Source organism: Perissodus microlepis, chromosome 11 (assembly GCF_051167445.1).
Source record: "Perissodus microlepis isolate ML-2025 ecotype Zambia chromosome 11, ASM5116744v1, whole genome shotgun sequence".
Taxonomy (NCBI): Eukaryota; Metazoa; Chordata; class Actinopteri; order Cichliformes; family Cichlidae; genus Perissodus; species Perissodus microlepis.
In genome coordinates this window covers 4,895,373-4,967,461 of record NC_140471.1, presented here as the reverse complement: position 1 = coordinate 4,967,461, position 72,089 = coordinate 4,895,373, and the positions used below count along the sequence as shown (strand labels likewise).

Genomic DNA, 72,089 nt, shown 5'->3' with positions numbered 1-72,089 from the left:
AATAAAATACTGTTGAATAATTTTTTTTTTTCTGTGAAACTGAGATTTAGTGTACAATAAGCAGCAACTTTCTGTAAATCTTACAGGAAAATGTGTTTAATAGCAGTTTGGCCATGCTAATTTGACATAAAAGGGCTGTTGAATTTACTGGCTTGAAATGTATTTTTTGGGGAAATTATAAAGGTTTTAAACTGTAATTTTTACAGCTTTTTAAGTATTCTTGTTTACAGTTCACAGTTTTTTCTAAAGAATTATTCTGGCAACCACAGCTACCAGATTTTTTCTCTGTAAAATCAACAGGATTTTTTTTACAGTGCAGTAATCAAGTCCTTAAGCCTATTTATTTAGGCCGATGGCAGCTGGTAACTACACTGGTGATAATATCTCTATATGCTTTTCTCCTGCTAGACACCATGATACAACAGCTCAACCAGAAGTGGAAACCTGCTCCATCATCTCAACTTTCCAGCTCTCCACCAATGACTCAAAGGTAAAATACATTACTGGATAATCAGAAAAAAGTTCACATGTCAGCTGTCAGAATTGTACTTAACAACCTGAAGTTTGTCAGGCTAAGGAAAGATCATCTTTAGTTCAGCTTTGAGAGACAAACTTCAAATCTAACAGTTTGCAATGTATTTTTAGTTTTTTGTAATCTTTGAGATTACAGGGGTTGTCCTCAGATTCAGACCTTGTTGTAGAGCAAACCTACAGTGAAGGTCAGAAAAAGATTTCTCTCTGAGGGAGCTGCTGGTGAAGATTGCAAGTTCTGCTTGGTCCTTGCAATGACCTTCAGTTCTCTTGATGCTTCTAACATAATATCTGCCTTCCCAGTGGGTCAACAGAACATCTGGCACAGGACAGCTGGTCGTGAAAGAAAGGGAGGAAGTTTCTACGAAATCACTGGACCCAGAAATCCAGACCCAGCCTGGTATTGATGGTCTCCCTCCCTTGCTTTTCCCTAGGATGAATGTAGATGTTGCTTTGTGAGTGTGTAATGGATGCAAATATGTTAAAATCTTCAGTTTTTGTATAACATCCTCAGTGTTAATTCTCAAATTCTGCTTAATTCTCAAAGGATAACATTTCATCCATCATCCATCCCTCCCTCCCTCTGTAGCAGCATGGTGGTTAGGACTGTTGCCTCACAGCAAGATGGTCCTGACTTCAATTCTACCATCCGGCTGGGGACTTTCTGTGTGGAGTTTTGGTCACAATGGGTGAGAATGGAGTCACATTGTCCATCTTTTATGCAGACATTAGTCTTAATAGACAAAAGCACCCCAGTTTTGGGTTGTTTTTTTTTGTTTTTTGTTTTGCAGAAGTGATCTTACTGCCTTGAGTGTGTGAACACCACGTGTCCCTGGTGATGTATTATACTTATTCTTTTCTTCTTGTGAATATAAGTTTCAATGTATATATTACCCCACAAAGTTGGTTCATTATTCATGTATAATGTTCAGAGCTGAGTATGTTGCCATCCCCAATTGAAGCTCATGTCTACAAAGTAAGGGGAACGCTATTCCAGTGTTGGCACAGTGTTGGTGCTCTTCTTCAAAATGACATTCCCTTTGCTGTCTTGGATGCCTGTACAATGTACCTGTCTGTCTAAATACAGGTGTGATTGACTGATCTCAGCTTCCTGAAGTACACACAGCTTTGATCACACCAATCAGAGCTGAAGTTTCAACCCTTAACTGCTTGGCTCTCTACGCTTAGGATGAAAAAGGAGAATTTATCAAAAAAATATGAACACTGCAAAAAAGAGGAGCAGGTGAAGATGTTGAAAGTTAAATATTTATGACTGTACTTTGGAAGATGCTGTATGTGATCTTTTGTACTCTGTAAATATTTTGTTCCACATGTAATGGAGCGCATGCACAATAACTCGGCTTTTAGATAGCAGAGGGCATTTCCTACTCATCATCAAATGGCACATCAAACGCTGTGGTTAAAAACATGACAGATTAGTACCAAAAACTACAACTCAGTGTCTACTTGAGGCTGGCTCCAAAAGTGAGTCATACCCCATAGACTTACATTTTAAAATGTCCAACTGGTAAATGGACTGGTTTGTCTTTACACAACTTGCCCCATTTGCCCAAGCACTTTTTTATATGCTCTTTCTCTGTAAGTGCTTTCTGTCTAACATTCACACTCATTCATACTCCAGTCTTTGCATTGAAGAACAACTTGTGGATAGTATTTTGCCCAAGGATATTTAGCATGCTGTGTGCCTGGCCTTCCCTCCACTTTTTTAAGTCATTTAATTGGACTTCTCAACTTTTGTGGTGTGTTGAGTATTTTAATTGGATTGTCAGATAAATAACATAGACTACAGTTTAGTACAGCATATTCAACGAGTTTCCGTGAAGTAAATTTTTACTTATTATTAGGATTATGTTATAGTATTACATAACAACTTCTTAAAACAACTAAAAACGTCTCCCAAGTTTAGTTTTTTTTCTGCTTGTGTTATATTTATAGTTTCTAGTCCCTAGGTTTCTGTTACTGTGTTCCATGTCTTCATGTTATTTTATCTCCTGTGCCTGTTTTCTGCTTTTCATTTCTTTCATTACCCTCTCTGTATTTATTTGTGTGGTGTGTGTTTTTCCATGTTCCTGGTTTCCCTTGCTCCTAGTTCCTTGTTTCCTAGCTTCTTAGTGTCTTAGTTTCCCATGCCTAGTTTTCAGTTTACGTTTTGTTTTTGTTTTTTTTCCTGTGTGTAATGTTTAATTAGTGTTTACAGCACTAAAGCTGCCTTTTTCAGTTTATCCCATTGTGTTCAAGTCCTGCATTTCGGTCCAGCCTCATCCTGCCTGCCTGCCTGTGGTCCTGGCCTGTTTGGTGCCCTGGGAAAACACTCCCTCTGCCCCCCCAACGACACACACACACACACACACACACACCCACACACAAACACACACACACTATATATTAAGAATTAAACTGTTGTCGGAACCATACTGAAATTAACCAGATAAATATTTTAGATAAGATAAGATAAAATAAAACTTAATTGATCCCACTGCAAAAATTCACCTGCAAAAAATTCACCATCAAATATTCACCTGCAAAAAATTCACCTGCAAAATTTCACCTGCAAAAATTCAACTGCAAAACTGATGAACTTAAATGACCCAAGCCAGAGCAATCAGCACTAGATTGAGTCGAGCGGCTCTCAGCCAATTAAATTACGCTGTTTGATCACATGACACCGTTAGCCAGCAGTGTGTCTCCTAAAAGAGAGCTGTTTAACCATGATGCACCCGCCAGGGGGAGAGCGGCGGGGTCGGGGGATGCGGGTCCCCTGCGGAGGGAGGGAGGCGGTTGGGGTCGCGAGATCCCCCGAGGCGATGGGAGAGAGAGAGAGGGCCAAAGGAGCTTACAAAGAAAAGCGTCTGGACTTCTTTAAGTTATTTGAAGACGTTTCACCTCTCATCTGAGAAGCTTCTTCAGTTCTAAGGTCAAATGGTGGGGAGTCCCAGATTTAAACCTAGTGGGAGTATCCCCCCACAGAGGGACAAAAGGACCCCCTGATGATCCTCTAATCGCCTGAGCCAAGGTGTGAAACTGGGTGTGGGTCCCAATCAGCCAGAGTTTCGGGTGAGCTCATTGTGAAACCTCGCCCCACTCTATCATGCGAATTCCTGAGGTCAGATGGCCCAGGATGTGAGTGGGCGTTAAGGCGTCTGGGGAGGGAACTCAAAACTGGATTATAGGTGGCAGACAGTTGGTGTCGTAAACCACCGCCTCTGTTCAAAGATGGTCGCTCACAGTGGACATAGATGGCTTCTTTCACTCCTCTTTCAAACCATCTGTCCTCTCTGTCCAAAATGTGAACATTGGCATCCTCGAAAGAGTGTCCTTTATCCTTAAGATGCAGATGGACTGCTGAGTCTTGTCCTGTGGAGGTGGCTCTTCTATGTTGTGCCATGCCACTGTTTGTCCTCCTCCTCCCGCTCACCATCACCGTCACTTTCACAATCAGCAGCGCGTTTGGCGTACGCGGGGTCGGCTCCGGTGGCTCCGTTGTTGCGATCGGCCACGTTTAGCTATCGAGGGCTAGGGGTCGAGGAAGACCAAGAGCAGCAGCAGCAGCAGCAGCAGCAGCAGCAGCAGCAGCAGACTCGGAGGAGGAGGAAGAGACCGAGGAAGAAGAGCAAGAGGCCGAGGAGGATAACGACTCGACAGCCCGAACGCTGGCAGAGGAGGAGCACTACTCAGAGGATCAGGAGGAGGACGAAAGCGACGAGGCGGCGGACCATGAGTATGTGGCTGCACAAGATCACGGCTACGAAATGCCGTTGCAACTTTGCCAGGATGGCGGCTCGCAAGGCGTGCTGAAAGGCAGAGAGGAAGACGAAGAAGCAGGCGCTGAACCGGGGCAGGGGGCTTCGGAGCTTTGGCAAGAGGACGCCGGCCGTGGCAGCGGCGCGAGACGCGGCCTCCTCGTTCATGGCCTACTTTCCGCCAGAGATAGAGGACTTGGTGATCGCCATGACCAACCTGGAAGCGGACAGGCGCAGGCCCGCCATCGACGGATGGAAGCCCATGGGCCGTGTCGAGTTCCAGGCCTACGTGGGGCTGCTCGTGCTCGCCGGTGTGTACAGGTCCCGGGGAGAGGTCTGCGAGAGCCTGTGGGACGCCGAGAGCAGCAGGTCCGTGTTCAGAGCCACGATGCCGCTCAAGACCTTTCGAGCGTACTTGAGCACGCTGCGGTTCGACGACAGAGAGACCAGACGAGCCAGGCGCGGCGGCCACGGCGGCGGCGGTAGCTACGACAAACTGGCCCCCATCAGAGCCGTGTGGGACGAGTGGTGCGCGAGGTTGCCCGCCATGTACCGCCCGGGACCGGAGGTCACCGTCGACGAGAGACTGGTGCCGTTCAGAGGTACGTGTGTGTGTGTGTGCGGATAAGAGGAGGAAGAGGAGCGGGAACGACGACAACACTAGCTTTCTGCTATTGTCGTTGTTGGGTTCTGCGTTTGTGCTTTTACGTGACTTTATCTTCCACGCTTGCACGTGTGTTCTCTGTCAACTCACGTCTCTCTCCCTCTCTCTCCCTCGCCCTCTCGTCTGGTATTGTCGTTGTTGGGTTCTGCATTTGTGTACGTGGTGTGTGTTGCGTGCGGATGAGAGGAGGAAGAGGAGCGGGAACGACAACAACAATAGCTTTCTGGTATTGTCGCTGTTGGGTTCTGCGTTTGTGCTTTTACGTGACTTTATCTTCCACGCTTGCACGTGTGTTCTCTGTCAAACTCACGTCTCTCTCCCTCTCTCCCTCGCCCTCTCGTCTGGTATTGTCGTTGTTGGGTTCTGCGTTTGTGCTTTTACATGACTTTATCTTCCACACTTGCACGTGTGTTCTCTCTCAAACTCACGTCTCTCTCTCCCTCTCTCTCCCTTGCCATCAGGAAGGTGTCCGTTCAGACAGTACATGCCCAGCAAACCGGCCAGGTACGGGATCAAGATATGGGTGGCGTGCGACGCGCGTTCCAGCTACGCGTGGAAGATGCAAGTCTACACCGGCAAGCCCGACAAGCGCGGCCCTCCCGAAAAGCACCTGGCCACTCGAGTGGTCGTGAACCTCACCGAGGGATTGACGCCGGCACGCAACGTCACGTGCGACAACTTTTTCACCTCGCGCGAGCTCGCCGACAGGCTCTATCGCGAAAGAGGCGGCTCTATCGCAAAAGAGGCCACACCGTGCTGGGCACTCTGCGAACAGACCTGAGATCCCCAGAGAGCTGCACTGCGTCAAGGGCAGGGCCGTGGGCTCCGTCGTATCCGTAGTACTTGGCGGCTCCGCGGGACGAGGAGGAGGAGGTGGCGGAAGAGGGCCCGACACGATCATCCTCTCCTACGTGGCCAAGAAGAACAAGAACGTGCTGCTCCTCACCACCGCTCCTCGCTACCACCACCACCACCACCGCTCCGGCCCCGAGCCCCGGCCTAGCCGCCGCATCAGCAACAGCAACAGGAACAGCTGCAGCAGCAGCAGTGGCGGCGGAAAACCGCCCTTGGTGCTGCATTACAACCGCACCAAGGGAGGCGTCGACAAACTGGACAAGGTCGTGAGCACGTACAGCTGCAGGAGAAAGACCTGCAGGTGGCCCATGGCCCTTTTCCACAACATGGTCGACGTCGCGGCCTACAATGCGTTCGTGCTCTGGAGGGAAATTCACCCCGACTGGATGGCGGGCAAGCTCAACAAGCGAAGGCTCTTCCTCGAGCGACTGGGCAAAGCTCGCGCGCCCCATGCTCGAAGCTAGGACGTTAGCGCGAGGAGGAGGAGGAAGAGGCCGAGTCGCCGCCGGAGGTACTACTACTGAGGCCGATGATGCTGATGCTGCTACTGCTGCTGCTGCCGCTCGTACTACTCGTACCACCACCACCGCCAACGCTACGACACGCGACTCCTCTCCGGTCAAGAGGCGAAGGTGCCGCGTGTGTCCCAGGAGCAAAGACGTCAAGACCAAGATCCTGTGCCACGAGTGCCGAGTACACGTGTGCACCAACTGCGCCGTCACGTACTGTCCCAACTGCGCCGCTTCACGCACCGCTGCTTCCCAGACGCCGCCGACATCGTCATAACACATATCCCCCGAGGGGGTCCTAGCGACCCCACCCACCCTATCGTCGTCATAACACTTATGCCCCGGTGGGGTCGCTACGACCCCCCACCCTATCGGCATAACACATATGCCCCGAGGGGGTCCTAGCGACCCCCCACCCTATCACCATCATCATCATCTATCAATACCATCGTAATAATAACATACACGCCCCTCGGGGGTCACCATGACCCACGCCCCAAGAACAGGCGGGCGCACAAGGGTTAAAGGTGAGTGATTACGTTTTTCTCCTAAATAGAGATCACTACAGAACGCCTAGTCCTACTTAAAATCCCATTCATTTTCCTTTTATTTTATCATCTACTAGAACTGAGGAAAACGTTTGACTAACCCAAAGACAATTTCCGCGCCTCCCCTGCCTGTCTGCAGAGGCAGTTTTGAATCTCAGAGCAGCAAGATGGCAGCGGCAAACCCTGGCGGTTCTCCGGTAAGTATATTGTTTCTTATCTTCAAGTTTGTCCTTTGAAACGTTAATTTTATTTAAATCCGTTGCTCACTTATAAAGTACACAGACGGGGTCTTTGCTCAACTCGTCTGAGGCGTGTCTCACTAAGCGCTACATGCTAGCATCCTGCTAACCGAGCTACCCTTTACATGCTGTGCTTTAGAAAATAGGACACTCGGTACAAAACCATACTCCGCAGATATTGATAGGTAGACGAACACTGCAAATAAAATGTTGGAAACGAGAACAGCATTTGGTGAAGGGGTAAAATACACCATGAATAAAGCCATAGAGTGAATGGCTGCCATGGTTGCAGAACAGCCTGATTTAATGACAAGAATGGGGAAAAGTGAGGTGAAGTGAACCAAAGCCACAAAACACAGTCAGATAGGGCAGTATGAAGTTGGTGTGTGCTTTGAGAAAAAAAAACTCGAGATCGGTAGCAGGAAGATGGGAGACTCGTGTTTCACTGGAATAGTGGTGAATTAAAACATCCTTTGTTGGGGAAATTTAGGTGTAAATGCATCCATACAGGCGAGACAGAGGCAGACCAGGCAGGGAAAACAAGGCAAACATTAGAAATATTAAAACGGAAATATAGGATTAATATAACATACAATTAGGGAAGTCAAAGGAGCTTACAAAGAAAAGTGTCTGATGGCTTCTTTCACTCCTCTTTCAAGCCATCTATGTCCACTGTGAGCGACCATCTTTGAACAGAGGCGGTGGTTTACGACACCAACTGTCTGCCATCTATAATCCAGTTTTGAGTTCCCTGCCCCAAAGCTGACTCAGAGCCGTAACACCATCAATGGCTGCAGTATGGAACAGGTGTGGGTGTGTCCTCATCTCCCAGAGGAGTCCAAATTGTCATCAAACAGCCCTACAGACACAGAAACGTGAAAATATAAACAACCAGACTATCAGCAGTGATTTAAGTACTTTAAGACCTCTGTGAAAATCATTTACAGTATATATCACAGAATTTAAGGCCTTTATAATCACAGAGCATACAGAGAAAAGTACTAAACTGAATCAATTTCAGCTTTTGTTTCTCATGATGTATATTGTATTAATAATAAAATTTCATTATCTGTATCTTTACCACACATTTGCCACACAGGTGTAGATACTGTAGGTTCAGTGAATGCTTACATTGCACTGATTAGAATATACTGGACATTCAAAGCTAAGATTCAGCGCACCGTGTTAGAGGCTGGGATTTGATGAATTCATCATATATACAACCTTTGACCATCATTTATATCCAGTTTAGAATGAATCAGTGCACTCACATATTAAATGAACTGAAATCAGTAGTGTGATCTCCAGTCTTGATATATTGAATGCGAGAACTGACAGCTGTTATTTTAATCAGCCTGTCTCAGTTGTTTCAACTCTTAACTATCACAAAGTAATGTGGTAACATCAGGACTGACGAGTTTACTGTCAGCATTTTAATCGCTAGTTTAAAGGCTGTAGGTTGCAGCCATTGCTCTAACACTGTATAAATGTAACAGGCCTCAGTGCTGGTTCTAATAGTCTGAGCTGCTTCCAGCTTTATTTGTGAAGAGCACAGCAGCTTACAAAACATGTAGCTAGCTCATACAGCTGCGACGTAAAATTTTCATAAGCTAAAATGAGCTTAAAATAACGGGGCTACGTGCAGTGATGCTAGCGTTAGCCATGTTAGCACGTTACCTTCACAGGTGGTCAGACTGCATAAACAGGCACTCAGTCAGAGGTTGGCTCTCCGTTTTGCTGCAGGGTCCCTTCATTTTTCACATATCCGTGTCGAGCCGAGTGTAAATCCCAAGGCTGAACGGCCTTTGTACAAGCACACACGCTTCTTAGCAGGGCGAAGCTATGAGCTAGAAAAATCCAGGCTGGCAGACAGCCTGTGTCTGAACAACCAATCAGAGAGCTCCTTACATCCCACGGTGTGGCTAATTTGAATAGCAGCAAGATTTTTAAAATGAAGTTGTTAATCCATCTGCTAATCCAAGTGCTAATCCACATGCTAATCCCTGAGCAAACAGGAAAGGGAAATAGATTTTGAAATGCAGTTTATTAAAGTGCAATTTGAAAAAGGTTTTTGAAATGAAGTTTATTAAAGTGGAATTTGAAAATGTTTTTTGAAATGAAGTTTATTAAAGTGGAATTCGAAAATGTCTTTTGAAATGAAGACTTAAAAAGCATTTTAAAAATCAGTTTATTAAATTGGAATTCAAAAATGAATTTACAAATGCAGATTTTATTCTACAATTCATTAATTAAGCACAAAATTTTTCATTTCAATGTGCGTGGCTCTTGTGGTCCTCCATATGCCAGTACCTTACCCCATCCATTATACCCACACTTTGAGAAAAGGATATGGTCAATATCTTTACAAACACTATCTAAACTTAAACAGATAGCATAAATTGAACGGGATATTCCTTCTGCTTCTCCTGATTCTCGTGTACACCCTCAGGGCTTGCGGTCAGCCAGGGGCTGATATGATAATTAATCCTGTAAAATAATATTCCTTCTGTTTATGAATCTGTTTGCATGGATTTCTCAATCCGTTTCCTCTGTTAGCAGAAGCAGTTTTGGCATGCTGCTCTCCAAGACTACAAGCTGCGTTAAAGTTGGAAGTAACTGGCCGATGTTCCACTCTTGAAGATCAGCTGTGCCCATTTGTTGCACATTGTGGGAATGGAGCAGTTGAGGCCCTTGCAGGCTACCGTACCCACAATTTCCCCAAACTGAGCGACCCATTAAGAAATTCATGCTCACTGTTTCATCAGCAAAAGGGATTACATTTTACAATATCAAATTTTATTTTCTGACCTTTTCATAAATGAAACACACCACCAGGCAATCTGTTTTCTTTTTTTTTTTTCATCCATTCAGAGTATTCCTTAGGAACACTGAACTCAAGAATCAGTTCCACCTTTCTTCAGTAAGTTTTGGTTTGGCTTTGTTATCAAAAACATTTAAATAAAAAAGATAAAATAGAATATAAAGCTTTTTTTCTTGTGAGCTCCATTTTTAAATATGCTGTGCTATTAAAACAAAAGATGTAAAAAAAGAATAAATAAAATCCTAACCAGAAAATCAGAATACTGCAACAAATAGCATGAATTACAAAATACATTTTTTTAAGAACCACAAGAACCATAAGGAAATATGATAAAATAAACATTGGTATCTTATAGCCTAAGAATATTCAGTTAACGTAACTAACATTGTGTTTTTAACTCACTGTTTGTTGGTGATTTAAAAATTACAAAAATAATTCTACTTTTTCCTCTTTCTTAGGATCTTCTCCTACATCATATTCTTCAGAGATTGCATTCACGTTTAGAACATTGTCTTGAACACCTTCCCCTGGATCTGGACTTTTTAGATTTCATTTGCACCCAGGAACTAGTTTTTCTATAAGCTTTGTCCAGTCAAGTTGAGGTTTGCCCTGTCTTCTCAGATGCATTATGTAGTTTACATACTCTGATAAACAGAGAAAAGGATAGAATTAATCTACATAGTGCTGTCATTCAGTTTGAGTGGGGACCTACTGGGTGCTTAAGAATGGCTCTTTCCCCCCATCATCTTAACAGCCTTCTGGAACTGAACTTGTCCATCCCAGACACAGAGTCCAGTACCAAAGGGTTCGAAGTTCTATGCACCGTGTTGACACAGCTGGTGTTGTGTCAAGGATGGTTTCTTTGGGATGCATTGCTCGACGTGCTTATTCCATCCCAGGACCACAGTCTCTAATGCATATCGACACAAACCATAAACTGATATGGTAAATTATTTGATCTTTTGAAGTGAAAGATATTCCTGAGAATTATTTGAGCTGCAAATGTTCAGAACTGTATTCTGTTATCATACTCGTTACTATATTTGCATCTGGACAGACATAAATTACATCTTGCATTACTTACATTTAAACACTTCAAAGTGATAATTCAAAAATAGATTAAACATATTTTGTTTTCCCCACTCAGCTATAACATTGTGATCTTTGGAGGTATTGATGGCTTTTCTCGTAAGGTAAGTTTAGTTTGTAAATCAAATGCAATATTTACATGGAAGTTGCTCATTGTTCTTTTTCCTTTGCAGATTATGTATCTCGGTGCTGCTTCCAACAATCTGGCATCAACAACACTAGCATTCTTCCAAAAATCAGCCGAGAAGTTTGGTTTTCCTCTCAGGTAATAAGTAATGTATTTCATTCTGGGTTAGGTATTTTCTTACATACCTTTGTAAAAATATCTGTGGATATTTCATTAAAAATTGATTAAGATGATTCTAACTTCCCTCAATATATATCTCTCATTTCAAATGTTTGTTATAGTGACTTGGGGATATTGAGAAAAAAAAATAATTCAGCACCTTTACCAAGCAGTGCTGTTATGCAATTGGCTACAAGGGGTGAGAAAGTAATATTTTCCCTCCTTGGTTGAACCTCCCTGACATTACAAGGGTAATCATTTTATGATGTTGGGTTCACTGTTACACCAGGATTTCAAATTCAGTATCATCATCAAGAAAAATTTGTATTATCATTTAAAAATTGTGGGTAACCACTTTTAAATGGCATAGACGACTTATGTGTTTACTTTGATGTACATATGTTGGAGTCAAATCGTTAAATGTTGTCATTGTGTTACTTAAATTTGTAAACTGTGCCTTAAACTGCATGGTTAGATATTCTTCTGTTCCTCCCCTACACATTTATGATGCTGGGGGAAGTAATTAGCTGTAGCTGTTTAACTGGAGGCACATTCCATGCGACATCCTGGCTTCTTTATCTTCTGAGGAATGGTCACTCCTGGCCATTAGGGGGCTCGCCTATGATTGTATATGGTGAACCATTAAAGTTGAGCCATGTACTGGAGGAGGGGAGATGACCCTTCTGTGATCAGCAGGAAGTCACACACAAACACACCCCCAAATACAAACATACACACACACACATTCTCGCACACGCATACATGTGCTTACATGTGCACACACATACACACATAGTACCTTGTCTTTTGTAACCATAGGGGGGTTTTACAATGGGAGGTGCTTGTGTGTATTGTAACTGTTTTCAATAAAAGGCGGCAAGCGGAGGCCTAAGCCGGGGTCATTTTGCGGTTGGATTTAGAGGGCTTTCTGAGACACCGACCAGGGCCTCCATTGCGCAAGTAAAATGGATCGATTGCTGATTGTCTTGTTTCTTTTGTTAACGAGAATACGTTTCTAAACCAGCGGGGCCTGTGGAAGCACAGACCCAACAACATATTGTTGCGAAAATATTCTTAAAATTGTCTCTTTACACAGATCATAATGAGACAAGATGACACTTGCTTAATTTCCTACAAATTCAATGAATCTAACAAATTGTTACTACCCTGTTAAATCCTGAAAAACGATTTAACAGCTATGTTAAATTAAACTTCATACTGACACATGCTGGAAAGTGCATTCATGAGACCATTTTTAGATGCATTCCAGAGCAGTAGCAATCAAATGTTTTACGGATTTTTTTTTTAAACTTTGATTAAGGCATATGTTCTTTATTATCAGATCTATCTAAGTTTGTTTAAAGCTTAGAATGTTTTGGGTTACTTTTCTTTGTTTTCAGAGTTCGTGGCGACCACGGAGGGGAAAATGTGGAGGTTGCTCAGTTTCATTTCAGGAAAGAGTGTGCACAATAAAAGGTTTGTTCTCATAAAATACTGTCAACCTCAAATGTTTCTGCATTAAGATGGAAGCTGTTGCAGCTTTATTTCCATTTAAAAATACAGAAACATTTAAAGGGTATAGTTTTATAATAAAGTTTTTATAGTAAAATGTCTTTAGTAAACAGTGCTCTATCCAGCAGGATATACTGTCTGATATGTGTCAGGTGTGTTTTTTTTGTTTTTGGTTTTTTTCCCAATTTCCATTATTTACCCCTCAAGGAAGAAAATATTGGACAGGTCCTACAAACCCCAAAGAACCTTCAGGACTCTGCCCTATTTTTTAGTTATTCACTGCACCTGTTCCAGTCTGTTCCTTCCTTCCCTGAATGTTCATTCTGTGTTAATGGTCTGGTTGTCGTCTCATGTGTTGCCACTGATCATTACAACCCTTTTGGCACCTTTTAAGTGATATTGTAAATGGCTGGGTTGGGATATGCCTGGGTCCTTCCTACATGCCCTGATAATGTATTATTACTGTTGTCATGCACACATTTCATGTAGGGTTAGAAACGAGCAAGGAATTTCTCCTACACACCAAAGAAAAGCCATCCCTAAGTAAATATTTTTTATATATTATTTCAGTATAGAGTGACTATGGAGAGACCTCTGGTTGGCCATTACATGCATTTACTACGATGTTCTTCACAGCCTTGAGGAAGAGGCCTTCTTGACATTTCAAATGCTGCACACCTCTTTTGCTGCCATTACGTCTTTCTTCCTCGACTGGAGGATGATTTGAATACATTTTGCAGTGGATGGGACAACCATCCACTGCGAACAGAAAACAACATGAGTCCCAACTAGCTGTGGGAGTTGGGTCACAGATATCACCCTGTTCCTGTTCCAGAAAACACACAGGTAAAGGTGCACATTTTTAGTACTCATTGATTCCTATATACAATTATTCTTTCCTAATTTTGTTTGTTTGTTGCAGGGCTTCCAGATTCAAGATTCCAGACATTGACTGGGAGGACAGTGGCCTATCTTGCCATAACCATTCAAGCATTGTTGTTCCGAACATTGACAGAAGAACAAATGACAACTTTACAGGACGTTGTTAATCCAAGAGCGGCATCCCAGTCCTTTGGTGCTGACGTCTACATTATGGCTGTTCAGTTTTGTCAGCAATTCATTTAGAATAGGAGAGCTACATACAGTTGCAGGAAAAGTCGTGGGGGTGACCCTTGTTGAATTTCATGGATTTCTGCACAATTTGGTCATGAAATGTAATCTGATCTTCATCAAGGACATCTGGACAATCACAGTCTGCTTAAACTAAACCAACTCAAAGAATTTCCATGGTATTTTCAATAACATAAAAACATAATTGCGTGGTTTGACTTTAAGCAGTTTCTCATTATTGTTGTGACTTTGATGAAGCTCAGATCCCATTTCATGACCAAATTGTGCAGAAATCCGGTCCCAGTGTCAGGTGAACTGAACTTCAGGTAAGAAGTTATGACCTGCAGTCTATCTGGGTCAAACCAAGTTTAGGTGTAGTTTATTTTTGTTGTGCTGACTGTTTACAGTCAGTTACAATAACTCGTACTGCGTAATAGCTAGCATGACAGAGTTTCTATACAGCTGGGTGGGTGCTATGATGTTACTGATGGTGAAGTTAGTTAGTAGAGTTGCCAACCGTCCTGTAGAAAATGAATCGTCCCGTATTCAGAGAAAATATTACGCGTTTCGTATTGAGTCTTGAGTCTGTGTCTGTATGCTGCAGCTGCCTCTTCTCCTCCCATTCTCTCCCCCTCTCTCTCCTGTTGCTACTTCAATCATGAAACTGATCAATGATCAGCTGATCGCCTTTTCTCTCGTTTGTTTATCGCCCACTTTGCGCCAGAAAGAAGAAACCAGCGGATGTCGCGCTAAACAACAGCAGCATGTTTAAGCTTGATCAGCTGTTGTTAGAATTTGTTTAATATTAATTTCTAGTATCAGCTGATGTTTGCTGGAGCAACAGCTGTAAAAGCTGCTGGTGATGATATCTGTTTGGATATCTGGTGAGAGGGAAACACGAAGATGAAACCAGGAGATGTCCTTACTGAATCATCAGAGCTGAACAGGTGATGGAGAAACAGGTTTACCTTTTAGGTGACATGAATGAGTTGAAGGGAAGTTATGAACTGTTTCTGAGAGACAAATAACACCAGGATCCTTTTATACGTAGCTGACAGCTGGTAACTGTGCAGGGGCGGGTCTAGCAAAGTTTTGCCAGGGAGGCAGGTAGGGTATTAACAGGGAGAGGGGGGCACAAAGAAATACTTTTCTTTCTTATTCTCATTTAAAATGTCTAGCTTTTAACAAATAATTATCTAAATCTTACAACCAAAGTTTTTATCTGATGTAAAATGTATAGAAATCATACATATACCAACAAGACAGTGGTATGAAAATGGTAAATGGCCTGTATTTGTATAGCGCTTTACTAGTCCCAAGGACCCCAAAGCGCTTTACACATTCAGTCATCCACCCATTCACACACACATTCACACACTGGTGATGGCAAGCTACATTGTGTACATGTGTGTATATGTATATGTATATGTATATATATATATATATATATATATTTTTTTTAGAGAACCGGCTCTTTCGGTTCGACTCACTAAAAAGAGCTGGCTCTTTCGGCTCCGAACCGGCTCATCAGTTTGTTTTTTTTGCTTTAATTAATTTATTATTAACAATAATATAAAATTATGCACAAAAGGAATTACTAATGTAAAAAAAAGTGGTTTTATTTATATATGTTTATATATAAATATGTGCGGTGGCCCGAAGACAAAGCACGTACAAACTCCAAAACACATTTCTAGCATGAACTGAACTTCCAAAACAGAGCTACCTAGATCACTTAAATTACACAATTGAAAGCATGAAAGCATATGTGTATTGTTTGTATATTTATACACAAGCATTCATATATAGTCAAATAATAATAATAAAAAAAAATGTTCATTTACCTGTTATTACCACACACCAAATCCGGTCGTTGGTACTTGCTGGCTTGTGTAGCCACTAGGTAACAAAAGTTCAACACTGCCCCTAGCATCCTGGAGCACTTTTGTTGTCTTTTGTACGTGTTTTGAGTTTTTCATGTGCTTCTGAGTTTTTACGTGTTTTGGAGTTTGTACGTGCTTTGTCTCTAGGGGCCATCGTAAATATACTTTTATTTATTCACTCCACATAAAATGTAATAAATAAATCATATAATACAAAAATCAACTATTCACATTTCAACTTTTAACTATTTAAATGTTCAGCTTTTTCCTTTTACAAATTTAAAGTGAAACAACACAAAACACTGCAAACCACAATACAATTAAATATAAATTAAAATATGAAAACAAAAAGAACATGCATATTCTCTGTCATATGGACCTACATGAATAAACTTTCTGAATTCTTTATCATCTGCAACTGAACATAGTTGTGGATGATTACTATACCTTTCTAATGTGACGTTGTTGTCCCTGGCTCTCTTTCTCTCTCTCTCCCTCCTGCTCTGTTCCTGTGCTACTGAATGTAACTACCGCTCCTCCCCCCTCTTCCCAGCATAAAGCACAATACAGGCGCTGTGGAGAGCATCCTCACACAGAACATGACATCGTGGTTTGGGAACAGCTGTGTGAAGGACCAAAAAGCTCTCCAGAGAGTGATCCGTACAGCAGAACGCTTCTGCAGGATTGCTCTCCCCCCGCTTCAGGACACCTACACCAGGAGATGCCGGACTAGAGCAGCGCAGATACTGAAGGACCCGTCCCATCCTGGCAACAAACTGTTCCAACTTCTGCAAGTTACAAGTAACGTGTTACTGTAATCCGATTACTTTTTTCAGGTAACGAGTAAAGTAAGGGATTACTATTGCAAAAACGGTAATTAGATTACAGTTACTTTCCCGTAGGAACGCTGCGTTACTGCGTTACTAAAACCGTGATTTTTTTGCGAGAATGTCTCATGACAGTGACGTAAGCGAGTGAGACATTCGTGACAACAGCTGTGTGCAGATCAACAGTGGATAATATATCGAGTACGGGAGAGAGTATGAGCGTGCAGCGTTTAAAGCGTGGAAGTACTGACCTTATTTTGAGTTTGATTCCATAAAAAGTGACAAAAACATTAGTGTCCGTTGTGCGTGGGAAGAAAACTTCTTTTTACAGCGAAAAAAATCCCCCTAAACTTCCAAGCAAGCACCGAGTGCGCTACGACGTAATGGGAAATTCACAGAGAAACTCGCGGATTCTTCCACTGACCAGGGTAAACCTCCGCCTAACCCACTCCTGCTTTACAGGTGAAAATAGAGCAACAGGACCGCTAGTCTTTGATGTTATTTATTTTCTGCTGTGTTTTACTTGCATCTATTTGAAAGAGTGAGTGTAAACACACAAAAAATATATATTTTTTATGTGCTGGAATGTGCAGAAAATAAGTTTAAATATTAAACAAATTTCTTCCAGTCAGTGAATGTTGCATATAATTAAATTTTTGCTTGATGCATAAAGTTAAAAGGTTAAAACTAATAAAACAAGTTTTAAAAAGAGACGTTTTCATTTGATTACATTTTGTATGATGGATTATGTAGAAAAAGTAGAGTTGGGCTGAAAGATCTATCGCTTTATCACCTATTCAGGTTGTAAATTGTGTTTTTAAAAAGTAACTAAGTAATTAATTACTTTTGAAAATAAGTAATCAGTAAAGTAACGGGATTACTTTTTTGGGGAAGTAATCGGTAATTAGTTACTGATTACTTTTTTCAAGTAACTTGACCAACACTGGTCCTAACAATACTTATTAAAAAGCAGGATGAGTTCCCAGTTTAATGTAGACAATGCATCCTTACACAGTGCAGAATTTATACACACCCCCAAATTTGAACAGCAGCCAGCCACCTGTTACCTCCTTCAGTTTGGGAAACAAATCTTTCAGGGCATCCCTTAACTGAAAGCAATAATACAAATACAATCTCTGAGTCTAAAGACATAACACATTTAACATTAATTATACCCCTGTATAAACCAAGAAATAGTAAAAGAACCATGCATTTACAGTGCAAACAGGATGTAATAAAAAAAATATTTTTCAATCCAAACTTTACAGTTCCGTTTTCATAATTAATGATGAATATCCAATACTAATATTATTTGTTGTAAATGCCATCTGTGACTTGCAGTGATGGTCACATTCAGCAACACTTTTATTAAGCAAAAACTTCTCAGTTTTGATCGGTGAATAAAAAGAATAAGTTTATACCTCTTCATGTGTTGTGCTCTCATCAAGATGTGTTGTTCTTTGACCCATCCCTGCCTGTGTGTGGATATTTTTTCATGTTCTTTCGGGGTCTTCTCCATTTGTTTTGGCAGCAAATAAAATACCACTTCAGGAGGTTTAGGCTTCTTAGCAGGCACCAGAGATGAAGCAGGGAATCACCTTTTTCCCCTTTCCTCTTGAGAAAATACCAGGAAAAGACCTGTCACAAAGATTTTTAACAAAATTATTTAAAAGCGACTATTATCAATTGTTTTTTTAGTTTGTTTATACAAATTAAACACAGCACTAACACTGCAGTATACACAGGGTTGGAATTACGGGGGAGCTAGACAGAGTTCGGCTCCTCTTAAAGAGAGATGGGCTCCCCTGAAAGCCCTCAACTGACACACTATGGAGGAGCTCTACAAATAGCCTACTTTTAATTTAGTTTACATTGTGTTTTAACTACATTCCTTATGTGTTTAGATTTAAAAAGAAATGAAAAATGTTCTGTGTTTCAAGTTACATTTCACACATTAAATTCTTGTAATACTTGTGAAAATAAGTTGACTGAGATTGCTAATCAAGCACGTTTGAAACATAATAGGCTCTACCTGGAATTAGATTGGCCAGAGTTATCCTCAAGTTTTGGACAGCCTGTCTAAGCGTAAACTGGGGCATTTTGATTTAATACACTGTAAAAAGGTGAGCAGTGAAGACTAAGGACAAGTGCAGTTCACAAGTTTTCTAAGGAATCCCAGAAGATTGCATGGTGTCATTGCCCAGCAGTTGTTCCCAGGACATATGGACTCAACCTCAAAAATCCCTCACACTGAGCAGCATGAAGTGACAGTGCAGAGGAAAAACTCCCCTTTAACAGGAAGAAACCTCCAGCAGTACCAGCAGCCATCTGGGTTTGGAGGAGAGAGACAGAGACACAGAACTACCAAAAGTATTTTTTTATGTGATTGACTGTTGTTGTAATTCAAGCCCTGAGTGAAAATTCCATGCCTATGCAGAGTGTTTAGTTTACGACTTTTTCACGTCTTCACCTGGTCATTTCTTGCTGAACGGATGGTCTTTCAGGATTGACCAAGCTGGTACCCTGGCCACCCTGACTCTGTTCTCTGCAAGATGTTGCAAAAAACAAAATATAGAGACAATATCGGACTATACATATATATATATATATATATATATATATATATATATATATATATATATATATATATATGCATATATATATGTAACAATTTAGTCAAATGTAGCATTGTCATAAGTCTTGCTAAAGTAAACCTTGTATTCTGATTCATCACAGCAGCAGTTTGGTTGGATGATGTCAGCATCCAACTGAATATTCTGACTGAATAATTTCATGTTACATAATCTGAAACAAACACATACAGACAGAAACTATTTATAAATTAACGTTCGATAAAATCTAAGAATTAACCATTTATTAGATGCCAATATAAATATGTCTACCATAAAACTTGTGTGGAGTGAAGTTACATTCAATCAAGATGGTCTCTCAATGTCTTCGATGCAGATGTAATAATTGGCTTATTTGTCATTTCGTATTTTTTTACCCTCAAAGTCTTACTTTTAACTTGTGCTATCTGTTTAAGTTTAGATAGTATTTGTAAAGATATTGACCATATCCTTTTCTGAAAGTGTGGGTATAATGGATGGGGTAAGGTACTGGCATGCTACAACTTTATTGTTGTTAAATTCTGGGTACAAGTATACATGCCCATCTTGTTTTTTCATATTATTATTATTATCATCCTACCCAATTAAATGTTTCTTTTCATCAGAGTATGCTGTTTTAATGAATTTACAATATAATTTACATTGTGCTCCTTCAATTTTCCTTAATTGTATGTTATATTAATCCTATATTTCCGTTTTAATATTTCTAATGTTTGCCTTGTTTTCTCTGCCTGGTCTGCCTCTGTCTCGCCTGTATGGATGCATTTACACCCAAATTTCCCCAACAAAGGATGTTTTAATTCACCACTATTCCAGTGAAACACGAGTCTCCCATCTTCCTGCTACCGGTCTCGAGTTTTTGTGCATCAAAGCACACACCAACTTCATACTGACAGACATATCACTGCCCTATTCCCGCCTTGTCTGACCGTGTTTTGTGGCTTTGGTTCACTTCACCTCACTTTTCCCCATTCTTGTCATTAAATCAGGCCGTTCTGCAACCATGGCAGCCATTCACTCTATGGCTTTATTCATGGTGTATTTTACCCCTTCACCAAATGCCGTTCTCGTTTCCAACATTTTATTTGCATTGTTCATCTACCTATCAATATCTGCGCAGTATGGTTTTGTACCGAGTGTCCTATTTTCTAAAGCACAGCATGTAAAGGGTAGCTCGGTTAGCAGGATGCTAGCATGTAGCGCTTAGTAGGACACGCCTCAGACGAGTTGAGCAAAGACCCTGTCTGTGTACTTTATAAGTAAGCAACGGATTTAAATAAAATTAATGTTTCAAAAGATAAACTTGAAGATAAGAAACAATATACTTACCGGAGAACCGCCAGGGTTTGCCGCTGCCATCTTCAAAACTGCCTCTGCAGACAGGGAGGGGAGGCGCGGAAATTGTCTGTGGGTTAGTCAAACGTTTTCCTCAGTTCGAGTAGATGATAAAATAAAAGGAAAATGAATGGGATTTTAAGTAGGACTAGGCGTTCTGTAATGATCTCTATTTAGGAGAAAAACTTCACACTTCACTCATCTTTAAACAGCTCTCTTTTAGGAGACACACTGCTGGCTAACAGTGTCATGTGATCAAACAGCGTAATTTAATTGGCTGAGAGCTGCTCAACTCGATCTAGTGCTGATTGCTCTCGTTTGGGTCATTTAAGTTCATCACTTCTGCAGTTGAATTTTTGCAGGTGAAATTTTGCAGGTGGATATTTTTGCAGGGAAATTTGGAGGATAAAAATTCAGTGTAATAAATTCAATGTCTAAAAATAGTTGAATTCTGATGATACTTGGTCTTTTTTATAAATGATCATTTAAATGACCGTTTATAATTTTTTAAATTTTTTTTATAAGATTAGTTAATATTAGCAGGCTTGGCATGCACTGGAGAAACCAAATAGCCACTCCATAAAAGCATGGCACAACATAGAAGAGCCACCTCGAAAGGATGAGACTCAGCTATACGTATGCATCTAAAGCAGGGGTCGGCAACCCTGGGCACATGTGCCACAGCTGGCACGTGAAGGGTTAACTGATGGCACGACCATAGCTGGACTGGCCATCAGGCATACCCGGTGGGCTGATGGTGATTTTGGTGGTGGATTGGCCAGATGCTGGCCGATGTGTAAAAATAACTCAGTTGTTTGGTGGTGGCTATGGTCAAGCTTCAACAGAGGCCAGCAGGTGGATGAGGGAAAGGGGAGGAGGCAGGAGGAGGAGAGACCCGAGGCGGCCGCCAGTCCAAGTGTCAGGTGAACTGAACTTCAGGTAAGAAGTTATGACCTGCAGTCTATTATTTATTCATAAGGTTAGTTAGTAGAGTTGCCAACCGTCCCGTAAAAAACGGAATCGTCCCATATTCAGAGAAAATATTATGCGTTTCGTATTGAGCAAAAAAGGAACACAGTTTGTCCCGTACTTCACCTAGGATGGAAAAAGACACAAAGCTGGAGTTATTCTGTATCTTTATGCTGCACAGCTGCCTCTTCTTCTCTCATTCTCTCCCCCTCCCTCTCCTGTTGCTACTTCAATCATGAAACTGATCAATGATCAGCTGATCGGTATTTCTGACGCAAGTCCCGTCTCTCTTGTTTGTTTGTCTCCCACTTTGTGCCAGAAAGAGGAAACCAGCGGATGTCGCGCTAAACCACAGCAGCACGTTTAAGCTTGATTAGCTGTTGTTGAAATTAATTTGTTGGAGCAACAGCTGTACAAGCTGCTGGTGATGATATCGGTTTGGATATGTGGTGAGAGAGAAACATGCAGATGAAACCAGTAGATGTCCTTACAAAATCATCAGAGCTGAACAGGTGATGGAGAAACAGGTTTACCTTTTAGGTGACATGAATGAGTTGAAGGGAATTTATGAACGGTTTCAGAAAGACAAATAACACCAGGATCCTTTTCTATGTAGCTGATAGGTGGTAAGTGTGCAGGGGTGAATCTAGCAAGGTTTTGCCAGGGGGCCAGGTAGGGCATTAACAGGGAAAGGGGGCACAAAGAAATACTTTTTTTTATTATTCCCATTTAAAATGTCTCTCTTTTAATAAATAATTATCTGAAACTTGCAACCAAAGTTAACACACTGTCTTGTTGGTATATATTTCTATACATTTTACATCAGATGAAAAGTCTAATTGTTGAATGTTGTCATTGTGTTCCTTAAATTTGTAAGGTCTTACTTCAATCTATAGGATCAAGACATTCCTTTGTCTCTGACCACGTCTCCAGCCACTCTGTGCTGGGGGAGGTTTTATTGCAGATACATTCTATCTGGAAGATCTGTTTCTTGTGACGCTGCTTCCTGCTTTTATAATCCTTTTGGTGAGCAGGAAGTCATGCATACAGAGTAGTGATGGGATTTCCGGCTCTTTTTAGAGAAGCGGCTCTTTCGGCTCGGCTCACTAAAAAGAGCCGGCTCTTTCAGCTCCGAACCGGCTCTTTAGGTTGTTTTGTTGCTTTAATTAATTTATTATTAACAACAATATAAAATTATGCACAAAAAGAATTACTAATGTAAAAAAAAAGTGGTTTTATTTATACATGTTTATATATATGCGGTGGCCCCTAGAGACAAAGCACGTACAAACTCCAAAAAGCACGTACAAACTACAAAACACATTTCTAGCGTTAACTGAACTTCCAAAACAGAGCTACCTAGATCACTTAAATTACACAATTGAAAGCATATGTGTATTGTTTGTGTATTTATACACATGCACTCATATATATTCAAATAATTCAAAAAATGTTCATTTACCTGTTATTACCACACACCAAATCCGGTCGCTGGTACTTGCTGGCTTGTGTAGCCACTAGGTAACAAAAGCTCAACACTGCGCCTAGGATCCTGGAGCACTTCTGTTGTCTTTTGTACGTGTTTTTACGTGTTTTGGAGTTTGTACGTGCTTCAGGGTTTGTACGTGCTTCAGAGTTCAGACGTGTTTTAAAGTTTGTACGTGCTTTGTCTCTAGGGGCCACCGTAAAAAATGTAATAAATAAATAAATAAAATAAAAATAAATAAATCATATAATACAAAAACCAACTATTCACATTTCAACTTTTAACTATTTAAATTTTCAGCTTTTTCCTTTTAAACAAATTTAAAGTGAAACAACACAAAACACTGCAAACCACAACGCAATTAAATATAAATTCAAATATGAAAACAAAAAGAAGATGCACATTCTCTGTCATATGGGCCTGCATGAATAAACTTTCTGAATCCTTTATCATCCGCAACTGAAAATAGTTGTGGATGATTACCTATACCTTTCTAATGTGACGTTGTTGTCCCTGGCTCTCTTTCTCTGTCTCTCCCTCCCGCTCTGTTCCTGTGCTACTGCGACTGTAACTACTGCCCCTACCCCGTCTTCCCAGCGCAAGCACAAGACTCGCGTGCAGAGTGAAGCGAAAAACAGTGCGAGAGAGAGGGTGAGAGAAAGAAAAAAAAAAAAGCCCACGGCTCGCGATAAGGAGCTGGCTCGCGTCGTTCACATCAAAGATCCGACTCTAAGAGCCATTTCGTTCGCGACCGACACATCACTAATACAGAGACACATGCATACAGAGAGGCACACACACACACATTCTCACATGACACACACGCACACACACACACACACGTTATTACACATGCATACGTGCTTACACATTCACACACATAGTGCCTTGTCTTAGAACCATTGGGGGGTTTTACGGTGGGAGGTGCTTGTGTTGTATTGTGTATTGTAACTGTCATGTCAATAAATAGCTACGGGGACAGCTGCTCTCTGAAGGATTTTGGGCTGGAGACAGGTTAGGAGCGTGAGCTTCAAGAGCTGGTTCTTGACCAAAAACTTCCCTCGCTAGCGGGTTGAAGATGTTCTGTTAGTCTCTAAACTAGCGGGGCTTGTGGAAACACAGACCCAACATTTATTTGGTCCTCTGAGCCGGAACCCAACACATCACATCCACCGAGGAGAGGGAGATGACGCCGCCAAAGTCTGCTAGCAGCCAGCGTCTGGGACGCCTGTTGAAAGACCTGGTGCTTAACTTTGTCACCAGGCCGGACAGTTTGCGTCTGAACTCCCCTCAGGCTGGATGGCGATTGATCGGATCCAGAGACTCTTCCCGTGAACGAAAACAACACGAACAGTGAGTACAGAAGGCCTTAGAGAGTGGCTACGTGCTGTGCGTTGAATGCAGGTATGGGAGCGCGCTAGCCACGTGAGAGAGACGCAGGCTTCTCCGCCATTGGGGGCGTTGAGAGTTTTAAAGACAACCTAGGTTTTGGTGACTCCGCCGTAGGAGAGTTCGGAATCTCCGCCATTTGGGGCGTTAGAGAGTGTCCGATGGTTGAATTCTCCGCCATAAGGGGCGTTTGAGAGCTTTCAACAGAGTGCGCAAGCTGTGCGTGTAGGTGCAAGCTGTGCGTGTAGACGCAAGCGGTAGGCCTATTTTGTGTGCGTGTGCGGGTCAGACGTGGTCTGCCTGAGTGAGTTTGATTGTCGTTTTGTATGCAGTCGCTTTTAAGCTGATGAGCAAGCTACACATGTTCAGAGCAGGAGCTGGTTGACCGTATCAGAGGGGAGGGAAACAGAGCTATGATATCTCGAGTATGCAGCTATCCGTGAGTTCAGTTTCTTCATCGCACCTCATATGGGCAACAGCTTTTCTGCATCCTGATTCATGTGTGTGAGACTTTTGTAACATCAGCATCATGTTTTTGTTTTGGAGAATAAACTGAGTAAGTCTGCCTTGAAAGGGGATGAAATACACTGCAAAGTATTTATTGGGCAGCACGTAGTGTGTAGATCATTGACGAATGAAGTGAAATTGTGCGCAAAGCAGAAGTGAGTGTGAATGTGTCTGATGTCACGGTGTGTGTGAAAAGGTATCCAGCTGGGGCAGACCAGGTCACCTGCCCAGTGGACACAAAAGAAAGAAATAGTTGTGTGGATGGAATATGAATGATAACATGAAGAGTGTTTGGTGTTTCTCAGCCTGAAGCAACTGCAATCCCACTTTCTTTTTTTAAGAAAGGAGGGTTCAAAAAAAAAAAACAGAGAGAGAGAGAGATGTGTGTTGTTTAGGCAGTGAAGAGACTAATGAAAATGTCTTGGTTTGTCACTTTCAGGTGAAAGCAGATCAATTTTCCACATGCAGCAGTTGGAAGAAAATTATAGGTTTCACATCATTAGGAAACACTGAGGCCGAGCTTTTGGTTGAGTGGTGTTTACAGCTTAACTCCGATGTGTTTCTCACCCTGAGACAATAAGCTCCTTAGAAGCTAACCTCTGCCTGAAGACAAGGAGTGCAGTTCCAGAAGCACAGCACATCTACAGTTCACAGCAGCCCAACAGACAACAACAGAGTCCTGAGAGAGATTCAGCAGCAGTGTGTGCAAACGGCATCAGAGAGAAAGAAAACCCATCATCATGGATTGATGGAGATGAGTTTCCAGCAAGCTGCAACTTCACTGTGTGTGAAGATGACTTTTGAGGAGACTGTCTGAGTGACATTTGCCACTTTTGGAGTGGAATGACAAGATGAGACAGTGAGGATGATACAGGACAAAGCTGAAGAGAACTGTTTGCCATTGGACTGCAAAGTGGGAGAGGAGAATGGAGTGAGAGGAGCAGGTGGGGACACAGAGGAATGCTGTCGTTTAGTGTGGGATATCAAAATTTGGGTTAGCAATCCTGGGAAAAAAGGAAACTGCTTTAAGTGGGAAAATTGTGAAGGAGTCTGAAACACTGCAAAAAGAAACATATACAAAATCACACACACAAACAGAAAATGTGTTAACCTTACTAACACTTACAAACACAAGAGAGCTCATGAAGATTAGACAGCATCTTAAGCATGAGATTCTGTTTGTCATCTTGTCCAAGTCACTTAGTGTGATGAAAAGTGATGCAAAGACCAGTGGACTAATAGCAAATTAGTTAAGAGATGATCAAATAATAGCAGAAAAATGTGTAGGAAAGGCAGCTTTAAGAACATGCCCTGCTGGATATACAGCTCCACAGACATAGATTAAACCTGCTTAATAACACACACATGCAATGAAAATCAGCTTGTTATCAAATGCTGAATTTATCCAATGCTGACAATTAACTCTCTAGGTTACAGGACAACATTTTAACTTTTGTGGGAAAAAAAGATTCTGGTTTGACCAACCAGTGATCAGACAATAAATTTAGTTGTTAATATAGTAAATTGGGAGATGCTTTCTGCTTGATTGATGCAGCACAAGTATGTATGTATGAGGGAAATTCTATTTTTGTGATAATATTTTGAACATGCATTTCTGTTGTCCTGTCAACTTGGTGGGTTAATAGCTGATATGCAAATTAGTTGATCGTTCTTAGATTAAGGAAAGGTGACTGAATTCTAGCAGAAGTGAATGGGATGTGTTGGAGTCTGTTAGAGTGGAGACTCTAAAACACTGATTTTCCTGTTTTGATGTGCGGGTGAATCCTGCACCTAGATACATACCTCTGAGTACATAAGAACAAACTTGTTTTGTGAAGTACATGACAACATGTCACATGTTTTATGACGAAGGGAAAAAAGGAAAACTGAATAAAATAGATCTGTGGCCTAAATGAGTGAAGAAGAACAGACCTGGGGATTAAATTCATAGCTAATAAACAAACTTAGGCTGTATGTTGTGTGTGGTGTGGCTGATTGGATGGATGGTTTGGAATTAAACTAGCTGATGATTTTTCTTTTGTTGCAAAGTTGAGCCTACCACTTACGTTTGGTATGATTTCCTCCCAGAAATGGAGAAAACGTGTCATGATTTAACAAGGCCTTTCCTTCCTTTCATTCTTTCCTTTCTTTTCTTTCTTTTCTGAAACACAGACCCAACACAGTGTACATCACTGTCACAACAGCGTTTGTTTTCATTCTTCATGGCTTTTCCTATAAAACCTAGTCAAAATGCCCAAACTGATTTTTTTGTCCCAGTCGAGCCCTGGGCACGACACGCAGTGAATTAATCTGAGAAGGTGCATTTAAAAAAACAATGGCCGGGCCAGTGGCGCACATTGCAAATTAGCTCGCATAGACACATTAGTTGTGCCGCTTCTTAATGTCAGTATCTTAGCTAACAAACCCAACTACCAGATTCAACTTGTAATTGGCTAAAAAAACTTAGCATACCGGTGAGAGGGACGTTGCTAGCTGGCAGTTTTTTCAAGCGATGTTGAAATTTCCGCATTCTGACACTTCAAATACTTCAGCAGCTGCCCACTCAGCGCAGCATCAGCACAGAGGAAATACATGGATACATCCGTAGGCTCAAGACAGAATTCACAATGCATTTTCGGGACTTTCAGATGTATGGACCAATGTTTTCTTTTTTGATGAAACCAGAAAGCATTAAAGAGCAGCTGGATTTGTCTCGCACTAACTGGCTGGACAAAGAGCACATCGAAATGCAGCTGATTGAACTGAAAAGCTCGACTCTGTGGGGGTCAAAGTTTGCAGAACTATGAACGCAGCTAGAATTCATAACTGCGCGTGTTCATGGAGCTTGCATTTTCACCTGCTGGACATCACTACCTGACAAGTTTAACTGTCTTCAGAACATTGCAGAGGCCTTATTGACAGTATTTGAATACATATCTGTGTGAGCAGATTTTCTCTCACACAAAGAGTAAATGGTAAATGGACTGATTCTTATATAGCGCTTTTCTACTCTCCCGGAGTACTCAAAGCGCTCTATACAACATGCCTCATTCACCCATTCATACAAGCACTTATTCATACAAGCACTTATATACACAAGTGCAAACTAACCTGCGTTCATACGCATTCACACTCCGATGAACGCATCAGAGGGCAATTTGGGGTTAGTATCTTGTCCAACGATACTTGACATGCAGACTGGGGAAGCCAAGGATCGAACCACCGACCTTCTGATCAGTAGCTGATCTGCTCTACCTGAGCCACAGCCACCCGTTAGGTAGCCGGACACTATGTGTGAGAGTGGACAGGTAATGCAGGAAACTTGGAGACATGTGTCTCTGAGTGGGAGATCAGAGATCACATTAACATGTGTAACCCTGTATTAACAAACATGCCATATTGGCCCAGTTTATTTTTCTTATCATTGTTGTGAGGAGACCATGAATAGCATTTGCATTTTCTGTTGTACAGTTCATTTGCTGTTATGGAGTTCTTGTTATGGAAAAAAAGTGTCTGTTTTATGTTTCAAAATAGCTGAAAACTATTCGCTGATAGCTGCCAACATCTGCAAACAAATATAATTCTATAAAGTGGTTCTATACAGTGTGTAACTGTTAATATAGAGCGTTATTAAATGTATTGCTAATGCAGTCATATGGCACATTGACTTCTGAGGAAATTTTAGATGGCACTCATCATCAGAAAGGTTGCCGACCCCTGATCTAAAGGATAAAGATGACTCTTTTGCCAATGCTCACATTCTGCACATAGAATACAGATGGTTTGAAAGAGGAGTGGAAGAGGCTATGTTCACTGGGCACTGAACTCTTTTGTTATTTGGATCATTTGTATCACAGACAAGGCACATTATAACTGCACTGAAATGTTCCAAAAGCAGTAGAATTTAAGTCTAAAGGTATATTAGTTACTTTAATTAGTATCTGCTGAATACATCCATTAAAGAATTAGTTTAATGGTTATATCCAGTAGTCACTGGATAACTTCACAATTATACATTTTTACATGTGGTTTGATGTGTTGCATGCATGCATACAGCTGGATTATATATGTCTGATTGTTGGATGTCAACCTTATTTCACACAATTTTACCAGAAATACAAATCGCAAGACAGTGGTGCCCTGTGCATCTGTATGGATGATTAGCTGTGAATCAACTAGGTAATTTATGTATGAGGGCATTTATCATGACCTGAGCCTCTAACCACAGATTGGCATGCCACATTTCATTTATTGTGAGCGGATGGTGGAGTCCCCTCAGAGCAGCTATTCCATAGGCCATGAAAACTGCACTCAAACGATTTAAACGAGTGTAAGAAGAAAAAAAGAAACGCATTGGAAACAATAAGGGACATTTGCTCCTGTAACCTCACTCCATCTGTGCCGACTATATGGAGCTGTAATGAAAAACACAATTTCAATTTAAGATCCATTTCTTTTTACCATGGGTGCTGTGTCACATAATAATTAATTATAATTTCTTTATTCATTAAGTAGTAACAAATGTCAAGGTAAATTTAAATTGTCAGCAGATCTTTCTGGACAAAATTCTAATGCTATGGGAATTTATTATGTGAGAATCAGTAAAATGAACAATTGAGCATCTAACTGCTTCGTCGTTAATTTTAATGATTAAAAATTAAGTATATGGACCATTGTATCATTTTTGTAACATCTGGACAACATTTTTGCATCTTTTTGTATTGGTTGATGGCAGCAATGCAATTACTGTGCACTGTTTGCTCACAAAATTCCAGGAGGAAGTTCATACATGTTTGTACACACATGTACACTGTAAAAACTGTGACTAGAGGTTACTTAAAAAAGTTATGGCAACAAAGTGACACTTGAAATAATTAAGTAGATTTTAATTTCAAAAGATTTATGTAAAATGTAGAGAAAATGTTAATTAAATTCAAATAGAAAACAAAAGTAGATATTAATAGAATTAAACTGTAAATATGTGTTGGATTTAGGGACAAAATCTCAAACTGAAGGTTGAAATTGCCCAACTTTAACAAAAAAAATAATTGATATGAAATAAGTCTCTGAGAAAAATTACTTTGAATTTACTAACTATCTGGCAAAGGTTTAGTAAAAACTTCCTAAAATATCCATTACAAAGAAATGAAATTTTTTTGTTTTTTCAGTAAAACTCAAATTGGATTCAATAATTTTCCAAATAAACCTTAAAAATAATGACTGAATAATAAGAGAAAATCAAATGAATTTAACTTATTTTCTGAGTAAAATGAATCAATTTCACAAAGAAAACATCAAAACAGTAATTTGTTTTATTGTGGAAAATAAAACACTGTAATTTATAATATAACATTTTTCTGCTTGTATACACTGAATTCTTATCAACAATCTCCTGATCTCCTAAATACATTCCCCTACTGTAAATTTGTTTTAGTGTCATAAACAGTTTATCACACAGCTTTGTGTACAGAGCAACAGCAACATAAAGGAACTGCATGAATGTAAACCAGTTTTGTAAAAAAAGAAATGAATCTTTAGATTAGACTGTAATATCAACATGAACCTGAAATTTGAATATCCTTTACTGTTTCCTTTATCTCTGTTACTTATTTATGATTGACTAACAAAAACTTTAAAAAAATTGAATCACTCAATATAACTGTAGAACAAAGGTTTTTCACTCATGTACATGGAATATCAATAATGTAAATCAACCTTTTATCCCAATTTGGATGTTTAACCTGAGAAAATCTAAGACACATGTAAGAGGAAGTAACATTTCTACAGCTACAGGACTGCACTTCTGTTAAAGTTGTTTTAAACTAATGTTTTATAGTAACATACACTATAAACAAAGAAAAGCTTCACTAGTGATTCCTCCAATTTGTTGCCTTTCAAACAGAATATTCCTAAGAAACTTGTAGGTAATAAAAAACAAACATTAAAATGAAGAGCACAAATACAGCCTGACACATTGCAGGTCATTTGGGTAAGATATGAATAAGTTGAAATTAACTTGAAAACTGAAAAGATAGCTGCATCTAACAAAGACAAACCAAAGGTTTTCAGTGAGCTTACTTCCCTTTCATTCTTTCAGAGTCCTCGTTTAAGCCAATAACTTGTTCTTGAGGCTGTTCACTTTTGGTGAGAGCTTAGCACAATCCAGTTCAAGGAAACGTTTCTGGAATACTTCCAAGGTGTATTTTAGCTCTTTGGGATAGGCAAGATCGACTGCATATGTCAATCCAACCAGCATTGCGCATGCTCTTGGAAAATTACCCAGAGCAGGCATAACTCTCACACCCTTCAGCACAATGCCAATGTCATCCTCCTCAGATCCAACAGCCTTGATTTTGTAGATTTTCATCCTCTGTTCAGAAAGATCTTGTGACACACCATCCTCATCAGCATCCTGAAACAACAAACACATGGGTTTTCTGACTGTAGTTGCACACATGAAATATTTCCTGGACACATCCTGTAGCTGAATGACAAATAAAACATGATAATGCCTCAAATTATTTGAAACTTGACAAACACATACACAAACACATATGAATAACAAAAACAGAATAATGTTTCTACTTCAACACTTACACTGTACTCTTTGATCAGTTGATCAATGGACTCCCCAAGGTACACCATCAAGCACTGAATAACCAGATTTCTGGTTATGTTATTGCTAGGATTGCTTGGTGACTGAAATGAGCAAGAATTCCAAAAATTAACATCAGATAAGTGACCATTTATTAAGACAAAACTGTGAGAATGGGCAGTATTAAAAAAAACTGTTAAATATCAAATTATCATCACATGGAACATTATGTGCGATAATTAGCTGATGTTAATGCACATGCCTGGGTGCTGACAGTCAACACAAAGGTATTGTCAACATTATATAGGTAAAGACAATTCCAAGTTGTATGCTTCAACAAGTTGTATGCTTGTAAGCTTCAATCTTTAAATGTGTCGTTTTAGTAAATTACATTAATTTAGTCATTTAGTTTTTTATCTAATTTAGTTTATGTTTGTCAGAAAGGGTTTTTCCTTCTTGGGACAAAACAAAAACCCAGCAATACCTGTACTTGTGGGGGTTTTTTTTGTTTTTTTTTTTTTACTAAGAACAGACATGTATTTAAAATACAATTAAAACATGAAACCCATAATTGTGTTGTTAATTATATCAGTGACGTCCTGACGTCCTCTTGCACTGACAAAAACATGCAAACAAGTTAGTGGAGCTATGCACCATGCAAATGACTCTTGAAATTTGACAAAAAAAATTCTTTAAATAAAATTCCAAGCTGAAATGTCTGTGGAAAATACCTTGGCTATGATAGCCTGCAACTTCAATCCCATGGCTCCCCCCTTGGAATGGAAAAGGGCCAACAGTTTGGGAGTGTACTCATCCAGCATAGACATGAATTTGGGTTCAAGGTGTACCAGGGTGATCCTGTAGAACTCATCCTGCAGCTGAATGACAAATAAAACATGATAAAGCCTCAAATTATTTGAAGTTTGAAAGATTACATTTAAAAAAAACCAAAAGCCTACCCAAAATGAATTTGGAACTCACATGAGATGCCTCAAACAAAGCTGGCCATCTGGCTTTGATGTCATCAATGCTGGGGGACAGGTTGACAATTTCATGTCGTCTATGTGCAAATGTTTTAGCCATTTTTTTCTTTTATCACTTTGTTGTTGTCTCTTTTCTTGACTTCAGTAAGCAACTGAATTCTCTCTTCTTCTTGACTGTCCTCATCTTCACCTGCTGGATATGGCGGAAGGTAATTTACCTCTGCTTTCCGAGGCTTTTTCACTTTATTTGCAGACTTCTGGTCACCTGGACTCTTGTGTTTCATGGCATTGCATGTCAACTCAGGAACACCAAACCCTCTAAGTTTTGTACGATAATTGGCCATCTTGTATTTGATGCTTTGTTGCCAACCATAATAACCTGAGAAAGAGCCAGGTTCCTTGAGACAAGGGTATTTTGTCACAAGTGCCTCAGCAACATAATTAACCTGTGCACTTGAAGGATAGGCCGTAAATGTAAATATAGTTTCAGCCAACTTCTCAAGAATATCAGTCTTTACTTTGGAGGTGGGCAGAAGATTTCCATTCTTTTTATACTCCTCAGTGGCTCTTTCCAGGTACATCTCAGTTTCATATGCAAACTGTGGAATGGGAAACTGTTTCGGCCAGGGCTCACAACGTTCTGTGGTCTTCTGCCTTTTGAGAATAATGGTGTCCTGAGAAGAAGTAGTTGCAGCAGAGTCTGCATTGGATACAACTGACTCAGCATATGAGGAGTCATAGTCAGACAGTTGGCCAGAGGGGCCGCCAAAACTGTCATCAACCGGAGTCAAGCTTAGCATGACCGGGGTGATGCCAACAACCTTCACAGTGTCTTTGTCTTTTATCTGGTCAGCTCTGTGAAGAGTGAAGTAGTCCTGAAATTCTGGGTCAAAATACTGAAGACTGAAGTCATTTGAAATCCCAAAAGTATCCTTCACAACACTCTGCAGCTCCTCCAATGTTGGTGAGATCCCTGATGGAAGAACCAACTTCTCGATTTGGTCATCAATAATTACACGAAGCTTTGCCTCCATCTTGTTCAACCTAGAATAAAATGTAAATGGGCAGAGTTAAATTTCCCTTCAATTAAATAAAATTAGTTATTACTTTTCATTTATACAATAGTTGAGATATAAAACTATAAAACAAAAAGCACACTTCAACACACCAAATGTTGCAAAAAACAAATACTTGGGAGATGTACATGTTATCAAGTTTTTGTTGTTGTCGTTTTGTTTTTTGTTTTTTTTACCTATTATTCACAGCAGATGTAACGTTTCAGGGTTACCAAGCGTTTTCTTCCCACATTGTAAGAAGCCAAGGGCCACATGTCACCAAGTTTCTGCTGCTCCAAAAGACTGATCTTGCCAGTGTCCTCCAGTTGAAAAGATCTCAGATGCTCTACATACCATGCAGCAAGTAACTTCACAATGAAATATACACAATTGTCCAAAACGACTATCTGTATTATCTCAGCAAAGTCTGGTAGTCCACATGTTGAACCATTAGATAGGATCATCCCAGCAGTGTATCTTGTTCCACTGTAGGTGACAGTGGTGGCAAGCTGCACACAAGTCAGAGATGGTGATCTTGCTCTTAAATCTGCCTGTATGTCTGGATGCAGCACATCTACGGGCATTCTGGATATTTTTGTGACAAGCAGGGCAGGTTTCACCTCTTTTGATTGCATGTGGTATGCCATCATCATTTGATGCCTTGTAGAAAGGGTCAGCAACACATTTTTGAAATTGTTAGTGTGTCTCACAACTTGCTTGAAAAATCTGTGTTTCGCCTCAAAGCGCATTGTCCATACTCCAACCAATGGCCCATATTGTTCTATTAAAGCAGGGTAGTGCTCCAAAAAATGGTGTTTTGGTGTGAGCCTTTGATCAGGAAAAACTTCCAAATATCCGACACGATGTTCAGATATTTTACATTCAAGGTAGGCAATACTTTGTGTTGTGTGAACAGGGGAAACCACTAACTCAACAATGTGTTTGAAAGTCAGAAGAAGTTGCCAAACAGGATCATCTTCAGGTACACGTAAACCAACAAGGAGAGGCAACAAACGTATTAGGGCCCAGTTTTCATGAGCATTTCCTCCTATAGTTTTGCGACCAGCAAAATTTGAAGGGATTGCTTGTGGACTGTTCAATTTGTCTGAGCCCTTATATGGAAAACATGTGATTATATTATTCAGTTCAGTCAAACTGAAGTAGTGCTTCTTCAAAAAAACTTGAAAACACAATGCTAACTCTCTTGGCACTATTCCCTCAAAAAGGTCATGAAGGACATCTGGTGGGTATCCAGACACAAAGTGAAAATTATTAAGTTGGTCAGTTAATGGACATGACCGCTTTAAGCCAAAATGAGGCACTAAATTTGGATTTTCTTTGACAGCTTGTACGTGTAAAACATAGTCATCCTTTTTTCGAAGTGGGAAGACCCCAGACCGTACTTCATATGTCTGGTACTCTGAAGAATGTCCAAGGCAGAATCTACAAACATATGGCCTGTTAAAACTTTCAACAAGTCCACTAATTGCATGAGCACCAAGGTTATCAGCTACAACACAGTGTAGGGCGCCTTTAATATTTCTCCCTAAACATGAAATAAAAACCCCCTCCTGTTCAAGAGTGACAAGATCTTTCAAAAGTGGATCCAATACTACTTTGTATTCAAACTGTTTAGTAAAGCTAGTTGTATTGATGTTAAGGCAGACTGTAATCTCAAAGGCAAATTGGCCAAAACCCAATAAACTGCAGTTATTTTATGTTTTTTTCGAGTGGTTCCTAATGGGTTACACACCTCAAATTCATCAACATAAATTATTATAGAGAGTCTTGTTTCTTCTACAGCATAAAAGTCATTGTCCTTAAAACACGTACCATCAAAAATGGACTCAAAATGCCCAGTGCTACTTGAGCACCTCGAAAAGGCTTCCACTGCAATATCTTTGTTCTTCAGTACTTCTTGCAAAGTCTTTAGAACTGGAACATATTGAAAGCTCTTTTTTTGTTCAGCATCAAGAATATATTCAATAGGATCCACAAACTGGCAATGCTCCTTAAAATACTTATTTCTCTTTAAAGCTGAACCAAGTGGCCCGCCTGCTCCAAGAGCTCTGCTAATGGGATGAGAGCTGCACAACTGTTCTGCCAAGTCCTTTATGATAGTGTGGTCAACTGTGCATTTGTTAGATTTCAGTGCTGAATCAATTATATTTTTAACCGCCTCCACAGATGCTGAAGAAGAAATATAGAAGAGATCTTCAACCAAAGCATTAATGCACCTCACTGAAACATTATAAGTGCTTTCTAACTTGAGTAGAAGTAAGCCAAGTCCTTGAAGTGTAATCTGTAATGACGTAGTAGATTCCCCTTTGTAGTAGAAAAAGATTTGCATATCTTACACTGCCATCCCATTTGCCATGTCCTAAAGTGATGGAAAAATATATATCTAAGAATCTAAATAGTTTTTCATGACAAATGTAAGAGCATGGGTATCTATACACATTTGATGTTGAGATTATAGAGAAGAAGAAAAAAATCCTACAAATAATAAGCAATTATTTTCTACTTATTATTTTTACAAAAACAAATAAGTTAGATTAAGTGGGGTCAACTTGGTAATTTTCTGCCGCTTCAATTTCAAAACCATTAGTTTAATTTAATATAACATGTTATCACAACTTACTTTATAATGCACGGTCTACATACTGATCAGGTGAATTTAAGTTGAGGGATCTTCCATTACCTGAAAGGAAAGCAACATTATCATTAATAGCAGTCTCCAAAACAAAAAATTTACACAAACACACGCAGATTGTTAAAGACATGTTTAAATTAATGCTAAAATTTTAAAGGTGATGTTCCTATATAACACAAGGAAACTCTTTATTAGATTAAAAAGGGGATAGGCCCTGGTTTCTGTAGCAATTTGGTGACAGATCACAACATGAAATAACTCCCCCCTCATCTATATATAAGTCTAGATATCACAGATTTGTTAAACAGTAATAGGTAAAGTAATAATATCTCTGACTAAAGATGTTTAAGATAATTCTTCCCCCTTTTTTCAAAATTGCAAATGTGAGCACTTGATATGCAGTCATTCCAATAGATTAACACATTTCAAAACATATAAGGATGTTTACTGTTATTTTCTAATAATGATTCTACAAATTTTCTGGTGAGATATTTACTCTTAACAGTAAATATAAACTCACTGACACTGACTTAACGCCTCTAAACGAACACAAAACATTAGAGCACTTTTGCAAATATGCGATGTCTTGATAAACCGAGCAGGTATTTGAAGTTTACACAGCACCATTCTCGCATTAAAATATCTTAAAAGTTTATTTTGTGACCCAGAAAGAGTAATATTTCAAACTCCGCCACTCTGGTCGTGTCCAGATTCATGGGCTGCATCCTCCTGAGGACCCGGCCTTCGCGGTCTACGTGGGCCGGGTCCTCAGAAGGTCGGGTAGGCTGGAAGTAAACGGCTGGGGAAATTGGACAGTCTAGCCTTCTGATTAGCGTCACCGCTGTCTCGGTGGAGTTTAATAAACTCGGCCGTCTGCTCCTTGCTATCTAAAATATAACAGGACACTGGCGTAAATTCTCGACCGTCTCACACTTTTGTTTAATCAGTTTTCTGTTTGACGTTTATTCAGCTGTGTGAAAATCCCGGAGGATTAATAAAGTTTTATTTTATCTAATCTAATCTAATAACTTTAATCTCAGCCAAACCGATTTACTCACGAACAAATAAAACACTGAAAAAAGCCCAACAATAACATTTTTAGGTTGTCTAAGTGACTTATATATTACGTTTAACCTGAGTAGCGAAACTCCGCGGTGATCTGAAAATGATGTGCCGGGAGTTGTGCCGTTCTCAGTGGCTTCAGTGACCCTTGAGCTCCCGGCTTGCTATCGAATTGGTGGGTAGCAGATGCTCCGAAAACGTCGAAGCACTTTTGCAAATATGCGATATCTTGCTAAACCGAGCAGATATTTGATGTTTAGACAGCTACTTTCTCGCCTGAAAATATGTTAAAAGTTTATTTTGTGACCCAGAAAGATTAGTAAGAGTAATTTTAAAACTTAGTAGCGGCCGCCATTATTGGAAACTGGAATTTGGCTGGGCCGCGCTATGAATTCTGGGATATGGTAGGCCACGAAGGACACACCCAACCCATCCTTCAAATTCGGGGAAAAGGAGGACGCATTTGTCGGCTCAAAATAAATTTCTCCTCAAAATGCAACACTTGCACCTGCAAACTTTTTTACGTGCGCTCAGAATAGTGGCACAAAAATGACGCCATAAAGTCACGGGGCTCCGACAGCATGATGCGAAAAAACAGTTATGTCGCTGGACTGAGCCACTTTAGCTTCATTAACCACAACTGAAAACCACTGCAAAAGCTTCGAAAAACTGACTGTGGCTGACAAAATCCGGCACAAATGATTTAAACTAAATCACTCACAACTGAGCGCAAAACCTTTTCATGAACTTTTAAACGTGGATGAAAGACGTTAAAACTCATCGGAATATATCGTTGATATTTTTTAATACGGTAAAACATGTGGTTAGTTAAAGCTGTTCAGTAACACAGTCATGAAGGCTTGGAAAGTGACCTTGTGCTAGCAGTCCACTAACTGCCATTTGTGTAAAAATACGATACTATCATTACAGTGATGATTATTAATCTAATTTTGACGTATCATACTGTTTAAAACCTTTACTCAAAACCGATATACGTTATTGTATATCCGTGTCTTATATTCGAACAAATTAAGAAGTCTTACCTCTGACAAAATGGAGATGTCCACTCATGAAGCACGTGTGTCCTGCACGTGGCACAAAGGATTATTAATTTTTTTTGGTACTCAAACATTTTTTTTAAAATCTACTCAACAAACCATTGCTGAATTTACCCCAAACAAAAGTGTGTAAATTTAAATAACTGAACATCTCAAAATTGTTGAATTTTGCTTAGATTTGATTAAAACTACTCATACACGTTTTTACTGAGTAATAATTACTATTACTCTCCTATTAGATTCTAATTAACCCCAATCACAGTTTTTACAGTGTACAGCAGGTTTCAAAATAGTGGCTTTTTTTTGGAATTGTTGTTCTTGTGTTTCCAAATGAGTTACACTCAGGTATTTGCTCCAGAAAACTGCACTGAAACACTGCTTTCAAATTTTAGACATTCAGTAAGAGAAATGCTCGTGTTACACATTGTTGTCCTTCACTGACCGTGAGTTTTAAAATTACAGATTTTAATGCTTGTTTTTAACACCTTGAATTCTGAAACATTCTGGCTATCTGCTGTCAGCTAACCCCTGAAGAGTGCAAATCTTGCTCAAAAACTTGAGGCAGGGCCCCATTAAACTCAACTCAACATGTTACTAAAGAGTGATAGGACAGCCATTCAAACTTCAATCCTGAAACTAACTCAGTGGTTTCTTTTATTTTTCACTTATAGAATGGAATGACATTAATATACTACCTTATAGTATTACAGGCTAATTAAAAAAATGTACACTTTGTCACAGTCACCATTTCATACAGTTTATTCTCTTTACATCCATTTACTTCTCTTTACATTGAATCCCAATTGACTGCAGAATTTGTTTTAAACTCATCATACTTACAAACAAAACAGTAAATGGACAATCTCCATCTGCTTGCTTTCTCCACAAGCTCAAAATCTATTAGTTGCTTCTTGTACAAGACAGAAGACTAAAGGGGATAGTGCCTGTCCTATTGAGGTGTCTCTTTTATGTTGTGCAGTCCGTTTATGAAGTGGCTGTTTGGTTTCTCTAATGTAGAGGTGTGAGCACTTTCCCTGCACTGAACAACATACATTTCAATAAGAAGTGATCATTAGAAGAAACTGAACATGATTTATTGATGTACAGAATTCAATTTGAGGTATTTGGAGGTTAGAGTCCGATGGTCATTCACAACAGAACGGAATCCCAACAGCGATGAGGATTAGACAGGAACCTCCAGATTCTAGTCACCGTTAGTGTAGGCTGAGATGGAGGCCCGAATGGAGACTGAATGATGAGAGAGAGGCGGTGATGGGGAGGAGTTGGTTTGACAAAAGGCGTCTGCAAAAAAAGAATGACACATGCGCAATGAAGCTGATTGGCCTGAAGAAGATGAAAGATGATTGGACTAGACCAGTAACCACTATTTGGCGGTTAGACTGATGGCCATTCACAGCAAAATGAAATCCCAGTGGTGAAAGGGATTAGGGGTTAACATACATAAGCATCACGTTGAGTGAGAAACCGAGGAAAGGGTCTGGTTAGCAAGGGGTAGAGCAGAAGAGTACAGATTTAGCCTGCGACGAGGCTTGAAGGCCACGGGAAGCCTCAAGGGTAGAGAGCAACTTCAGTTGCTGTGAGGACAGACTAGAGCTAAGAGAGGGACAACCTTTGACAGGCTCGGAGCTGACGTACAACAGGACAGAGACAGAATTTGCGATAAGGCTGAGAGTTAGCAAAGGAAACAGGATAGATAGGAGGGCAGAGAGGAGAGGCTGCCTTAAGGCTTAGGGCCGCTGAATGCCAACCCACAGCAGAAAGGTGAGAGAAGGATAAAAGTTGCAAAAGGTAGGAAAGAGAAGAACCTGAATTAAGGCTTTGGGCCACTGTTTGCTGACAGAGAGCAGAGTGCCTACAAAAGGCTAAAAGTTGAAAGACACGAGAGAAAAGAGTCCGCTTTAAGGCTTAGGGTTGCTGTTGACCAGAGGAGAGCGTGCAAAATGCTAAAAATTGCAAGACAGAAGAAAGAAGAGCCTGTGTAGCAGAATTAATATTATATTTACTGGCTTTTGATCCCACTATTACTCAAGCACATTAGGTGGTGCTGCTATAAATAGTAGCTGTCATCCGAGTGTCCCTGAATCGCTTACCTGCATCAAGCTTTTCGATCACCTGATTTCCCTCGATGTTACAGGTAGGAGTTGCATACATGTCGCTGCTGCCACAGCCTGAATTGGCGGTACTTGTGTTGATTAGTGTTACTCATGTTACAGAGATCACCCGCGGATTACCTTCCTGCAGCCTCCCATCGTGGCTGGTATGTGTCTATTTGGTGCCATAAATACATTACTTCACTCAGTGGTAAACAAATGTTGTTTATAGGTCGTAACTGCAGAAGGTTCCTATGGGCCACTTTGTTAATAAACCGAGCGACATCGGATGGCCAATAGCCTTACAGCGGGACCACTAGTGCTTTTCCAAGCTATGCTGACAGAAGTGCTGCTGCTTTGCTTTTTTCTTTTGTGGTTTCCTTTTTTGCTTGTTTTTCCTTTTCCCTGTTGCTACCAGCCTGTTAGAAGTGGACATTTTAGAGAACAGTGGTTCCGTACATGCCAGATATGGCAGTCTGCTGATGTGCATGTTAATTCACTGAATCATTCAATCAGAGCCATTGGATGGACGATGATTTGGCATGATACTGTGACGCCGTCTGCTGTAGTGTGAAGGGTTAATTTATTTTGATGTTAATCTGGTTTTTGAATGTTTTTGATTTGTAACCTTTTGTTTTTGCTTTGCACCACTGGAAGGAAGCCCTTTTTCTAGCGCGGATCAGCAGTGTGTTCTGCAGTTGAGCTAGCCACAGGGAGTGTATATTATGGTTTTTTTTTTATATATATAATTTACAACATTTGTTTCTTTCATTCAGATGCAGAGGGCCTGAATTGGAGTTGACAGGGGTGCCTCGGTGGTGGGATCTTTCGTGTACTACGCATCGTGTACTACGCACCCGGGACGTGGCTAGCCCGACGTCCCGGGGCTAGCGATTTTTCCAGTCGGGCTACCAAAATCTATCTCAGCCCTGCCCGTCGGGCTATTGTAGGAAGGAAAAATATATGTCAATGCTTTTGCATTCTTTCAGAAATGTAGCTGGATAATTATGTCATTGGCATCGGTGAGCCACTGTCAATATGTGACATATTGAAATCGCGTTTGAATTTGCGTTTGTTTTTTGCTTTCACTTTGCAATCGCGCGAACTGTGTATAGAGAGCGACAGTACTGATTGGTGAGTGACGATAATTTGCGCACCAATTCCTCTGACATCGTCTTATCAATCGTTAGCTTACTATGCAAACATGACAAGTGAAATCTCCCGCAGCAAGCTTAAACATGTGAGAGGTTGATCGCGCAGAGGATCGCTGAGCGTTATGTGAGTGCGTGTGTAAAAGCAGCACGATATATATTTTAGTTCTGCTGAGCCAAATAAGACAGGTCAGGGTGAAGAAGGGACAGCCAAAGAAAAGCTTACCACAAAACGGAAAAGTTATGACAAATCAGACTATGAGGCAAAAAGAAAGTGCAGCTTTATGGTTTCATGGACAAAAGAATTTCTGTGGCTGCAATATGACGAGCTATATAACCAGGGGTGCACATAAGTGGTCCGCAGGTGCGCATTCGCTGTCAAAATAAAAAACGCGCACAAGATAAGAAGTTGCAACGCGTGTTTGCGTACATAAGATTTTCTGGAGAAGGACAGACATTTGTTTAGAACTCTTAAAGATGTCGAAGAAGCTCCTTTAAGCAATTACTTTGGTTTTCCTCCACCTCCAAAGAAATGTCAGAAGGAGTCCGAACCACAAAAGAAGCACGTATTCTCAGAAAAGTGGTTGCTGGAGGTGAGCTGGCTTCAAACAAATGATGAACGCACAGAGATTTGGTGCGGAATGTGCCGTGAAAATCCCACTCTAGTGGACAAAAACAGTGCCTTTTATATGGACGCAAACGCGCGTTGCAACTTCTTATCTGGTGCGCGTCTTTTATTTTGACAGCGAATGCGCACATGCGGACCACTTATGTGCACCCGTGTAAATAACATAATGTTCTGCCGGGTGTGTTGTTGGTTTTCCCTCGATTTCTGAGTCGACAAGCGCCTTTGTTACTGGGACCAGTCATTTTAAGAAAGCCCCCATTAGAACCCATGCGAAATGCAAGAAATGCATTATTGCTCAGTCTGCAATATCTTTCCCAGAACAAACACCAATTGCAAATAACATACTAAAAATAAACCTGAAAATCAGTTTAAAACAGCGTACTATGTTGCAAAGAGTGAACTACCACTGGCAAAATTTAGCAGTCTTTGCAAACTTCAAAAAGCAAATGGCGTCGATCTTGGTTCCACTTGCCTCTTACTCGTGACTTCAGTGGAAATTTCAAATTCAGGATCTGACACAGACTGATTCATGTCCTACACAGTTCTTACAAGTTCATAGAAATTTCTGTTCAATTAGAACCAAGTATTTGAGTTGATGATTGTAATTTTTATACAATGTTGTAATTTGTTTTTAAAAACATTTTTTCATTAATGTTTTGTTTCCTTTACAATATTATACTTTAATGTATAATATTGTAAAGGAAACAAAACAGGAAACAAAACATCAATCAAAAAATTGCTCTCTTTTTTATTCGGGCTACTTAAATTTATTTTGGGCTACCAAAAACTGAAGAGTCCCTGCCTGAAGGGCTACCAGGGATTTTGAAATTTATTTATTTTTATTACTTTTTTGTTTCAGCAACATTAAATTTAAAAACTGTACTTTTGAGTTAAAATATATATTTAGAATTTTAATAAATGACAAATTAAAAAGGCATGAACATTTTTTTTTGTATCGAAAAAATATCGAACCGTGACACCAAAGTATCGAACCGAACAGTGAATTTTGTGTATCGTTGCACCCCTAACTGTATAGTAGTGTAAGATAATCTGACCTGCCCAGTGGAGGGAAGGAAGTGGGGGGTTAGGCCTCTCTGACATTAGTATAAAATAGGTCTAGTGTTCTATTGTCTCTTGTGGTTAATTTGACAAACTTCAATGTTGAGGGTTCCATCCTCCTCAATATGCACAACACAGTCCAGAGACTGCAAACTATTATCCTTTGTATCTTCCCTGGTGAACTTTATGTTTCTATCCACTGAGTTGATGTGAACAGTGAAGGCTTTTACTTCTTGGGTTTTGATTTTTACCCAGGTGTTATCCATGTATCTGTACCTAAGGCAAGGTGCTGTTTCTTTGAAAGAACCAAGAGCTTTTCTTTCCACTTCCTCTAATAGGTGACACTGGGTAGCCCATGGCACATTCATGTTTTTGTCTGTAGAGTCCCATGTTGTATTTAAAGTTCTAAAACCATTTGGTTTTAGAACTGAAGAAGATTCTCAGAACACAAGTGAAATGTTTTCAAGAAACCTGAAGAAGTCCAGTTGGTTTCTTTCCAAGCTCCTTAAACATGTCTCTGGAACAATTTATTACTTTTCTGTACTACTTCTTATAAAGACTGTTTTAAATTGACGTTTCAATATTATACACTGTTTCCACTCCTTGAAGGTTTCTTCTGATCTGATTTTTGACCATCTACAAGACAGTGTTGTGCCAGCAGGGTAAGAAAAACAGGACAGCTCCAATTCCTTGATTAGAAGCATCAGTTTGTACCGTAAAAGGCAAGTCAAAGTTGGGACTCTGAAGCACAGGTTCACAACACAGGGCCTCCTTCAAATCTTTGAAGGCCTTCTCTTGCTCCTCTCCCCACACCAGTTTAGATTTTACTGTACTGGTGAGATCTGACAAGGGTGACGCCCTCTCTGAAAAGTTTGGAATGAAGCGTCGGTATCAGCTCAATAGTCCAAGGAAAGACTTTACCTGTTTGCGGGTGTGAGGTCTCTCCCTCAGCCGGATGGCCTCTACTTTATCCTTGACTGGCTTGATTTCACCGTTCTCAATGTTGTAACCCAGATACTTAGGCTCCTGCTTTGCCATGGTACACTTTTTGGGGTGTATTGTCAGGCCGGCTTCCTTGATTCTTCCAAACACCGCCTCCAAGTGAGTCAGATTTTCCTGCCATGAAGAACTGTGAATGACAATGTCATCCAGGTAGGCCGGAGCAAATTTTTCCATACCTGCCAACACTTTATTCATGCGCTCCATGCAGGTCAAACGGCAACCTAGTGTATCGTCACAACCCGTGCCGTGTTCTGAAGGCAGTTAAAGGCTTTGCAGCATCCAACAATGGCACCTGCCAATATCCTTTACATAGATCTAACGTAGTAAGGAACTTTGATTGCCCCACACGTTTGATTAGATCTTCCAGCCTGGGTAGTGGAAAAGCATCAGATTCAGACTGTGCATTTACCTTTCTGAAGTCATTGCAGAATCTGATGCTGTCGTCCTTTTTTACCACTATCACAATAGGATTGCTCCATTCACTGGTTGAGGGCTCAATAACTCCAACATCAGAGCTACCTCCTTCTCCAAAATAGGCAGCAGTTTTTGCAGAATTCTGTACATTCTCTGTCTTGTTGGTGTATTTTCTTTCAGACGGACGTCATGCTCCACAAGGTTTGTTGCCCCCGGTTTCTCCTGAAAAAGACCTGGTGGAATAATGGCACACAATTCTTCCTGCTGAGACACAGAGAGGTCAAGAGAGGCCGCATTAAGCCCAACAGGAATAAATCCCTCCACAATATCATCCTCCTCCGCCACTGTTCGCACCAACAACTGCTGCTGGATTGGATTATCCCGGGTTTTCCATTCCTTTAGCAGATTGATGTGAAATGTTTGTCGCGGATTCCTTCTCTCTGGCATCTGGATCTCATAAGTTGTTGAACTCAGCTTTCTTAGCACAGTATATGGACCTTGCCATTTAGCCAACAATTTGGCTAAATGGCAAGGTCCAAAACACTCGTCACCTCTTTCCTCGGCTTCACCCAGGATTCCTGCAGAACATCCAATGGTCCTCTCACCTGCCTGCCATAAAGGAGCTCAAAAGGTGAAAAGCCAGTTGAGGCTTGAGGCACCTCCCTATAAGCAAACAGCAAATAGGGAAGCCACTTGTCCCAGTCTTTGGCATTAGCTGCGATGAACTTCTTCAACATTGCTTTCAGAGTTCGATTGTATCTCTCCACCAAGCCATCTGTTTGGGGATGGTAAGGGGTGGTCCGAATGCTTCTGATATCTAAAAGCTGATAAACCTGCCTCAGGGTATGTGAAAGGAAGTTTGTTCCGTGATCTGTCAAAATCTCATACGGAATACCCACTCGGGGGAAAAAAGCTGCAAAAGGGCATAAGCTATCTGTTTAGCTGTAATATCCCTAAGGGGAAAAGCTTCTGGGTATCTGGTACTGTAATCACAAACCACCAATATATAGCGATTACCTGCCTGGGTTTGCTCTAGCGGCCCCACTATATTCATTGCAATACGACTGAATGGAACCTCAATAACAGGTAAAGGCTGTAAAGGAAACTTTGGGACAAATTTATCACCGGCCAGCTGACAAATTGAGTAAGACTGGCAAAACTCCTCAACCTCTCTGTTCATACCTGGCCAAAAGAACCTGCTGGCAATTTGGCCCCCTTTTTTTTGCGTTCCCAGATGCCCTGCACAGGGAATACTATGCCCCAATCTCAAAAGTTGCTCCCACCGCTGCTGGGGGACTACTAACTTCCCTTTGTCATCCCCGCTGCCTTTGTAGTACAACACTTGTCCTTTGAGGTAATTGTCCCCGTGACCTTGTGACAATATTTACAGGTTTACAAGTTTTTACCAGCTCCTGCAGAGTAGGGACATCCTGACCTAAAATTACAGGATATCACAAGCTTTCCACCACCCCAACTGAGATAAGGTACTTCTGCCCAGAAACTTCTAGATAAACTACTGTTACTGGGTAGGCCTTACAATCACCATGTACACATGAAATATTAACGACAGGCTTATCCAGAGGCAACTCTTGCAGGACTAGTGTTGGATGTATCAATGTTTGCACACTACCAGTGTCCAGAAGGGCTTGGGCTTTCCTACCATTTATTTTCACAGTGGTGGTTTGCTGCTTCCCTTCCCAAACCTCATTCTCACAGGGCCTTGGAAGGGTACACACATATGCTGCTCTAGCCTTTCTGACGGGACACTCTGGCCCCCACAATAGAAACAAACAGTTTTGTGGTTAACTTTGTTTTTACAAACCCATCCCCCGACTTCAAAGACTCTTACTCCTTAGGACCACCCCCAACCCCAGATGACTTACCATGTGAAGTGAAAGATTTGGCCGAAGCCCCAAACCGAAAGCTTCTAGCTCCTTGCCTTGCTGCTTGAAATGTTTCCACCAGCTGAGCAGCTTCCTGCACTGACTTTGGACCCCTTTCTTTCACCCACACCTGGAGTTCTGGAGTCAACAAGCGATAAAACTGTTCAAGGATAATGCCGTCTCCAACCTGCTCCTTGTTTTTTTTTTCTGGTTGGATCCATTTGCCATACAGGTCTTTCAGACGATTATAAAACTCTTTAGGACTTTTGCCGGACCGGATGTCAGGGTCTCGGAGCCGCTGTCGGATTACCTCTTCATTAATGTCATACTTTGAAAAAATTACTTCCTTAACCTTTTGGTAATCCCCAGTGTCCTCTGCTGCCATGGCCACATAAGCTGCTCAAGCTCTTCCTGACAGGTAAGGAACCAGCCTCACCGCCCACTCCACTTTAGGCCACTGATACGCCACCACCAGCCTCTCAAAGGTTATCAAGTACTGCTCGATGTTATCGCCTACCTCCAGCTTTGGTATCACTGCTTTCCTCCAGCTCCGACCTTCTCGGTCTCTTGTAACACTCGGCGGGATCACCATTTCCTCTCTCAATTGCTGCTGGGGCGGAGATGGCTCCTGGGGCCGGCCCACTACACTTTGTTGCTGCTCCAACTCATCTCGAAGGTTATTCATTTGGATCTGCATCTGGCGCCATCTTTGATCTTGCTTTATTGATTCTCTCTCCCACCTGTCACTCATGTCCCACTGGAAGCGTACACACTGTTGTAGCAGCCCCGAAATAGAATCCAAATCTGTAGTCTCGGGATGCAGCTGCTCCTCCCGAGGCTTCAAGATCAGGGGCACTCCCCCTACGGTGCCCTCCTCCAGGCAGTCCTCTCCCACCTCCATCTTCTGAGCTCTGGCTTGTGATTTTGGACCCATATTGCAGCTATTAATATTGTCCACCTCCACTAACGAAGCGCCACACCCCACTTCTGACACCAAAATGTAGCGGTAGCAAGGCAATGTGAATGGGACCAAATGGGAAAAAAAAAAAAACCCACACAAGCCTTCAGTTGTTTTTCAAAACTTTGAATGTATTTTCTCTTTTTTCTGGTACAAAGGTTTTATCATGCTCACCAGCAACACATCTAGAAATAACCACCCAAGCCTCTCCACAAACTCCTCCTTAAATAGATGCTGGTCGTACCATCACCAATAAAATTTAAAAGGTTGATGCCCGTAATAGAAATGTGTGTGTGTGTGTGTGTGTGTGAGTGAGAGAGAGAGAGAGAGACTTGATTTTCACACAACTTAATTTACACCGAATTAAAACAAACAAAAACAAAAAAATTAACACAAAAATACTACCACATAATCAGTAACATTCATTGTAAACTAACCATTAACTAAGGTACCCAGCACACACACTTAAAAGTAGAACAAGTGTCCTATCTGCTCCTACTGAACACAAAACCTGTCCAATCCCCCACATAGTTTCAAAGGAGTCCAGATTATTAGTCAGAGAGTAAAAAGCATGCTCTACTCTCAGACGGGATGCCAACAATCCCTTTAGACTCTGCACAACATCAGTCCAACCCTGATCTAGCATCTGGTTCTTCCTAGTCTTCCATATTGCCAAAAGTTAACAAAATGCAATTCTAAAAAGATGTGTTTTTAGTTGTTTTTTAAAAGTGATCACTGGAATTGCCACCTCACCAGGCAGTGTTTGTTTTGGGTGACTTCCCACGTACCACCGCTCTTGGTGGCGCTGTCACTTGGTGTTCGCTCGCTCTGCGGTAGAGTATGACTTCCTGTTCCTGCTCAAACACAGTGGTGTTTCTGAGTAGCTTATTTGCTTAGCAATTTAATTAACAACTTTTAAATACATTCTTCTTTCATAGTATAATCTTCACGTGCTTCATCCGAAGCACACTTTCTGTGTACTCACTACCTAATTTATAGCCAAAGTATTCACTCACTGTCTCTGTACTGTTTCGCTAGCTTAGCTTAGCTCATAGCCGACTCGTTAGCACCATGGCTACTTCACCTGTCCCTCCTGCACTTTCTTGCTCATTGTGTCAGATGTTTAGTTACTCCTCGGCCTCCTTTAGCAGTAATGATATCTGTAACAAATGTAGCATATTTGCAGCTCTGGAGGCCAGGATTACTGAATTGGAGACTCGGCTTCGCACCCTTCATTCACCCGTAGCTAGCCAGGCCCCTGTAGCTGGTGCAGCCGAAGATAGCGTAGGCCCCGCTAGCTGTTCCCCGGCAGACCCCAAGCAGCTGGGGAAAGAGGGCGGCTGGGTCACGGTGAGGAGGAAGCATAGTCCTAAACAGAAGCCCCAGGTACACCACCAGCCCGTTCATGTGTCTAACCGTTTTTCCCCACTCGGTGACACACCCGCCGGGGGTCAAACTCTGGTAATTGGTGATTCTGTTCTCAGACATTTGAAGCTAGAGACACCGGCAACCATAGTCAATTGTCTTCCAGGGGCCAGAGCAGGCGACATTGAAGGAAATTTAAAACTGCTGGCTAAGGGTAAACGTAAATTCAGTAAAATCATAATTCACGTCGGCAGTAATGACACCCGGTTACGCCAATCGGAGGTCACTAAAATCAATATTGAATCGATGTGCAACTTTGCTAAAACAATGTCGGACTCTGTAGTTTTCTCTGGTCCCCTCCCCAATCAGACCAGGAGTGACATGTTTAGCCGCATGTTCTCCTTAAATTGCTGGCTGTCTGAGTGGTGTCCCAGAAACGATGTGGGCTTCATAGATAATTGGCAAACATTCTGGAGGAAACCTGGTCTTGTTAGGAGAGACGGCATCCAGCCCACTTTGGATGGAGCAGCTCTCATTTCTAGAAATATGGACAAATTTATTAAACCCCCCAAAATATGACTATCCAGAGTTGGGACCAGGAAGCAGAGTTGCAGTCTTGTTTTAACATATGGCATAGAAACTGAACATTTAACAGTGTTTCCTGAAAACCCTCTCCTGTCTGATCATTTCCTGATAACATTTACATTTACAATAATTGATTACACAGCGGTGGAGAGTAGATTTTATCAAAGTAGATGTCTTTCTGAAAGCGCTGTAACTAAGTTTAAGAATATAATCCACCCACTGTTATCATCTTCAATGCCCTGTACCAACACAGAGCAGAGCAGCTATCTGAACGCTACCCCAACAGAGGTCGATTATCTTGTTAATAATTTCACCCCCTCACTACGTACGACTCTGGATACTGTAGCTCCAGTGAAAACTAAGGTCTCTAATCAGAAGTACCTGACTCCGTGGTATAATTCTCAAACACGTACCCTAAAGCAGATGACTCGTAATCTGGAGAGGAAATGGCGTGTCACAAATTTAGAGGATCATCATTTAGCCTGGAGAAATAGTTTGCTGCTTTATAAGAAAGCCCTCCGCAAAGCCAGAACATCTTACTATTCATCACTGATTGAAGAAAATAAGAACAACCCCCAGGTTTCTCTTCAGCACTGTAGCCAGGCTGACAAACAGTCAGAGCTCTGTTGAGCCAACCATCCCTTTAACGTTAACTAGTAATGACTTCATGAACTTCTTCACAAATAAAATTTTTATCATTAGAGAAAAAATTACCAGTAATCATCCCACAGATGTAATATTATCTACAGCTACTCTTAGTACCATTGATGTTAAGTTAGACTCTTTTTCTCCAATTGATCTTTCTGAGTTAACTTCAATAATTACTTCCTCCAAACCATCAACGTGTCTTTTAGACCCCATTCCTACAAAACTGCTCAAAGAAGTCCTGCCATTGATTAATTCTTCGATCTTAAATATGATCAACCTATCTCTAATGGTCGGCTATGTACCACAGGCCTTCAAGCTGGCTGTGGTTAAACCTTTACTCAAAAAGCCATCTCTAGACCCAGCAGTCTTAGCTAATTATAGGCCAATCTCCAACCTTCCTTTCATATCAAAAATCCTTGAAAGAGTAGTTGTCAAACAGCTAACAGATCATCTGCAGAGGAATGGTTTATTTGAAGAGTTTCAGTCAGGTTTCAGAGCTCATCACAGCACAGAAACAGCTTTAGTGAAGGTTACAAATGATCTTCTTATGGCCTCTGACAGTGGACTCATCTCTGTGCTTGTCCTGCTAGACCTCAGTGCAGCGTTCGATACTGTCGACCATAATATCCTATTAGAGCGATTAGAACATGCTGTAGGTATTACAGGTACTGCACTGCAGTGGTTTGTATCATATCTATCTAATAGACTCCAATTTGTGCATGTAAATGGAGAGTCCTCTTCACACACTGAGGTTAATTATGGAGTTCCACAGGGTTCAGTGCTAGGACCAATTCTGTTTACATTATACATGCTTCCCTTAGGCAGCATCATTAGAAGACATAGCATACATTTTCACTGCTATGCAGATGACACCCAGCTCTATCTGTCCATGAAGCCAGATAACACACACCAATTAGTTAAACTGCAGGAATGTCTTAAAGACATAAAGACCTGGATGGCCGCTAACTTTCTGCTTCTTAATTCAGATAAAACTGAGGTTATTGTACTCGGCCCTGAAAATCTTAGAAATATGGTATCTAACCAGATTCATACTCTGGATGGCATTACCTTGGCCTCCAGTAACGCTGTGAGGAACCTTGGAGTCATTTTTGACCAGGACATGTCCTTCAACGCACATATTAAACAAATATGTAAGACTGCTTTCTTCCATTTGCGCAACATCTCTAAAATTAGAAATATCCTGTCTCAGAGTGACGCTGAAAAACTAGTTCATGCATTTATTACTTCCAGGCTGGACTACTGTAATTCATTATTATCAGGATGTCCAAAAAACTCACTGAAAAGCCTTCAGCTAATCCAAAATGCTGCAGCAAGAGTACTGACAGGGACTAGAAGGAGAGAGCATATTTCTCCTGTTTTGGCTTCCCTTCATTGGCTTCCTGTTAAATCCAGAATTGAATTCAAAATCCTGCTCCTCACATACAAGGTCTTAAATAATCAGGCCCCATCTTATCTTAATGACCTTGTAGTACCATATCACCCTATTAGAGCACTTCGCTCTCGCTCTGCAGGCCTACTTGTTGTTCCTAGAGTATTTAAAAGTAGAATGGGAGGCAGAGCCTTCAGTTTTCAGGCCCCTCTTCTGTGGAACCAGCTTCCAGTTTGGATTCGGGAGACAGACACTATCTCTACTTTCAAGATTAGGCTTAAAACTTTCCTTTTTGCTAAAGCATATAGTTAGGGCTGGACCAGGTGACCCTGAATCCTCCCTTAGTTATGCTGCAATAGACGTAGGCTGCCGGGGGATTCCCAAGATGCATTGAGTTTTTCCTTTCCAGTCACCTTTCTCACTCACTATGTATTAATAGACCTCTCTGCATTGAATCATATCTGTTATTAACCTCTGTCTCTCTTCCACAGCATGTCTTTTATCCTGTCTTCCTTCTCTCACCCCAACCGGTCGCAGCAGATGGCCGCCCCTCCCTGAGCCTGGTTCTGCCGGAGGTTTCTTCCTGTTAAAAGGGAGTTTTTCCTTCCCACTGTCGCCAAAGTGCTTGCTCATAGGGGGTCATATGATTGTTGGGTTTTTCTCTGTATCTATGAAGCGCCTTGAGGCGACTTTTGTTGTGATTTGGCGCTATATAAATAAAATTGAATTGAGTTCCACAGTCTGGCGGCCACAGTGGCAAAAGCTCTATCTCCCTTGGTTTTCAGCCTTGTATGCTGAATAACAAGTAGGCCCTGATCACAAGACCTCAGGGACCTACTAGGGACAGCTCATGATGTCGGCTGGTGCTTGTCCTTGAAGAGCTTTAAATGTCAGAACCAGTATCTTAAAATGGACTCTGAATTCAATGGGGAGCCAGTGCAGCTGTATAAGCAACGGTGTTACATGATGTTACGTCCCCACATGAAAGCTAGGCAAAGAGGGTGGGGGACAGTAACAGTTGGATCCGGGTTGAAATGAAAAGAACGCCAGGCAGAGGTATTTAACACAAAATATATCTTTATTATAATCAATTACCTCAACATTCATATAAACAATAACAACAAAAAGAGACAGCAACGCTGCTTTAATGATAAATCAGACAGGCCAACCCAAAGAGATGGTGGCCACTTCAACTAAGAAAACAACTATAAGGCTTCAACAGAAAAAGACAGCAACGCTGCTCTTAGCAAAAACCAGGCAGGCCAAACAAAATAATGGAGGCTGCCGTCACTTAAGCAAAACCACTGCTCAGTAAAGAGCTACTCACAAAGAGCCACGCACGGTGGGGATGGTCACACACACAGCAGGCCTTTTCCACACCTAGACCAGACTCACACACTGACCAGCACAGAGGAAATCCACCAGAAGCCTCTCCCACACCCACACTGCTCTCCTCCAGCTTATATCACCTCTGAGGGTAATTGGTGGTAAACGAGGGCAGATGAGTAGCAGGTGTGTCCTAAAGGAGAAGGCAGGGGCAGAGAGAGGAGGCGGAGAGAAAACACCACACCCACACAAGGGCAGTTTCAGGAGGCCCAGCTAGGGCCGTAACACCCCCTCCCATAAATACAAACCAGTGGTTTGTCACAGAATGTCCTACACAAAACTTAAATCTATCACCTACCATGCACCATAATAACAGTTAGGCATACCCTGCCAAATCTGCCAAGACCTTTTTGATGGGTTGAAAACACTGAATGGGGTTGGCTCAAGTCCCTCATAATAGTGTCCCAAGTGACAGACAGATGTTTTTTTAGCCATCACATATGGAGAACCCGTCAGGCAGCTAGAAGGCCTTACAGCAACACTTCTCTGACGCTTCTTTGCTAGGTCATGGCGAAAGGCATGCTTGTTAGCCAGAGGTGCAGGTTGGAATGGTTGTGTCACACACAATCTGTCACACTGTAGGTCATCTGGACGATGATCAACAGGTGGCAGCTCAGAATTAGTCGACCTCTGACATTCACCAAATGACACCACTGAGCAATTATGCTCCAATTGTTGCCTAGGACTGGCAACTTTGTCTGTTTGTGAACTACAGTTCACTCTTTTGAAAGCAGATCGATTTTTCTTTGAGTTGGCTTTCAAACAGTGAGCAATCAGGTGGCCAGGTTTGTGGCAGAAGAAACAGAGCTTTGTTTTGGCTCTTGAAACCACGCCTGTATCGGCTTTGTTAGCTGGCACACTCCTAACTCTCGAGACTGACTGTTTCTGTTTGTAGGCCCCACAATTTGCTATTAAATGGCCAGACTTGAAACAGAAAAAACACTTCCAGTCCTACCTGCGACGAGGCACAGGCACCTCCCCCCTTGTGCCTTGCTCACCATTAGCACCGCTAGCCTTCGCTAGTGTGTCGCGTCACTCTTGCTTAACGATACTGGCTTTATGGACGAGTGCGAACTCGTCAGCCAGTGTCGCGGCCTGCTGCAAAATGGAGACTTTCTGTTCATTCAGATACACTGCCATCCACTCGGAGATGCAGTTTTTAAATTCCTCAATGAGAATTAACTCCCGTACCGAAACTAGGTCTGCAGCTTTACAGGCCATACACCATTGGTCAAAGAGGACACTCTTTTCCCTCGCGAAATCCAGGAAGAATTGACCCTGCACCTTTTTCAACCCCCGAAATCGCTGCCTATAAGCCTCGGGGAGCTATTGTTGCTCCTGCTCCACCTGCTGTCCTAATTTCATCAAATGAAGATTGTGAAAAATTTCTTTCTTTCTTCGTTGAAAAAGTCAGTAATGTGAGGAACAATATCTCTCCTTCTGTGTCTCTCTTGTCTGCTCCAACTCAAGCTAGGCCTGTAATTTTAGAAAGATTTTTACCTGTGTCCTTACCAGAGCTGTTCAAGTTAGTTAATTCAATGAAAGCGTCTTTCAGTCTATTGGTCCCTGTGTGCTCACAATTATCAATACCTCACTGGTTTCTGGTCGGGTCCCTGTTTATTGTGAGAATGCTGTCATTCACCCACCAAATTAAAACAAACAAACAAAAACAAAAAACAAAAAAATTAACACAAAAATACTACCACATAATCAGTAACATTCATTGTAAACTAACAATTTTCATTCACCCACTGTTAAAAAAACCTAAGCTTGATGCTTCTCTTCTTAGTAGCTACAGACCGATTTCAAAATTACCGTTCATTGCTAAGATTTTAGAAAAGGTTGTGGCTAAGCGGCTTATAGCTGTTCTAGATGAATACAGCATTCTGGATAAATTCCAATCTGGCTTTCGTAGAGCTCACTCTACTGAAACTACACTTCTTAGAGTCTCCAACGACATTTTGATGAGATGTGATGCAGGAGAATGCTCCGTTCTATTGATGTTGGACCTGACCTCCGCCTTTGATACTGTGGACCATCATATTCTGCTAGATAGGCTGAGACACTGGGTGGGTATATCAGGGGCTGCTTTGGACTGGTTTGAATCCTATTTGCATGAACGATCCTGTTCTGTGGTTACCTCTAAGTACAGATCCTCTTTTACTTTTCTTGCCTATGGTGTGCCACAAGGTTCAGTTTTGGGGCCTTTATTGTTCTTGCTGTATTTACTTCCTCTTCAACACTTATTGAGCACTTTTAAGGACATTTCGTATCACTGCTATAAAGATGATATTCAATTATATATCTCCTTTAAGCCCCATGATGTTTCCAAGCTACAGATTTTGCATAAGTGCATAGACTCCATTAGAGGTTGGATGGCTGGAAACTTTCTTCAACTAAATGAGGAGAAGACTGAAGTCCTTGTTTGTGCTCCTAAAAAATTTGTACCTAGTGTTATGGAAAACTTGGGTCCACTTGCTACATTTGCCAAACCGTCTATCAGGAACCTTGGTGTTACTATTGACTCATCTCTGACTTTGGATGCTCATGTAAAATCTCTGGTTCGCTCCTGTTTTTATCACTTGAGAAACATTGCTAAGCTGAGTCCCATTGTATCGCGCTCCGAATTAGAAATTGCCATTCATGCATTTGTTTCATCTCGTCTGGATTATTGTAATTCTTTGTTTACTTGTTTATGTAAAGCCTCTTTGGAGCATCTGCAAGTTGTTCAGAACGCTGCTGCAACGCTTCTGACCAAGTCCTCCAAGTACTCCCATGTCACACCCCTGCTGATTCAGCTGCACTGGCTCCCCGTTAAATTCAGAATCCACTTTAAGGTTTTGACATGACTTTCAGGGCTCTGCATGGATAAGCACCAACATATATAAGTGAACTTTTACATCCATACATTCCCAGCAGGTCCCTGAGGTCATGTGACCAGGGCTTGCTGGTTGTCCAAAACACAAGGCTGAAAACAAAAGGCGACAAAGCTTTTGTGACTGTGGCCCCCAGATTGTGGAACTCTCTCCCTTTGAGCCTGAGATCTGTGGACTCCGTGGTCGCTTTTAAAAAACAGCTAAAAACTCATCTTTTTAAACTTGCTTTTGGTTGATTTTTATTTTTAGGTTTTAGCTTCTGTGAAGCACTTTGTGATTTTTATCTTGAAAGGTGCTATATAAATAAAATTTTACTTACTTTACTTACTTTACTAGTTCGTAGGCTAACAGGATAGCACTTTTCAGTTTGTCGTAATTCAAACTGCATTCAGCGGACAACGAGGAACAAACTTCCTGTGCCTTGCCCACCAATTTAAGAACTGCGTCTCCGAGCGCATCGCAGTACACCTTAGCGAGCAAAGGGTTTCCTCATTACAGCAGGCTGGCTGATGAGTTTGCCCTCATCCATAAAACCAGTGTCATTAAGCATGACCGACGCAATGCCTCAGTGAAGGTTAGCAATGTGCCAGCTGTGCAGTACCCAAAGAGCGAGGTACCTGTGTCCCATCCGAAGGTGAAAAGAAAGTGTTTCTTCTGTTTCAGGTCTGGCCATTTGATAGCAAGTTGTGAGGCCTACAAACAGAAACAGTTGGTCTCGAGGGCTAGGAGTGTGCCAGCTAGCAAAGCTGATAAGGCGTGGTTTCAAGAGCAAAACAAAGCTCTGTTTCTTCTGCCACAAACCTGGCCACCTAGTTTCTAACTGTTTGAAAGCCCACTCAAAGCAAAAAGGCTCTGCTTTGAAAGGAGTCAATCGTGGTTCACAAACGGACAAAGTTGCCAGTCCGAGACGATAATTGGAGCATAATTGCTCTGTGGTTTCTTTTGGTCACTGTCAGAGGTCGACTAATTCTGAGCTGCCACCTTCCAGATGACCTACAGTGCGACAGATTGTTTGTGACACAACCATTCCAACCTGCACCTCTGGCTAACCAGCATGCCTTTCGCCATGACCTAGCAAAGAAGTGTCAGAGAAGTGTTGCTGTAAGGCCTCCTAGCTGCCTGACGGGTTCTCCATATGTGATGGCTAAAAAAACATCTGGCTGTCACTTGGGACACTATGTTGAGGGACTTGAGCCAACCCTATTCAGTGTTTTCAACCCATCAAAAAGGTCTTGGCAGATTTGGCAGGGTATGCCTAACTGTTATTATGGTGCATGGTAGGTGATAGATTTAAGTTTTGTGTAGGACATCCTGTGACAAACCACTGGTTTGTATTTATGGGAGGGGGTGTTACGGCCCTAGCTGGGCCTCCTGAAACTGCCCTTGTGTGGGTGTGGTGTTTTCTCTCCGCCTCTTCCTCTCTTGCTCCACCACTCTGTCTCTCTCTTGCTCTTCTCTCTCCCCAGGACACAGCTGCTGTTCATTGGCCTCATTTACCACCTGGGCCCAGTTCGCAATCACCTCTCCTAGGTCATATAAGCTGGGGATGAACTGGATGTGAGAGAGTGTTTTTTCTCTGGTGTTCCCACATTGTGTGTCGAAGGTGTCGGGAGAGATCCTATAGTGTGGAGTTGTGGAAGCAGTTTGCAGTGTAGCTGCTTCACGTGAGTAGTGTGGGCTTGTGGGCCTCGGCAGCAGTAAAGCTAGCTGCTGCTAGTGACAGGGTGAGCTTGTGGGCCCCTGGAAGTGCCTCCTCGTGGTGTGGAGTTTGTTTGGTTGTTGTGTTCTTGCCGGCTCTTTATGTTAATTTTATCTATGATAAAAACTATTTTATTTACTAAACACCTCTGTCTGTTCTCCTTTCATTCTGTTCTGGACCCATTTGTTACCAGTCCCCACACACACCCCTAACCTTCATCGTGGGGACGTAACACTGCCTTATAGAAATTAAATTCTAGCAACAGCCTAGACTTCACCATGTTGACAAACACAGGGACTACCTCAACATTCAGTCCTTCTGTCACCTTCCTCTTCCTACTCATATACACTGCTGGCAGCAGCTGGCATTTGTTCTTATTATGATGAGTAAATTTAAAACCACAAATAAAGACATTCAGTTTAAAATCTTCCCCACATCTCCTGAAGATAGCACAAACAGAGCCGAAAAGCGAACACATTCAGAAAAACCATGAAACAGGGTCTCTCTCTGCTCACAGAACGGACATTTGTCTTCCACAGCAGCGTTAATAACAGAAACAAAAGAATTTACAGCAACAATGCCATGAAGAATTTTCCACTGCAAGTCTGCATGTTTGTTCGTGAGTGGAGGCTTATAAAGGGATCTCCATGCTTGTTTAATATGCTAAGGAGAGATGGGTCCTCTGCACCTTGTCATTGCGTCCATTCAGTTTGCTTTGATTGAGAGTTTTTACAAGCAGCCTATACAAAGTTTTTCCAGAGGCCCCTTCCAGGCACACCCCTACAACATCCACAGCATCCAGTAAAGGACCAGAGCACTTCTTAAAACCAGGAAGCAGTCTGATGGAAGGATAAGGATTTAAATGATTTGGAAAATAACCTGCCAAAAGTGAACACTCAGCTCCACCTAACCTGCACTTCCAATGATCCAAAAGCTGACCAACAACTCGAGTAGAACTTATCCAGCCAGCTCTACCACCCTCTTCAGAGAATAGACTCGTGCAGTGTAGAGGTGTCTGGATAAAGTAGTCCTCCTCCAGACAGGGCAATCCAGCAAGCTGCCAAACAGTACAGGTTCTTCCAGCAACCATTACAGAGAATAAGCCTGCTGTTGCCTCCCTTTCCTCAGCAGAGCCTATACAGAAAAAACACTCTTGTAGAAAGGTGGAAGAAGTGAAGAATTCAGCTTGCTTGAGTCCATTAGAAACAGATAAATCCAAACCCATATGACCAAGCTGCTGAAGAATACAGCACGATACCCTCCTCCACACTAGATCTGGGAGTCGTGTAAGCAGCCTCTGAATAAACTGAAAGCGAAAAGCAGCACCTCTACTGGCCAAATGGACCAGACCTTGTCCACCTTTCTCTCTAGGGAGAAAAAGGACACTTTGAGGAATCTAGTGTAGCTTATCCCAGAAAAAGTTGACCAGGATCCTTTGAATCTTAGACAAAAGAGTAAATGGGGGATCAACACAAGTCAACCGGTGCCACACAGCAGAAGAAACTAGATTCATAACAAGAACCTGGCCTCTGTATGACATTTTATCCACCTCGATTTTGAAAGCTGACCATTCACTTTATTCAACACATTTTCCCAATTCTTCAGCAAAAAAGTTGCATTGTCTAGAAACACCCCTAAATACTTAAGCCCACCCTTTTTCCAGACTAAGCCTCCAGGCAGACTGAGCTGATCCTCCAGCTGACCTCTCACGGTTATGGTCTCACTTTTTTCCCCAGTTTATTTTTGCAGAAGAAATACAACAAAAAAGAGAAACTGTGTTCTCTAAAACCTCGATATCTTTCTGCGAGTTGACCAGGACAATTAAATCATCGGCATAAGCTGACAACTTTAGAGATACATTGCACCCAGGGATGTAACACCACACAAGTCTTAAGCAAAGCTTCAATTGCCAGGGAATACAGCATCCCTGACAAAGAACAGCCCTGCCTCACCCCCCTTAGATCATTGAAAGGACCACTCAAGACTCCATTTATTTTCAATACACTCGTAATGTACAGAACCTGAATCCTTGCTACAAAACCTGGGCTGTAGCCAAAAGCAGTTAAAATTTGCCACAAATATTGGTGTTCAACCCGGTCAAAAGCTTTTTCTTGGTCTATAGAAATGAGATCAATATCTATGCCCAAAGAGCTAGAGAGGTCCAAAACATCTCTAATTAAAGTGATATTATCACTTATCAGCCTGCCAGACACGCAATACAGTGGGGCAAAAAAGTATTTAGTCAGCCACCGATTGTGCAAGTTCCCCCACCTAAAATGATGACAGAGGTCAGTAATTTGCACCAGAGGTACACTTCAACTGTGAGAGACAGAATGTGAAAAAAAAATCCATGAATCCACATGGTAGGATTTGTAAAGAATTTATTCGTAAATCAGGGTGGAAAATAAGTATTTGGTCAATAACAAAAATACAACTCAATACTTTGTAACATAACCTTTGTTGGCAATAACAGAGGTCAAACGTTTACTATAGGTCTTTACCAGGTTTGCACACACAGTAGCTGGTATTTTGGCCCATTCCTCCATGCAGATCTTCTCGAGAGCAGTGATGTTTTGGGGCTGTCGCCGAGCAACACGGACTTTCAACTCCCGCCACAGATTTCCTACGGGGTTGAGGTCTGGAGACTGGCTAGGCCACTCCAGGACTTTCAAATGCTTCTTACGGAGCCACTCCTTTGTTGCCCGGGCGGTGTGTTTTGGATCATTGTCATGTTGGAAGACCCAGCCGCGTTTCATCTTCAAAGTTCTCACTGATGGAAGGAGGTTTTGGCTCAAAATCTCACGATACATGGCCCCATTCATTCTGTCCTTAACACGGATCAGTCGTCCTGTCCCCTTGGCAGAAAAACAGCCCCATAGCATGATGTTTCCACCCCCATGCTTCACAGTAGGTATGGTGTTCTTGGGATGCAACTCAGTATTCTTCTTCCTCCAAACACGATGAGTTGAGTTTATACCAAAAAGTTCTACTTTGGTTTCATCTGACCACATGACATTCTCCCAATCCTCTGCTGTATCATCCATGTGCTCTCTGGCAAACTTCAGACGGGCCTGGACATGCACTGGCTTCAGCAGCGGAACACGTCTGGCACTGCGGGATTTGATTCCCTGCCGTTGTAGTGTGTTACTGATGGTGGCCTTTGTTACTGTGGTCCCAGCTCTCTGCAGGTCATTCACCAGGTCCCCCCGTGTGGTTCTGGGATCTTTGCTCACCGTTCTCATGATCATTTTGACCCCACGGGATGAGATCTTGCGTGGAGCCCCAGATCGAGGGAGATTATCAGTGGTCTTGTATGTCTTCCATTTTCTGATGATTGCTCCCACAGTTGATTTTTTCACACCAAGCTGCTTGCCTATTGTAGATTCACTCTTCCCAGTCTGGTGCAGGTCTACAATACTTTTCCTGGTGTCCTTCGAAAGCTCTTTGGTCTTGGCCATGGCGGAGTTTGGAGTCTGACTGTTTGAGGCTGTGGACAGGTGTCTTTTATACAGATGATGAGTTCAAACAGGTGCCATTCATACAGGTAACGAGTGGGGGACAGAAAAGCTTCTTACAGAAGACGTTACAGGTCTGTGAGAGCCAGAGATTTTCCTTGTTTGAGGTGACCAAATACTTATTTTCCACCCTGATTTACGAATAAATTCTTCTTACCATGTGGATTCATGGATTTTTTTTTCACATTCTGTCTCTTACAGTTGGAGTGTACCTCTGGTGCAAATTACTGACCTCTGTCATCATTTTAAGTGGGGGAACTTGCACAATCGGTGGCTGACTAAATACTTTTTTGCCCCACTGTATATTTGGTCTCCATGAATGACAGAAGCCATCATGTCTCAAAGTCTGGTGACCAGGACTTTGGAAAGCATCGTATAGTCTGTAAAGAGCAATTTGAGACTGGTCTCCAGTTTTTCAAATTATGTAAATCTCCCTTCTTTGGCAGCAGAGTGACAGCAAGTCTCTCTGCAGACTATCTGTGACAACCTCCAGCAAATCCTCACAGACCAAAAGGCTTTGTAAAATTCAACAGGAAGACCATCCATTCCAGGAGTTCTACCACTTTGAAAACTCATCAGAGCAGTATGAAGTTCATGCAAAGTTGGCTGAACCTCCAATTGTCGATTGGCTTCAGTCGGTCGCCACCTGAGGGAGTCCCTTGAAGAAACTATTGCACAAACTCAGATTTTCTGAGAAATCACTCTTAAAAAGATCCTTATAATAGCTGACAGCAAACTTCCTGATCTCAGAAGGATCTGAGATTGTGGAGCCAATGTCAGACATTAGAGAGTGAACAGTTTTTCTTTGCCCATTCTTCATTTCCAGTCCAAAGAAAAAGTGAGACAGGGCATTCATCTCTGTGACACTGAGGAAACGTGACCTGACCACAGCCCCTTTGGCTGTCATGCCCAACAGGTTGGCTAAAAAAGCCTTTTTGGATTTGAGGGAATCTAAAAGCCCTCCGTTTCCTGTTGATGCTACTAAAGCCTGCAGTTCTACCACCTGAGTCTCGAGGTCTCTCATAGATCTGGTTATGTCTCTAGTAACATTACGAGTCGACACAATTGTTTGATCTGACACCTCTCAAAATTCCACCACTGCTGGATAAGTCTGATTTAGATTTCCAAAAATACTCAAAGGCTGTTCTGAAAGCTTTGTCATGCAACAGGGCTAAACAACTAAAAGAACTAAACAAAACAGGAGCACCAAGGGTTCAAAACGAAAAGCCCACAAGAAACAGTTCGTAAAAAGTTCAGGAGTCCGACCCGGAGGACAGTAACACAGGGGTCTAAAGCAGTTCAGTTCAGGTGGTTGACCCAGGTCGCCGGCACAAAAGTTTAAAACAGGGCAGTTCAGGGGGCCGGCCCGGCAGGTGGTGGCACAACAGTTTATAGATTAAGTCAGGGGGCCAACCACGTGAAAAGTGGTAGTGGCGCAGGTGACAGAGCTGGTCCGGAGGTTGACCGTGCGGAAGGCAGCGGCAGCGACGCAGGCGAAGGAGATCCAGAAGCCGGGCAGCGGCAACGACAGAACTGGCCCAGAGGCCGGCCGTGTGGAAGGCAGCGGCGGCAGCGACAACAGAAGTGATCCGGAGGCCGGCCGCGACAACGATGACGTCCAGCCAGCGGCCTGGAACATGGCCGGTGATGTTGAGGAGATGACCGTGGAAAAGCCGGCTATGCTCGGCGTGGACAAAGTAGAGCTGTGACAACCGCAAGACCAGGCGTGGATGATGCTGGACCAGCCGAGGATGATGCTGAACCAAGCGTGGCAGCTGCGGAGCCAGACGGCAGCGTGGCAGCTGTGGAGCCAGACGGCAGCGTGGCAGCTGCGGAGCCACATGGCATCGTGGAAGCCAGAGGCGGAGGCGCTGCAGGCGATGGCTGTACAGGCCCCTCAGACCCTCCAGCAGAGGTAGACGAAGGCTGAAGCGGCCCCTTGGACCCTTCAGCCGAGACAAACAAAGGCTGAAGCGGTCCCTCGGACCCTCCAGTGTAGTGATGGGATTTCCGGCTCTTTTTAGAGAACCGGCTCTTTCGGCTCGGCTCACTAAAAAGAGCCAGCTCTTTCGGATCCGAACCGACTCTTCAGGTTGTTTTGTTGCTTTAATTAATTTATTATTAACAATAATATAAAATTATGCACAAAAGGAATTACTAATGTAAAAAAAAAAGTGGTTTTATTTATATATGTTTATATAAAAATATTTGCGGTGGCCCCTAGAGACAAAGCACGTACAAACTCCAAAAAGCATGCACAAACTCCAAAGCACATTTCTAGCGTTGACTGAACTTCCAAAACTGAGCTACCTATATCACTTAAATTACACAATTGAAAGCATATGTGTATTGTTTGTGTATTTATACACATGCACTCATATATATTCAAATAATTCAAAAAATGTTCATTTACCTGTTACTACCACGCACCAAATCCGGTCGTTGGTACTTCCTGGCTTGTGTAGCAACTAGGTAACAAAATCTCAACACTGCGCCTAGTATTCTGAAGCACTTCTGTTGCTGAATCGGCTGAATCGTCTCTCTTTCTCTTTCTCTCCCTCCCGCTCTGTTCCTGTGCTACTACGAGTGTAACTACCGCCCCTCCCCCCTCTTCCCAGCGCAAAGCACAAGGCTCATGTGCGGAGTGAAGTGGGAAAAAAAGTGCGAGAGAGAGGGTGAGAGAAAGAAAAAAAACCCATGGCTCGCGATAAGGAGCCGGCTCGTGTAGTTCACGTCAAAGATCTGGCTCTAAGAGCCGTTCCGTTCTCGACCAACACTTCACTACTCCAGTGGAGACGGATGAAGACTGGATGGGCCCCTCGGTCCCTCCAGTGGGGACGGACGAAGGCTGAAGCGGTCCCTCGGACCCTCCAGTGGACACGGACGAACGCCGGACGGGCCCCTCTGACCCTCCAGCGGAGACAAACAAAGGCCGGACGGGCCTCTCGGACCCTCCAGCGGAGGCTAACACAAAGCCAGCAGGCATGGAGTCCTCTAGCAGACATGAAGGTGATTGAAGCTGCTCAGGGCACTGGCTCTGCCCAGGCAGTGCTAACACGGTGCAGTTCTCAGGGGCCTTCTTAGCCTTCAGGGATCCAGAGTCAGCTAAGGGCTGATACCCAGCCTCTGGGGAGGCCCTGGAGAAAGTTACTATCTCTGAAGTAGCCATTTGTTAGAGTGAATTGTTAAATGTTGTCATTTCTATGCTTGCCAACTCTGATGAAAGAAATTCCACAGTCCTTCCCCCTAGATTCTCGAGGTTCTGGATGGGGGGGCTGTAATGTTTTATTGCAGATACATCCTATCTGGAAGATCTGCTTCTTTTGATGTAAGCTTCCTGTGTTTACGACCCTTTGGTCAGCAGGAGGTCTGACAAACACACACACACACACACACACACACATTCTCACATGACACACACACACACACACACACACACACACACACACATTCTTACTTAGATACAGAAGTTCACACATATACATACAATGCCTTGTCTTAGAACCATGTAGGCGTGGCTTTGTTCTGACGTGTTTTGTGTGAACTGTGTCTCAATAAAAAGGGCAGCAAGGGAGGTCATCGTCGAGGTCATTTTCGTGGTGGACACAGGCCTCCCTTGCGCAAGTGATTGATCGATCGACTGTCTTGTTTTCTTCATGATGAATAAGTCTCTAGAATTAGCGGGGCTTGTGGAAACACACACCGAACATTTATTTGGTCCTTCGGAGCCGGAACCTAAAACATCGCATCCACCGAGCAGAGGGAGAGGACGTCTCCGCAACGTCTGGGATGATTGACGTAAAGCCCTGGTGTTTCACTTTGCTTTGTTACCAGGCCGGAAAGTTTGCGCCTGAACTCCCCTCGGGATGGATGGCGATTGACGGGATCCAGAGACTCTTCCCATGAACGTAAACAAACAGTGAGTACAGAAGGCCTTAGAGAGCGGCTACGTGCCCGTGCGTTAAAGCAGGTACGTGAGCGCGCAAGCTGTGCGTGTAGACGCAAGCTACCTGGTTTCTCCGCCAGTGTTTTTTTTGGTTTTTTTTTATCTTTTTGATTTATTTAAGGAGGGTTAAGTAGGTTTCTCCACCGAATAGAAGGAGGGTAAGGACGGTTTCTCCACCGAAAGGAGGATAGAGCTCGCCGCGGTAAGGGGGATTATAGGCCAAAAAAAAAAGTGTGAATGAGCATATATGTGTGCGAGTGCCAGTAAGTGAACGCAGCAGCACAGAAGGAAACCTAAAGCGGTAATTCTGTGACCTGTTGTGTACACGTAGCTTGGGTTTTGGTGTAAGTCGCGTTGCCTGCTGCAAACTTAAAAGAAGTCTGCTATGAAAGAGGATGAAATACACTGCAAAGTTTTTATTGGGCAGCACGTGGTGTGTGGATCGTTGACGAATGAAGTGAAATTGTGCTCTAAGCAGAAGTGAGCGTGTCTGACATCACGGTGTGTGTGAAAAGGTATCCAGCTGGGGCAGACATGATTCTGCAGATCACCTGCCCAGTGGACAAAAAGAAATAAAATAGTTGTGTGGATGAATGATAGCATGAAGAGTGTTTGGTGTTTCTCAGTCTGAAACAGCTGTAATGCTATTTTCTGTTTTGGAGAAAAGTACAGTTTAAAAAAAAAAAACAGAGAGAGAGATGTGTGTTGTTTAAGCAGTGATGAGAATAATGAAAATGTGATGAGAGAGGAGCACAAAAACATACAGAAAATGCATTAACTATACTAACCCTTACATGCACATACACAATAAATGATACTCATGAAGACCAGACAGCATCTTAAGCATGAGATTCTGTTTGTCATTTTGTCCAAGTCATTAGTAAGATGAAAGTGATACATAGACTAGTGGACTGAATATTATAGGAGGACAAATGGTTGCATCATAGAGGAGAAAACAGAATGCTGATGAGAGGTCTTGAATGAGTGAGCTGAGTGAGCTGATTGTGAGTTTCTGATGTGTGAAGAAGTTTTAACATGGCACACATTTGGTTACATGAGAAGAAACTTATTATGTGCTAAGACAACAGGGTTATGCTGTATGTTGTGTGTATGGCTGATTGGATGAATGTTTGAGATTAAACTGGCTGTTGATTTGTCTTTTGTTACTAAGTTGAGCCTGCCAATTGGGTTGTTACGATTTATCCCCCTGGCATGAAGAACACGTGTCATGACTTAAACAAGGCCTTTCTTTCCTTTGCTTTCCCTTATTTTCTTTCTTTCCTTTTATTTTGTTACTTTCATGGTGCACTGAAAGTTTTGTTTGATGATCTCTGTTTGAGCAGATCTGCACGATTAGAACCGAAGCATCATCGAGAAAACTGTTGCAAAGTGAGCTTCTCCAAAATTAAAATGGGCTCAGGAGAAAGCCACTTATTTGGGACAATTAGGAAACAAGTTCCTGTCCAAAAGGATTCAACGAGGAAATCCAGTCTAAATTCTTTTTCTTTTTGAAATGACGTCATTTTGCTGAGCATGGAAACGAATACGACGATAATTTCCACAATCAGCAAAAAAAAGAATCACTGAGTGAATGAGTAAGAATTTTAAAATAAATGGGGAAGCTGACAAGACTGACTGGCTCAACACCATTGTGTGAAGTTAACCCCCACCTGACAAAGGTGTGGATGTATCTCTGTGTGTGTCTCTGTTGCAGGAGCAGAAGGAGACCACAGGAGGAAACTTGGGTCACATGACTATGTGAACTCTGCAAATTTAACCTTTTTAGTTTAAATTTTTTTGTGTCTGTGAATTTACAGTAGTAATATACCTGTACTTTTTTTTGCCCCCCCCACCCCTCTCCCCCCACACCCCCACTTCCCCTTTTACCCCCACACCCCCACTTCCTCTTTCCCCCCTCCCCTATCCCCCTCCGCGTTCATGTGCGTGTGCACGTGCGCGAGAACGGACTTTTTGATCGTGCATGTGGGTTCAGGGGTCATATGAGTTTACATGTGTTTAATAGCATTTTATTTAATGAAACCATTATGTGTTTTAATTAAACTCTTTTTAAAGGATTGTATAGCTCTCAGAGCTCTGTTATTTAGACATAGATGATTTAATTTAATTAGTTTAGGGGTATTTTAACTAGTTAGGAGCATTTTGCTTTTTCTTTAGTGCTATTTAGGAGCAAATAGTTTTCAAACAGAGTGCCGCAAATAACAGGTATCCCTTTAGAAATAAACAGTGATACTTCTAAAAACCGTGTATTCCCACACAGCATTTAATTTAGCTAGTTTAGGAAGATTTCACTTTTCTAATAGTTTCACAGGCTAATAGTTTTTAAACAGAATACCACAAACAACATGTATCCCTTTAGAAATAAACTGTGATACTTCTAAAAGCACATATTCACACCTAGCCACACTAGCACTGTATCAACCCCAATGTGCCTTTAATGCAACTAGTCCTATAATTATCTACTAGTCACAAACACTCTGCAACAGTTAGACTCGATGATTACACATAGATGATTTAACTACTTTAGGGGCATTTTACTTTTTCTTTAGCGCTCCAAAAAGACACAGAGGCTAATAGTTTTAAATAGAGCACCACAAACAACATGTATTATTTTAGAAATAAACTGTGATACTTCTAAAAAACACATATTCACACCTAGCCACACTCTGTAACAGTTAGACAGAGGGGGTTACAGTTAGGCCCCCAACAGTCAGCAAAAGAAGTCATGAAACAATAAAAGAGGCTCCCTTATCAAGAGCATCCCAGCACACATCCCAACTGTACTTCCATAGTTTCCACATTTTTTAATTACAAACAGTTCCATTATCTTATCGTGTCAGAGGTCAACTGAAACCATGTCCAGCTGATCCTCCATAGGTTTTTCACCATGTTTCTTTACAAACAGTTAGTCCCATTATCTTATCTTATCATGTCAGAGGTCAACTGAAACCATGGCCAACCCCCGGGGGGTAATGACACCTCCTACTGGGCTGGTCTAACACATATACATATAAAACGGACTCCTTCACCATTTGGAACATCAACAGAGCGACCTAAGGAACACAGACACCTCTAACTAAGGAGTGCAGGATGACATCTGTATCAACCATGACGAGCAGCCAGGACATCATCCAAGCCACAGCTGTACTAGGTACGTCTACAGGCGCATGCCCCAGGGGCCCTCATCGCAAAAAGCAGCGCTGTGAAAACGCCGTAGATGGGACTGAATTTAAGCTAGAATATCAAGGCAATAATGGGTATGTGTATACAGTTAAATATACCAACGGAGCAGTTATACTTCGTGTAGATTGTGGTGAGGGAGTGTTTTGGGGGGAGACACAACGCATGTCTACTAGAAACTGGAAACTCTTTCGCACTGCTGTTTGTGTGGACTTGGACAGTGTGGGCTTCCCAGAGATGCTGTATGTTTCCCAGTGGAACAGTCCAACAGGCCCTGAACTTTACAGGGTCGAGGCTGATCGCTTCAACCGTAGCCCCGATGACTTTATTTTTCTCAGTGTATGTGATGACAGGGAAAGTCTTATTGCTGTTAGAGGGGTTGAAAACTGGAGGTTAAATCCTTACCCTCTGAGCATAGAAGAGCGCACTACATGGTTTAAGGACATGTTTTTTATACAGTGGTGCGACTGGAGACCTATGCTGCGTCTGTTTAGCCAGATTGACGACACCATCAAGAGGGATAGTCTCAACACTGCGTACGAGGGTATTAGAAAACGCCTTGTTTTTGATGATTTTGCGACTTGTCCGAAGACTGGTTTGCCTTCTACCCTGTGCAAACCTAAAATCATAAGACCGTCTGACAACTAAATAAACCAAATGGTAGGTTTAATGTGTGTGTGTGTGTGTGCGTATCTATGCAACAAAATATAACATATTTTTATTGTTCTCATTTTTCAGAGGGAGACATGCAGGCATGGGACCTCACAGACTCCCCGCCTCCACCAGCGTTGCTAATCCAGACCCCACCACCTCCACCCCCCTCTCCACAATTGCTGCAGGATCCTACAGGATCGGGTCTGTGTGAGGAAACCATTATCGACATCAAGCTTGCAACCCACCACTTGCTGATGTTGGCGCTAAATGACTTTCTACAGGATACATGTTATGGATGTCAAACAGCTCATCCCAGTCAGGTGCAACACAGCTGCTTGCACGAATTGTCCGAGTATTTCTTTGACACCTACTATGACGATGTGATGATAAGGCTCAAGACAGACCGATTCATCCCCGCCATTCGCCTGTTTGTACGCGCATACACAGTCGCTGGGACTGGAACACAATTCAGCAGGATTGCAGAACACCATGACTGAACTGAGATCATCACAACATATAGTATGCGCAATTAACGACAACATTGTGCTGCTGTTAGAATCAAGTCGTTATGCCCGGCGTGTTAAACCAGCCATGCTTCGCATGATTGGTAACTACTGGGCTGGGAGACACCTGGTTTAATGTATGCTGTTCAGTATTCATTGTCTGTGTGAATGAAATAAAAAGACATGTTAACACCAACATTTTAGTCATTTGTGTCTTGCATACATCATGGAAAACACATTGTATAAAATTTATCATGATCCGGCCCATCCTGCTGGCTTGGCCAGTTTAAATAAGCTCCGTTTAGCTACCGCCGAGGCAACAGGTGTAAAACCCTCATTATCACAGGTCAAACATCATTTAGAACGAGATGACACTTACACACTCCATAAACCAGCTAGGATCCACTTTCCCAGAAACAGAGTATTGGTTAATGGAATCGACAAACAGTTTCAAGCCGATCTGGTTGATATGTCTGAATACATGGCAGATAATGATAATGTTAGATACCTGCTAACATGTATAGATGTATTCTCAAAATATGCATGGGTTAGATGTCCCACAACCAAGACGGGCTCAGCTGTAACAGCCGCATTTGAGGATATACGCACCGAGGGCAGGATCCCTATGAAACTACAAACGGATGAAGGCAAAGAATTTTATAATACACCCTTTAAACAGCTAATGAAGCGATATAACATCAAACATTTCTCAACAGCTAGTGAGGTTAAATCTAGTATTAAAAAAAATAAAAATAAATAAATAAATCTAGTATTGTTGAAAGATTCAACCACAGCTTCAAGGGTAGAATGTGGAAGTATTTAACATCTGTCAACTCAAGGAGATATGTACAAGTCATCCCTGAGCTCACACACGCATATAACAATGCTTATCACAGGACTATCCAAATGGCTCCGGCAGAGGTAAATAAGGATAATGAGAAGCTGGTCCTTAACACCCTGTACAAAACCAAGCCTCAGAAGAAAGTGCATTTTAAATTTAATGTTGGCGACACCGTACGAATATCGAAACTGAGAGGAGTGTTTGTCAAGCTACACTTCCACCCGATAAGACAACATTTTTAAAAAGAAAGGATGGGTGTCTACAACACAGATGAAGCAAAATATCTAAAATATTACCTCGCGCAAGCCGGGGGGGAGTTGGGAGGGTATATAGGGACCAGCACACAATATGGCGCAGGTCTAGGTGGGTTGTTCCGCAGCTTATTTAGATTTGCAGTACCGCTGTTTAAAAAAGGAGTCAGTATAGTCAAACCCCACCTAAAAACTGCCGCATCAGGCATAGTGTCTGATGTCATATCCAACATAACCAAGCCCACAGCCACTAAGCAGAACGGTAATTGTGTGTATGTGTATACGCCCAATACTTCAAAGACCACACCCACAGCGCGCACTATGTCTAAAAAGCGTAAAACCACAAAACCAGGCAGAAGATCCAACAAAGACCCCGAACTAGGCGTTCAAAAACTACAGCATTTGACATATTCTAAATGGCTCTGTTACACAGTCAATCTGGAGAATGTGTAAAAACAGAGCTGGACCTGTTTACCGTTCCCTACACACAGACTAGCATTGAGAAAAGTATGTTTATTGAAATACCGCCTGTTTCGGCAATCACTGACGGAGGCCCGATCGAGTTTTACATCTCATCGTCTGGAGAAGATTACCTGGATCTAAATGACACATATATCTACACGCGTGTGAGAATCACAAACGCTGATGGCTCAAACCTGGCTAGGGACGCTAACGTAGGATTTATTAATTATCCCGGATGTACCCTGTTCTCGCAGGTTGATGTTAATTTGGGAGACCGACTCATTAGTCAATCATCCAACACATATCCATACAGAGGTGTGATAGAATGTCTTATCAATTATAATAAGGACACTTTAGACACACAGTTCAGCACCGGGTTATTCTGTAAGGATACAGCATCACACATGAATGACACATCCATAGAAGGGGACAACCAAGGCCTTGTGACCAGAGGCAAATATACAGCGAATAGCAGCATTGTTGAATTGATAGCGCCTGTACATGCAGACCTGTTTTTTCAAGAAAAACTGATACTTAATGGAATCGATCTGTCACTGAAATTTGTGCGCTCTAAAGATGAATTTGCTCTCATGACGGCGGATGCCAATGCATACAGAGTTAAAATTGTCTCAGCCAGTCTCTTTGTCAAGAAAGTGAGTGTATCACCGAGCGTCAGACTTGCACACAGCAAGGCACTGCACCATGCAAACGCAAAATATGCTATAGACAGAGTATCTTTAAAGACCTTCTCCATACCGGCTGGGGCTCGAATATCAACTAATGACAATTTATTTATGGGCAGGATACCTAAATTTGTCATCATTGCATTCATTGATAATGAAGCTTTTACAGGAAGTCCAACACGTAACCCATTTGATTTCGAAACCTGTGATACAGAATTCATTTCTTTATACGCTGGTGCTCTGGCTTATCCTGCTAAACTGTTCCAGCCAAATTTTCAGAGAAAACAGTATACCAGAGAATTCTATCAGCTGATACAAACCACTGGAAGACATTTAAAGGACAGGTTGCTTGCCATTTCACGTGACGACTTTGGTAACGGGTATACTTTATTCTGTTTCAATCTGGAAGCTGACGAAGGACATTCAGGCAATGTATCGTTAATTAAAACTGGGAACGTTAGGCTTGAAACCCGTTTCAGAAACCCACTACCCCGCACAATGAACATCTTGTGTTATTCCGTATT

General features: G+C 41.9%; 1 protein-coding gene and 2 pseudogenes across 2 annotated transcripts; 2 read left to right on the top strand and 1 right to left on the bottom strand.

Annotated features, from left to right (window-relative positions):
- The first annotated feature begins 7,035 nt into the window (after nucleotides 1-7,035).
- Nucleotides 7,036-15,310, top strand: LOC146377105 (uncharacterized; annotated as a pseudogene). Its single transcript, XR_014801682.1, has 7 exons — nucleotides 7,036-7,065; nucleotides 10,683-10,873; nucleotides 11,076-11,121; nucleotides 11,191-11,282; nucleotides 12,704-12,779; nucleotides 13,386-13,667; nucleotides 13,754-15,310. The product of XR_014801682.1 is annotated as an uncharacterized LOC146377105 (transcript).
- Nucleotides 15,311-30,763: 15,453 nt separating this feature from the next.
- Nucleotides 30,764-46,990, bottom strand: LOC146377104 (uncharacterized; annotated as a pseudogene).
- Nucleotides 46,991-68,099: 21,109 nt separating this feature from the next.
- LOC146377103 (uncharacterized) lies at nucleotides 68,100-68,819 on the top strand. Its single transcript, XM_084944355.1, has one exon. The coding sequence runs from the start codon at nucleotides 68,100-68,102 to the stop codon at nucleotides 68,817-68,819; it is 720 nt and encodes a 239-aa protein (XP_084800481.1).
- The last annotated feature ends 3,270 nt before the right edge of the window (nucleotides 68,820-72,089 follow it).

Excerpts from the sequence above, each read along its gene's own strand:
- LOC146377103 (XM_084944355.1), top strand. The coding sequence starts at position 68,100 with ATGACGAGCAGCCAGGACATCATCCAAGCCACAGCTGTACTAGGTACG.